This window comes from Alnus glutinosa, chromosome 1 (assembly GCF_958979055.1).
Source record: "Alnus glutinosa chromosome 1, dhAlnGlut1.1, whole genome shotgun sequence".
Classification (NCBI taxonomy): Eukaryota; Viridiplantae; Streptophyta; class Magnoliopsida; order Fagales; family Betulaceae; genus Alnus; species Alnus glutinosa.
The window spans coordinates 34,963,620-35,026,404 of record NC_084886.1 but is presented as its reverse complement, the minus strand read 5'-3'; the positions used below and the strand labels follow the sequence as shown (position 1 = coordinate 35,026,404).

Sequence of the window (62,785 nt, the reverse complement as noted above, 5' to 3'; positions counted from 1 at the left end):
AACTTCAAAATAATTAAATTTCTGTGTATATATATTTTCGTGAGTAATATTAGAAACCATATATTTATAATGTTAATGTATCACTACCAACCAAGTTCCAACTCTTACATCACTTTTTCTATAGTAAAAAATATGAGGAGGGATTGAAATCTCTCAAATTTTCTTAAAAAGACACTGTTGAAAACTTTATTCTAAAAAGCATCTTAAAAAATAAATAAAATTAATAGTAAAACCAAAAACATAAGAAAATAGGTGATAAAAATCGAGTTTGGTGCTGAAAAGCTGCTCGATGCGATGCTCTTGTAGATATCCAAAGGAAGCTCCCGAAGATGAAGATATGTGCTTGTGACACTCTTATTTGATTTATCTACAGGAAGGGATCTTATGTATGCTTTGATGGTACTTGGGAATATCTTTGGAAGAAAAATCAGGTGGTTGATTGGTGGCAGCTTGTCTGGTTTTCATATGTTATCCCCATACATGCATTTGTCTTATGGTTAGTTATGCGAAATAGGCTATTTACTTGGGACTGTTTGGCTAGTTGGGGTTTCAATGGGAATGTATAATGTTTATTTTGCAAGATTGGCATGGAGAGCCGTGACCATCTATTATTTGAGTGCAGTTCCAGTCATTACATTTGAAAAGCCGAAATGCACCGTTGCACTATAGATAATCATCATTCTCATTGGGAAGAGATAATGAGTTTGGGTAGTAGGAATTGGAATGGCAATTCCCTACATGCTACCCTATGTAAGCTGGTGTTTAGCTCCTTGGTGTATAATCTATGAAGTTTATGAAGTTCTATGAATGAGATCAAGCATAATCGTCATTCCAAAACAGATGAACAACTCCTAAAGGTGATTTTTTAGGAAGTAAGATCCATAATTTTGGAAAATGAGAAGTTTCTAAAGTTTCGGGCCAATGTCGTCCTCTGTCAAGCTTGGAATTCCTGCAGGTTTACTAATTTAATAGTCATGTAGTTTTGGCCCTTTTCTAGTTATTAGTTGAGGTTTGGTTTATTGTGTTAGGCTCTGTGCTTGGGCTTGTGTGTAGGAGTTTTTGTTTGCTTATTGTTTTTGTTTTCGGCTGTTTTGCTGATTGTTTGTTTTCTCGTTTGTCAAATGAAAGTTCTGCTTATTTATTAAAAATAAAAAAATAAAAAAATATTATTAAGCATCTTCAATAGTTTTTATTTTTTTATGAACAATGATTTTTTTTTTTTAAAAAAATAAAATTATTTTTCAATTTGACATATAAAATGGTTATCTATCTATTAACAAGTAAAATATATATATATATATTTTTAATAATATGTAAAGAACATATGCTCTTTAGGTCTCGTTTGGTTTGAGGAATGAGTATTCAATTTGGAAATATAATAGTTATTATCGAGAATAAAAGAGAATGGAATAAAATGATTATTTCTATTATTTAGTTTAATAACAACCCATATACTTTAATTGAAATTCAATCAAAATTATTAAAAAAAACCTCAAATTATATATTAAAAAAAAAAATATATATATATATATATATATAAAAACTAGAGGGTAAGCGACCACTCATTAGGGTGGTCGGCCACCCCCAACGACGCTATAGGTCACTCCCAAATGTTTTGAGGGTAGGCGACCACTCATTGGGGTGGTCGGCCACCCCCGACGACGCTATAGGTCACTCCCAAATGTTTTGAGGGTAGTCACACCACCCTTAACTTCATATGTGGTTGGCCGACCACATCAGGGGTTTTGGTTTTTTTTCTTTTTCTTTTTCTTTTGTTTTTTTTTTCTTTGTAAAAAAACTAATTAAGAGAAAATAAAAAAAATATGAGTGGTTGTTTCTGGAAAATATAGTTTATTCATTTAGAAATAACTTTTTTTTCTCATTTTTTAGAGGAATATATATTGTTCTTCGTAAGAAAATAATTATTCATATTGAAATAACTATTCAAAGGAATAGACCCTTATCGAACAAAATAATGACTATTTCATAAGAATAGTCATTTTATTTTAGTGATCTATTCCGTGAATCAAATGAAGTCTTATTAAATTCTCTTACAATTTTGTTAATACTAAGAAAAAATACGTGCTTTTTATAAGCTCTTCAAACACACAATTTTACAAATTGAATCGAAAGAAATTTTATATTTTCATATATATATATATATATTTTCTCTTTTAGCATTTATCGAAAAAGAAAATGGTGGAAACTAATATTGTACAAAATGCAAAAAAGAAAAAGAAAAAGGGGCCACATATGAAAATATCAAAAGAATAGGGTATTTACATAAAAGACCCATAAAAAATACCTCAACCTCACTCTCTGTCTCTGAAGTCTAAACCCATTGCCGCCATAGCCGTAGCTCGCACATCCGAAACAAAACCCTAAACCCTAACCACTATTTCTCTCCAGCGCTTTTGCTTAAGATAAAGTGGGAACCTCAACTGCTCTCCCATTCTGCTAATTCCAACAAGTGCTTTTCTCTGCTAGGGTTTTCTTTCTCAAGCAGCCATGGCTTTAGATAGCACCGGCACTGATCAGTCGCACAAGGCTCATCGATCTCGCCAGGCCGGTCCCAAGAAGAAGGCAAAATCCGATAAGAAGAAAAAGAAAAATATTTCCGAGAACGACAAGAAACAAAACCCTAAGGTTCCATTAGCTTCATTCCTTATTTTTCATCATTTTTAAGGATACTGCATTTACAAATTGTAAATAAATTTTAATATGTATGTATAAATGTTTATGTGGTGTATATGTATAGGCATTTGCTTTTAGTTCGTCGGTGAAGGCGAAGCGATTACAGTCGCGGTCGGTCGAGAAAGAGCAGCGAAGGCTTCACGTGCCGGTGATCGATCGCTCTTACGGTGAACCAGCGCCATTTGTTGTTGTGGTGCATGGACCTCCCAAGGTGTTTGATTAATATGTTGCATAACTGTTAAATTTGTAGGTGTTTTTGCTAGTTTCTAAGTCATAGTTGTTGGAAGCTTTGGGTGATGATGTTTTTGTTGTGGTTGCGTTGTGGGCTTGCAGGTTGGGAAGTCGCTTCTAATAAAGTCTCTTATAAAGCATTATACAAAACATAACATGCCTGAGGTTCGAGGCCCAATTACCATTGTATCAGGTTTATACTTTTTCTTGTATCCCAAATCATATGGTGAAGTAAATATAAAAAAGAAAAAAGAAAATTAAGATTTTAGTTACAGAGTGGTTGATGTTATGTGTTTAGGTAAGCAAAGGCGGGTACAGTTTGTGGAGTGCCCGAACGATATCAATGGCATGATTGATGCAGCGAAGTTTGCCGATCTGGCTTTGCTTCTTATAGATGGAAGTTATGGTTTCGAAATGGTGAGATATTATTTTTAAGTTTGTAATATTTGCTTCATGGTATACTTTTACCAACATGAATCCATGGAGGATTATAAATCGGTGATTTAAACAGATACAAGGTTTGAGCTGCCTATGAATAAACCACAAGATTTATTTCTTTCTGTCTTATCAAAAAAAAAAAAAAAAAAATTTCTTTTTGTCAATATTTTATAAGAAAACATCACAGTTTTGGGTTTTGATTATTTTACTTCATTTTTTTAGTGGTGTGCACCGGATATATCTAAATTGAGCTGTCGAGTTGATTTGTGGGACTGACAATGCATGCTAATAATTTGTTGTAGGATCTGCTCAGTTCTGTTGATGTTTGTTACATAATTTGTCCTTTTCCCTGTATTGAGGGATGATATTAGGCTGCTCATATTTTCAATCTGTTTAATATGAAAAGATTTAGGATTTTGATTCATTACCTTTTTATTTTATTTTTTAATTCCTTTACAGGAAACTTTTGAATTCCTGAATATATTACAAGTTCATGGGTTCCCAAAGGTTATGGGAGTTCTCACTCATCTTGATAAGTTCATGGATGCAAAGAAACTGAAGAAAACAAAACAGCGTCTCAAGCATCGTTTCTGGACTGAAATATATGATGGAGCAAAATTGTTTTATTTATCTGGACTAATTAATGGAAAGTAAGTGACTATTTCACTACCTCTGTTATGAAGCGTACATGCACTTCTGTGTTAACAGATACACTATGTATTCATAAGGTTTATTTTTTCTTAATTTCCACCCTGAATGAACAGGTATCCAAAGCGTGAAATTCACAATCTTGCACGGTTTATCTCTGTAATGAAATTTCATCCTTTGTCTTGGCGAGCTTCTCATCCTTATATTTTGGTAGATCGTTTTGAAGATGTTACTCCTCCTGAGCAAGTGCGTATGAATAAAAAATGTGATAGAAATGTCACTCTTTATGGTTATTTGCGAGGTTGTAATATGAAGAAGGGAACTAAGGTATGTGTTCTAAAAGAATTTATCTATAGAAATTTGAAATTTACATTTATTTGACTTCTCATTAATATAAGCAAAGAGGACCTGGTTCCTCTATTCTTCATACGCAAGGGTCCTGTAATGGTCTTCTGGAGTTATAGTTAACATCTTGAAGGTTAATCACTGGGGGTTGCTGTACCTTTTACCTGGACCTGATATTAATGTAGGTTATAGTCGTGTAGACCGGTACATTGCAGTAATGAAGGGTTTTTTTCTTGTTTCCTCCACTCGATCGATTATATAGAAAGAGAGGCAGCCCTAGACTTTTCTAGACAATTGAATTTGTTTAGTGATATGCCAAAGTTATGCCAATTGCACTGTTATATTGACTCTCACTTTCGCCCTTTTATATGTTCATGCCCTAATATTTTTATAGTTGTTCCTTGTTTTGTTTTCTTCTTCCTCTTAGATGCCTTGTATACTTCTTGTGTACTTGATTGCGCTTTGCGCTTTTTAATGATATTTCTCTTACTTATCAAAAAAAAAAAAAAAATTATATTTGAATAAAATTAAGAAAGCGTGGAATAATGCTAATGCATTGAGGCTTGCTTCTTGCCTCTTAGGAAAACAATAAGCCTTGAATGTTTCAAAAATATGATTGATATAGGCTGTCATCTTGCCATAGCTTATTGAATTATCCATTGTTGATCTGATATACGGTTCGTGAATCAGGTGCATATTGCTGGTGTGGGTGATTTCAGTGTAGCTGGTGTTACAGGGTTAGCTGATCCTTGTCCTTTACCATCAGCTGCAAAAAAGAAAGGGTTGCGTGATAAAGAAAAATTGTTTTATGCACCAATGTCTGGACTTGGGGATCTTCTCTATGACAAGGATGCTGTCTATATAAACATAAATGACCACTTTGTTCAGTTTTCTAAAGTTGATGATGAAAATGGGGGATTGAAAGACAAAGGTTTTCATTTGTTTCCATATGCTTACATTTTTATTTTATTTTTGGTGAATCTTTAATTTGTGTTCATGTGGCATTAGTTTCCATTACACTTTTCGAGAGTATCAATTTCCTGTTTGTTATTATGGTAGCATTTCTATGTTTTCAATGATATCCCCTTTTTCATTTATATGTTTTAGTTATGATGTACTAAATGATATTGCCAGGGTGAAATAGTATATTAGGCAAAATTCTCACTTTTTTTGCTGCAGCCATAATTTTCTTTGCTCAAGTGTGCGTTCTTGTTATAATAGGAAAGGACCGAGATGTGGGTGAGGTTTTGGTGAAATCTCTTCAGAACACAAAATACTCAATTGACGAGAAGTTAGAAAAGAGCTTCATTAGCCTTTTTGGCCGAAAGCCTAATATGTTGTCAGAGGCTCAAAATGATGCAAAAGATGATCATGTAACTGTAGAGCAGGTTCATGAAATAGAGCCTTCAGAAAGAGATCATTCTGCGGAAGAAATTGAAGTTGATGAATCTGATGAAGAAAGTGATGGCGATGATGTGGATGGTTTGAAATCTTCAGATCAAGATGAAGCCATCCAGAAAGATGCAATAATAAAAAGCGAAGGTAGTGGTTCCAAAGAAGAGAATGCCTATGCATTAAAGCAGCAATCTCGTCTTAAAAATCACTTGCAGGAACATGTTGAGTACCATGGTGGAAGATTAAGGCGAAAAGCTTTCTTTGGAAACGATGTTGATCATGACGATTTGAAGGTAAATGATGCTGGTAATTATTATATGTTGAACAAAATCTTCTTCTGAATGGTGAATGTGTAAAAGGAAACCTTTTTTATTTTTGTTTTTAATCCTTTGTTCTGCATATAATACTTGTTTATGCTTTCATGCATCATTGGCTTTCAAAAAAAGTACGTGAAAAGAATTAGTATGCATCATTTTTTGATATTAGCTCATACTAGCCATGTAATCTTGATTTTTCATTGAAATCACTTTTTCTGCAGTGTGCTTAAATTTGTGTAGAGCCTAGTCATGTAATCTTCACCTAGTCCATCCTACAGCGGTTCTTATAGGATGGACTAGGTGAAGATTCAAATTTCACCTGATTAGCCGGTTCAAGGTTTGTTCTTCGATTTTTGAGGGAGGGTTGGGGGTCTGAAACTTGCTGTTGCTCAACCGTGCTCTTTTGGGGGAGTGGCTTTGGCGCTATTTGCATGAGAGGGAGGCCTTGTTGTAACGGATTCTAAATACGGAAGCTCGTTGGGTGGGTGGTGTTTAAATGAGGTCCATGGGTCGTATGGGGTGGGGTTATAGAAAATATTTGGAAGGGTTTGGGAGTTTTTTAGTCATACTAGATCCGAGGTTGATGACGAATCCAAAATTAGATTTTGGCATGACATGTGTGGTGTGGGGATTAGGCCCTTAAGGAAGCTTTCTCGGACTTGTATAGTATTGCTTGCGTTAAAGATGCTTTTGTGGTAGATTACTTAGGAGTTATCTAATGATTTAGTGTAATTTTAACTTTAACAGAGTGGCTCACGATTAGGAAGTTGATGTCTTTGCTTATTTTTTAATTTGTTGCACTCCTTTAGATTGAGACTAGAGACAAGCTTTGTTGGGACCCTTCCAAGAGAAGGATCTTTAACGTTAGATCTTTCTATAATGTACTTATACCTCATGATAGCACTCCCTTTCCTTGGAAGAGTATTTGGCAGAATAAGGTTTTCTTGAGAGCGGCGTTTTCTACTTGGGCAGCCACCTTAGGGAAGATTCTCATTTCTTACCATGGATAACCTAAGGAAACAACATGTCATTGTAGTTGATTAGTGTTGTATGTGTAAGGGGAGTGGGAAGTTTGTGGATCATCTTCTGCTCTATTATGAGATTGCAAGTGCTTTATGGAGTGCTATTTTCAGCCATGTTGGGTTTGCTTGAGTTATGCCTAGAAGAGTAGTAGACCTTCTTGCTTGTTGAAGATGGTTCCTATTTGCCTTTTGTGGTGTCTCTAGAGGGAAAGAAATTATAGAAATTTTGAAGACCGCAAGAGGACGTCGACAGGACTGAAGTCTTTATTTTTCAAAACCCATTGGACAGCTGCTTTAGTTAATTTACTTAGTTTTCATGATTGACGTTTTTTCTCTGCCTAGTTAGGTGTATCTCTTGAATATTTCCTATATACTTGGGTTGTGCCTTTTGCTCTTTTAATGATATTTCAATTATATATATATGTGCTGGTTGAATATGACAGTGCTTTGCAAAGTTTGCAATGTCAAACTGTTTCTGTTTTGTTTGCAACTATCATGCTTTTTACATGTACTTAATTATAGGACTCGGACAAGGAGAATGAAGTTAGTGGCGATGATGCAGATAATCAGACATCCTCTGGTTCAGATTTTTCAGAAGAAGATGGAGAGGTTCATGAAACAGATGGTACTCTTTTTCCTTTCTTTTTGACTCAATTGTAAATATTGTTTTGTTGTAGCTTTCATCTTCTCCACTTTTTTTTTTTTCTTTGAGTGTTCTTGTTTGGCCATCAGAAGTACTGTACTCCTGCTTTAGAAATGGATGTGATGCACAAATTATGTTCCATTGAAGCCAATTTAAAACTGCAGTCAAATATAGTTCAAGTTAATGGTTCTTGTAGAATAATTTTCTCCATCAATTTTATTTATTGACTTCAGCAAGTTAAATCAAAATAATTTCCTTGTGAACATATCGTTCTGTTTCTAATTTTTATTATCAATTGTTCTCAAAGAAGATGACATGGGAAACATTGCAAAGTGGAAAGAGTCTTTGATGGAAAGGACCGTCTTGAGGCAAAACACTAATCTTATGCAACTTGTATATGGGAAAACTACATCAACATCTACTACAACACTGAATGAAGCACAGGATAGTAGTGATGATGAAGAAAGTGATGGAGAAGACTTCTTTAAGCCTAAAGGAGAAGGGAAAAAGGTTTGTACATGAACTACTTTATCAGTAGCACCTTTGTTTACTTAGAGCAATAGTGGTGTTTGTGAGAACGATGTTCTTTCTACTATCTGAGATGATTCTTGATGGTCTGTTTATTGCAGAATCTAAAAGAAGGATTTGATGACGGAAATGTGAATGCTGAGGACTGTTCCAAATTCACCAATTATGAAAATCTGAAAAACTGGAAAGAGGAAGAGCTTATTCAGAGTATTCGTGACCGTTTTGTAACTGGTGACTGGGAAAAAGCTAAAAGTGGAAATGAAATCCCGGAAGCCAACACTGAAGATGATGATGCTGTCTATGGCGAAGATTTAGAAGGGGGGGAATACAAGAGGCATCAGACAGATGATATTGGCAATGGTGCAATCCAAAAGGAAGATGACTCGGCAGCTGAGGAGCGAAGGCTTAAGAAGCTTGCTCTCCGCGCAAAGTTTGACGCACAATATCCTTTTAACATAATAAATTTTCATTAGTCTTAATTTGTCATCCCCCCCCCTCCCCCTTTTCAAAGGTTATAGTAATTTGTTTTGATTGCTAATGTGCCACAGATGGCATTCTTATCATCATTCTGCATATAGATGAACAATGTTATTTTTATGTACAAAAGCACTATGAAGTTGCTCTTTGTGAACTTAACTATGATCTACATTTGATGGATCTGACTCACTAGATGAGGAAGATGATAAAAAGGATGGAGCCAAGTTTCATCGAAGTCAAGCTAATGAAAGTAGTTATTTTGACAAGGTAGATCTTCTGTCTTATACTTGAATATAGTTGCTTGCAAGTGAAACGTATTGAGTGGTAAATCATGCATGATTCCTGCAGTTGAAGGAGGAGATGGAACTCCGCAAACAATTGAATATATCTGAACTCAATGATCTTGATGAGTCCACGCGAATAGAGATAGAGGGCTTTCGGACGGGAACTTACCTGAGATTGGAGGTTCACGATGTTCCTTTTGAGATGGTTGACTATTTTGATCCGTGCCATCCTATTTTGGTTGGAGGCATTGGTCTTGGGGAGGAAAATGTTGGATACATGCAGGTAAAATGCACTAAATAGTTTATTTTGTTTTCCTGCTACGCTAAATAATACTATTGCTTTTCCTTATGCTATTTCCCGGGTTTTATGTTTTCTCTTCCTAGCAGTGAACCTACCACCTAGTTCATAAATGCAATTGCATTACGTCCTCTGAAACTTGTGCTTTTGCTGAAACTTTTGTTTCTGAAGTGAAGATCTTTGGCAAAGTAGAATGGCTCTATTTACTGGGGGAATTGTTTTGATGAATTAGTATTCGATTATAATGCAGATGACTTGTTATTTGCTTAGAACTTACGAATGCCATTTAAAAATTCAACAAAAAGCTACCTCTCTCTGTCAAGGCCAACATGATGCATTTTGATATAAAAGACATGCTTATAAAGTCAGGACTAAGCAAGGCAAATTATATCAACTTGTAAGAAAGAACAATATCAGGACCCGGCAAGGTAAATATATTATAAAATCACATTATTGGTTATAAATGTTGATGTAATTAAACAATAAGATCTAAGAAAAGAACGATTATTCAATTTCACACAAATTAGTCAAATCATTTATTTAGTTTTTTTCCTTGTTATCTATCTGGTCAACTCATTTATTTCATTAAGGCTTATTTATATGTGCTTTCTGAGTTTATTAAATATTTTAGCCACACCTGGAATTCTGTAACAGTGATGATTACTTTTCTAATTTAACCTGTTAATTGGCAAATCTTGATGTCATGAGATTTTTTATTTTTCCAGGCTAGGTTAAAGCGGCACAGATGGCACAAGAAAGTCCTGAAGAATAGAGATCCCATAATTGTTTCAATTGGATGGAGGCGTTACCAAACGATGCCTATTTATGCCACTGAGGATCAGAATGGAAGGCATCGCATGCTTAAGTACACTCATGAACACATGCATTGCCTTGCCATGTTCTGGGGCCCCCTTGCCCCTCCTAATACTGGGGTGGTTGCTGTTCAGAATCTATCAAACAATCAAGTAAGATATTTTTTTCTTCTCTCCTTGATTTTTCTTGCAAGTCTTTCCAAAACGTTGGATTGAGAGAGTACAAGTTCTGATAGCTTTTCATCTTAAGAACTTTTGGTTATTTGCAGCATGGCTTAATGCTAGAGTCAAAACAGTTCAAATTTTTTATGCTTTTTTCTTTTCCTGTATAGTGGGAGGAAGCAGGGTTAAAACATTCCTAGTGTGATATAAACATTGCAGCTTTCTCAAGAGAAAACAAAATGTGATGAGCAAAGGGGAAGCCATGGTTCTGAGCATTGGCATTGATTTTCTTATCAACCGTACTCCAATACATTTTTTTTATTGGACAAAACACTGTGCTATAAACATGTTTCAAAGAATCTAAACATCGCGAGTAATCCAGAAATTGTGTGATATCAAACAGTAATTTTATACACAAATTTCTTACATATAATATGGTTCAAAAAGCTATTGTAGGTGTACTCTTGAGATCTGGATATGATATATTCACTGCAAATTATAAGTACAATGAATATTATGGGCAAATTTGGAAGCCTGTATGGAAGATATTATGAAAATCACATTATTGACCTTAGGTTGCATTAAAAGCTAATATTTACATCAATAACTTATTAATTCTGACTTCTTCAAATGAAAAAGATCAATGAAATTAAAGTTGGTAGAGTTAAATTTTGTTTGGGGCTGTAGCCAAGCCATTGGCAGCATCTGTGAGGGATGGGGTAGTGTCTCCGCCTGCGCCTTTTCGAGATGAGGTCTGTTAGCCTCTTCTTCGGCGTGGCTTCCTTCTCCCAACGGTGCATTTCCTCCGTCAGAAATGGGTGGGTCTCCTCTCTCTTCAGTCCATTATGTGTTTGGGTGCCCTCCTCTATTGTCTTCTTCAGAGGTGGGTGAAGTTTCGAGGGGAGGTGGTTCTGAAGGGGTTGATGGTTCTCCCGGGGCACCTTTGACCATAGCTTTTGTTTTCACGCTCTGGGGGTCTCCCACGAGGAGAATGTGGAGGGTTTTTTAGACTTAATGGCTCAAGTTGATGCAGAGCAGCGCCTTGAGGCTTCAGTCTTCACATCTAAGTTCCAAGTCTAAAGGGAGCCGTGAGGTGAAAAACTTAAGAGTGCACGATCAATTATGATGCCAGGGGTAAGATTTAGATCTACGACTCTCTCTCTCTCTCTCTACCAAAACCTAGGTCGCTTCACTGATTTTGTCTAGGGGTAGGGAGCCCTCCCTCCCTCCCTCCTCCTCTTCTGGTTCTCTTCTTGCTTAGATCTAGTTGTTTCTCTTTTTACTTTCGGTCTTTTTTTGGGTTTCTCTGCTTTTGGGGTAGTTCTGCGGTGGTTGGGTTTTTGTCTGCTCTCACGCGTCCTGTTTGAGGCATCATCAGCTGTTTTCGGTTTATTTCGTCGTCGGCGTTTTGTGGTTGGCCGTCGCGCCGGTGTGCGTGGCTTTTGCTTCTTGGAGTGTAGATCTACGATTTTTGGGCCCTCCTCTCCGTGCACACACCTCACCGGTGGACTCTCCGTCGTCGTCCGACTCTTCCCCGCCTTCGGGTTTGCCGTGGGGTTGCCATGCGTCGTCCCGGCGCGCGTGGCCATGTGAGATCCGGAAGTTTGGGTGTTAGATCTACGACATTTGGGACCTTTTCTCCATGCATGCGCCACTCCGTTGGCTTCACCGGCAATTTCCACTCGTCTTCAACTGGTTCCGCTCTGTGCCGTCAGCCGCGCTTGGCCATCACGCGCCGGCGCCACTGCAGTTTTTTTTTTCCTTGGGTTTTTTCTTTGTAATTCGAGTTTTGGGTGTTTCTCGTGGGTTTCGGGTTTTTTTCTTTGTTAGAGATTTCTCCGTGATGTACACGATTGGGAGGTGGACATCATGGCTTACTTTTTCTCCTTACTGTATTCATCCAAGGTTGCTCAAGATGGGGGGGACCGGCTATGGTGGTCCCTCTCTCGCAAAGGGTCTTTTGATGTTAGATCATTCTATAAGGCTCTTGCTTGCAAAGAAGCTATTTTATTCCCCTGGAAAAGTATTTGGCGGACCAAGGCCCCATTGAAAGTGGCCTTCTTCGCTTGGACGGCAGCGTTAGGGAAAATCCTCACCTTGGGCAATCTCAGAAAGAAGCGGGTCATTGTGATTGATAGATGCTGCATGTGTAAAATGACTGGGGAGACTGTGGATCATCTTCTTCTTCATTGCGAGATTGCACGCGCTCTTTGGTATGTCATCCTCAGTCGTTTCGGTCTGTCTTGGGTGATGCCTTCTCGGGTGATAGACTTATATGCCTGTTGGTGGCCGGGGGGACGTTCCCGAAGCGCAGTCGTGTGGAAAATGGCTCCTTGTTGTATGTGGTGCTTGTGGACGGAACGCAACGATAGACAGTTTGAGGACAAAGAAAGAACCATAGAGGAGCTCATTTCCTTTTTTCTTCATTCTTTGTACTCCTGGACGGCTGCGTATCTAGCACCTCTAGGGATTAGTTTTAACGATTTCCTTGTATTGCTTTCTTCTTCTTCTTAATTGTCTCTCTTGTATACCCCCTGTATACTTGATTGCGCTTTGCGTTTTTCTAATAAAATTCTCTTACTTATCAAAAAAAAAAAGAGATGTTGTGTGGGTTTTGGGGGTTTTCTTGTTTGGGGGTTTTATTGTATTATGGGGGTTCTATTGTATCTTAGGGGTTTTATTGTATTAGGGGGGGGGGGGGGGGGGGGGGGGGGGGGGGGGGGTCTTGGGTTTTATTGTATTATGGGGGTTCTATTGTATCTTGGGTGTTTGTTGGGGGGTTTCTATTGCATTTTTGGTGTTTGATGGTGTTTGTTGGGGGCTTCTTTTGTATTTTGGGTCTCTTGTGGGTTTTGGGAGTTGTGGGTTTGTAGTTCCCTATGGGTTTTCTTGGGTTTTTTATGTGGGCTAGCTGAGTTATCCCTGTATATACTTCCTGTGTACTTAAGGGCGCCTTACGCTTTTTTAATGAAATTTTCTTACTTATAAAAAAAAAATTATGATGCCAGGGGTTCTGGTTCCAGTCGGGGCAAGGCAAGAGGGCACTTGTTGTGATGTAATAGTCTCTGGGTTCTATGGGCTGGTTTTGTTGGGTTGTTTGGATTTCCTCTTGTTTTTGGGTTTTGCGGGTGCTTTTCCTCTCTTCCCTCTTTTTTCCTGTTTTGGTGTCATTTTTGTATATTTTCTGTATGCTTAGGGGCCCCTTTACGCTTTTTATAAACTTTTTGCTTACCTATCAATCCCCCCCCCCCCCCCCCCCCCCCCCCCAACATTTTAACCTTAAGAATTGAGGCTTGACATCCAAGTCTTAAAAGTCTAGGGAGAGGTTTTATCTGTTTTGTGAGGTCCTTGGAGGTGCTAAAAGTGTAAAATGGTGATGTGTATTGGCTCACTCATGAAACTTGTGAAAGGTAGCTAAACAACCAAAACTTGCCATTCGTTGTATGAAATTATGCCTATCTCTGCCCTGGTGCTCACTGGATGCTTTTGAACCTCAAATTTGGTTTGAAATCCTGGCAATAACAGTACATCTAACAACTTGATATTGGGCACACTGAACTGTGAGGGGCGACCAAGCACATTCAACCGAAACAAGCTGCACAAAGCTTAAGCCTAGAAATATAGTTAAATCAATGTATTGAATTTGTCGCAAGCTGAAATTGATCTGGACAAAGGAACTAGAAGGAAGCTTTGCTATGATCCTATCTACTGTTGTAGAGTCTGAGTTGTTCGTAAAATTAAAAAGTTGTTTGTAAACTAAGGAAAGCACCACTTTCTCTCCTTAGTTGCATTTAGATTCCTTCGTTTTGTTTTTTTTTTTTTTTTTCAGTAGTACTCATTTGTTGGCACGTTTTAGAGGTTTTAAGTAAATAAAAAGTGATTTAGTCACATCAGGACCTCATTGTTCGACGTTAGCTCATACTACATTGTCTTTGTTCCTCATGATAGTACTCTTTTCCCTTGGAAGAGTATTTGGCAGAATAAGGTATCCTTGAGAGTTGCATTCTTTGCTTGGTTAGCTGCATTAGGTAAGATCTCACCATGAACAACCTTAAGAAGAGGCATATCATTATTGTTGATCGGTGCTGCATGTGTAAGAAGAGTGGGAAGTCAGTGGATCGCCTTCTACTTCATTTTGAGATTGATTGCTCTTTGGAACGCTATCTTCAACAGTGTAGGTGGGCTAGCTTGAGTTATGTCTATTTGAGTGGTAGACCTCTTCACATGCTAGAGAGGGCAAGTTGGTAGGCTTCAGTTTGATGCAGTATGGAAGATGATATTGTCTTGCCTTATGTGGTGTATTTGGAGGGAAATATATGATTGAAACTTAGAGGATTTTGAGCGGACATTGGTGGAATTAAAGGCTTTTTTCTTTAAGACACTACCATTGGGCTGCTGTCTTTGATTTTAATATTTCTAGCCATCAAGCTTTTCTAGATCTTTTCTCTTCTTTTAATTAGGTGTCTCTCTTATATACATCCTATGTACTTGGATCGCACCTTTACTTTTTAATAATACTTGCAATTACCTATAAAAAATAAAAATTAAAAGGACCTCATTGTTAGACAAAAAGCGTTTTTTCACAAGCACCAATTTGCCACTTATGCAAAAAATGTTGTGGGGACCATTCTACAGTTTTGTGAAAAGTGGCAAAACAGACAGACTCGTAATTATTCCATAATGCATCATATTTTAATCCCCCCCCCAAAAAAAAGAAGAAGTTTCTTTTATTCTTTTTCACTTCCAAACTATCCCTTGCCCCTGAGCGGCTTTCATTTTGTCTGTCAGTCTTCATTTAGGATTACTGCAACTGCAGTTGTGCTTGAGTTCAATCATGCTGCTCGGATAGTTAAGAAAATCAAGCTGGTTGGTTACCCCTGCAAGATCTTCAAGAAGACAGCACTTATCAAGGATATGTTTACTTCAGATCTTGAAGTCGCTCGGTTTGAAGGTGCATCTGTTCGAACTGTCAGTGGGATCCGGGGCCAGCTTAAGAAGGTATTCTTGTTTAATGAAAAACTTGTATTCCTATTTTTCATTCTGAATTTGTCTACTTTGATTGTTCTGGTTGCATTTGCTTGTTACCATGTGGTTTTGCCTTTTACATTTGACACTTCAAATTAAGCATTATTAACCTTTATTTAGTTTCTAGTGGAAAGTATTTTATTGTAACAATGATCACACATCATTATACGGATGGAATCCTAATAATTGATAGTCTGGGCATACAAACATACCGACTTAAAAAGGTATAAGCACATCTCTTCTTCTACCCCTGAAGCCTGAATTAATATGACTGAGATTTGCGCAGGCTGCAAAAGAAGAGATTGGTAACCAACCAAAACAGAAGGGAGGACAACCTAGAGAAGGGATTGTGAGGTGTACCTTTGAGGATAAGATCAAGATGAGTGACATTGTTTTCTTGCGTGCATGGACTCAAGTCGAAGTTCCTCACTTTTACAATCCATTGTCGACGGCCTTACAACCTCGTGATCAAACCTGGCAAGGAATGAAAACCGTAGCTGAATTGAGGAGAGAACACAATCTTTCCATTCCTATTAATAAGGATTCACTCTACAAGGTAAGATCTGATGTTAGGCCTTTGTTTTGTCCCTTTATTTTAGCTCAAAAGCACTGTTTTGGTATTGCTTTTTTTTTTTTTTGCTATTTTATTAATTATATTTTTGTATCAATAGCCAATTGAAAGGAAGCCAAAGACGTACAACCCCTTGGTGGTTCCCAAGCAATTGCGGGCAGCTCTCCCATTTGCATCAAAGCCCAAGGATATACCTAGTCGGAAACGGCCACTTCTTGAAAATAGAAGACCGGCTGTTGTCATGGAGCCCCACGAGCGAAAAGTCCATGCTCTTGTTCAACATCTTCAGTTGATTAGAAATGAGAAGGTATTCACATTTGGACTGAAATACTGTATTTATTTGATATATTTAAAAACCCAGACCAAAATGTTATATTTGATGGTCAAATCTTCTGGAAATTCAAAATGTCCTTTGATTGAAAGACTGATTTTTAGGGGGTTCAAAACTGCCATTGGGCAAATAAGTAAAAAAGAGAGAAGGGGGAGAGGGAAGGAGTCTGGGTTTCAAAAATCTATATTCACTTATAGCAACTGGACTACAGATTCACGATTGAAAAAAGGTTTTACTTGGACCATTCCAGCATAAATAAGCCCTTTGAATGTAGCTCACAGGTTTATCATGGTAGATTGGAGCCTTACCTTTTGAACCATAATTGTACTTTTTCTTATTTAGCACTACTGCAAATGAATTACACGTTTCAATCTGCTAACCTAGTTCACCTGTACTTATACGGGAGTACCTTTATTTTACTATAGTGTTTCTTAATATTGATTCGATCCTTCTAGGTCTATGTGAAGGTATATCGATTTCGATGAGAAGTTCAAAAACTTAACTGGTCAAAAATTAACACCTTTCCAAAACCTGTAAACAATGACATAACATACTGGTCTATGTTTATTTGATTGTTGAGATCGTGATCCCCCGTGCCTTTTTTGTTAGTTATGTCTTACTTAGCCCTGTAGTTTTGTTTGCTATAGTGGATGATAGTTTTTCTGGTAACAGTGAATGGTGAGGCTATCTGCCATTACAAATGACAATTTTTCGTAGGATGAATGGAAGTAAACTTAATAACTTGTCTTTTGCAGATGAAGAAGCGAAAGCTTAAGGAAGAGAAGAAGAAGAAAGAAGTTGAGGTGGAAAGAACCAAAGATGAGCTGTTGTCAAAAAAGCGCCGGAGAGAAGAAAGACGTGAGAGATATCGAGTGCAAGATAAACTAAAGAAGAAGATTCGGAGAAGTGAGTAGGCCTGATGGTCTCTTTGCAGAAATGGTTCATAGAGCATTTGTGTTGGGCCGCTGGCAAATCAGGTTTATGTTGTCCCAAAAGTATAAAGCATGCTGCATCTGACGTGCATAACTTATCTCAAGACAGCCTTCACATCTATCTCGCTTGAAACTCGGTGGTGTCTCAACACGGGACGATCCTGGTTAGCAATTTTGGCAGGCCACAAGCAAAGGAAAAGTGCTCACTTCCTCAGGACTTTCTGTTGCTGTTGTGGTTGGTTCTATTGTTTAATTACCTGTGATGTTTATAATTTGTTTCAAGCTTCTGAGTACATCTTATAGTAATTGCAAACACAGCCAATTGGTTTGTACTTCGGACAGTCGCTTTTGGGAAGTTGCAAGAGTTTTACAAACTCTAGTTGGAAGCATTATCATAAATTAAACAGCTGCAAAATTGCTGCTAGTAATTTCCACCAATTAACCTGGGCTTCTAAAAGTTGATTTTCTATTGATAATGATAAACACAGGGAGGATAGCTGTCTCTGTGGTTGCCAAGAATAATTGGAAGCTTTTTGGAAACATCAGACATGTTTATTGTTAGCAAACCTCTTTTAGCATGATTTAATACTTTGGACTTGTGGAAAAAGAGATTCAAAAATATACAGTGAGAAAAGCTCTCCCCTGGCTCTTAGAGAGTTCCTCCACCCTTTTCTCCACCACTCCCGGGGGTGAACAGTCCTTCCCCCTCCCTCCTCTTATCGTGTACATTTCTATTTATCTCTTGTTCTTTCCTTGCCTCTTCTTGGTAGGTGCTTACCTTTTTGTCATCAGAGTCTTCTCAAGCAATTGTCTCCCATTCTCACAACGTCGAGCACCCTTCTCTTGGAATGCCTACAGCTAGGGTTTGATACTTTCGAACCGACCGATCAGACGATTTCAACCCGCCTTGATGCAGTTCAGTGGGGTCACCTGACCCACCAGTTGGCCAATCGGAATTAATACTTTATTTTGGAAAAAGTCGGGTCCAGGAAAAAAGAAATGGAAGAGAACGTAATAAAAAAGGGTTGTTTCTTACTCCCAACAGCCCTCAATCCATTCCACATATATAGGAGAATTAGTTACAATAATTGGGAAGAATATTATGATAATGACAGTTGGTAGGGGCAAATTTCCTCCTCAAACTAGAGCATATATATGTCATATAAGCCCAACTAGGAACAGATTGACTCAACCGATTTCTATATAATGACTTTGTGTTTTGAGACTTTACAAATGGTGTGGCTATGCCTCGACTCAATGTCTTGTCTCAGACAAAATGAGAATCTACTTCACTGTGCTTAGTCCTCTCGTAAAACACTAGGTTGAAGGCAATATGTAGAACAATTTGATTATCACAAAACACTGGAATAGGAATAGGTGTCTGGAAGCCTCATCTCCTGAAGAAAATATTGTAACCAAGTCAGCTTACTAGTAATATGAGCCATAGCTCTAAACTTTGCTTATACACTTGATCTTACAACTACATTTTGCTTTTAACTCTTCCATGTTTAGAGATTTCCTTCCAAAAAGGTATAATATCTCGTAGTTGACCTTCTATCTAAAGGTGACCCTACCCAATCTGCATCAGTGAAGCCTTCCACCCTGAGATGACCATTTTTTCTAAAGGTATCGAACAATATAAGTAGCAGCGTCCCAATGTGATAGTTTCAGAGCCTATAAGATCTAACTCATCATACTAACTGCGTATGAGATATCTGGCCTTGTGATGGTGAGATAATGGAGTTTCCCAAAAATTTAACAGTAGGTCCTAGGGCTCTCCTTCACCTCTCACAAGTTTATATAATTCGGATCCATAGGATTATCAACAGGTCAAACACCTAACAATACATTTTTTTCCTCGAGGATGTCAAATACATGCTTCCTTCGAAATAAGTTTGATGTCTATCTTTGACCTTTCAACCTCAATTCCTAAGAAGTACCGAAGTTTATCTAGATCTTTGATGTGAAAGCGTTGCTGTAAAAACTGTTTGATCAGCCTGATGATTCTGCCAAAGTCACTCCAAGCAATCACAATGCCATTTACATAGACAACCAATATGATATACCCAACAATAATATGTAAGTGAAAGACCTTTTGATCTGTCTGGCACTGATGGAGACCAAAATCCATTAATGCTTCAGAGAATTTTTCAAACCATGTTCTCGATGACTTCTTAGGACCATACAATATTGCCTTCTTCAGTTTGCAGACACTACTTTGATACTCCCCCGGGGCAACAAACCAGGTGGTTGCTGCATATAAGCCTCCTATAGTAAATCACCATGAAAAATACATTCTTTACATCTAACTGATAAAGTGGCTAGTTAAGGTTGGCACCAAGAGAAACCAACACGTACGTAAACATAAGAGATCTTTGAGACATGAGAAAATGTCTCATCGTAGTCAACATCAAAGGTTTGAGTGTACGTAGCCCTTAGCAACCAGTCAAGCTTGAAGGAGATCAACAAAACCATCAGGGTGATATTTCACAATATATACCCATTTGCAACTAACAATGTGCTTCCCATAGGGTAGAGGAACAAGTTCCCAAGTCTCATTCTGATTACGGCTTGCATTTCCAATTCCATAGCATTCTGCCAACTCAGGTTAAACAGTTTTAGGAACGGAAACACCCGAAAGCATAGAGATAAAACAAGAAAAGGAAGAAGATAAAGACTAATAGGAAACAAAGTTACCGATGGGATGCTTGGCCACACAAGAGCAAGTACCTTTCCGAAGAGCAATGGGAGGTGAATCAGAGTCAGTTGAGGATGCAAGATCTCTAGGCTGGGAGGATGAAGGGAGGCACCAATGGTGTCGGCCATAGCCGTCTAGAATACACATGTAACGAAGCTGGAGACTACAAAGGCAAAGGCATGGTGGAAGATAAAGGAATAGAGGAGGAAGGTAGAGAACTCGGAATCAGAAAAGGGATAGAAGATGATGAAGACAACTCGAACTCATAGTCATTTGGAGAACTGGCTCTAGAGAAATTAAAATGACTGAAACTCAACAAAAGTAACATCAGCACTTGTAAAATGGACTTGTAAGGTTGAAAGTAGCACCGATATCCCATATGAGTTAATGAATAACCAAGAAAGACACTTAGTAGAACGATAATCAAGTTTGCAAAACCTGGTCCAAGGTTGTGAATGTAACAAACACACCCAAAAACTCTAGGAGGCAAAAGGTAAAACTGGAGAGGAAGGAAACAAGATGGAGTAAGGAAAGGCTCCATCAAGGAAAGTGGACGACATCCTGTTGATGAGATGGCGTGCGGTAAGGATTGCATCATTCCAAAAATGTTTGGGGACATGCATATGAAACAGGAGAGCTCGATCGGGCAACATCAAACAGGTGTCTGTTCTTGCGCTCAGCGACACCATTCTGTTATAGTGTGTGAGGACAAATGGTCTGGCGTATAATGCCTTTGTCAAATAAGTAAAGAGGAAAATGAATGAGAAACATTTTCTTTTTCATTCAGTATGAGCCACTTCAGATTCGAAAAAAAAAATCTGACTTATATACGAAGAAACACTAGTAAAAGTTTTGGATAGGAAAGAACAAGAGTTGCGTACTAGAAAATTCCACTAGTCAAGCTTCTGTGGAATAATCATGGCATTGAGAAAAATAAAAATAAAAATCATTGGGTATTTGAAGGATAAAATTGCTAGTAGTTAATTTATAGTCGCAAATTCCGAGGACATAACTTTTATTAAGGAGGAAATATAATACCTTGGCCAGCACGTAGAGAAAAAGAATCTGCATTATTTTTTTTCACTGAAAAATTTAATAAATAACGGTAAAAGAGACTGATTTAAGGGACGATATAGTACGATGAGAATGAAACATTTTAAAATTTGTTTTACAATTTTTTGATAAATATAGAAAAAAGTTATGTTTTTATAACTCGAAAAAGAGGTAGTTTGAAAGAGTCTAACCCGAAATTTATAAATTTTCCTTATTGGATTAATGATCTTATTTGCAAAATTTATAACTGTATATGGTATAATTAATTTGGTAAAATTCCTTGATTAGACTAAATGAGTGCGTGGAATAATAATAACTTAAAAAAATCCTTTAAGTTAAAAAAGAAAAAAAAAAAGTGAGATGAGGTAGATTTTTTTTGGCAATGCGATTAGTATCTAATGTTGGCCATCTTATGTAAGTCTAGACATTATAAGTCGACAACAAATAACCCACGTTGTTTGAATGATGTCTCTCATACGCTCGGTTGACGTTTGCTGTAAATGTACTTTCACAATTGCACGTTGAGTTGAACAACAATTAAAATCACAACTAACTTTAGAATCTAACTAGAACTAAAACATTTGAACTCATCTCTTAATGTTTGTGACTGAAGACTTTGTCATTGATTTTCATAAGGCTAATTATCTGCTTTGATTGCTGATGAACTTTCAGTAGAAAGACTCGATGGAGGTGATACAAATAATTAATGGTCTTACACTTCCTTCCACGCTTAACAACTTCCTTGTTTCAAAATATTTTGTGTGTTTCAAATAAATTCCTAAAATTGTAACTCCAAATACCAAGACAACTAGAAAACGTTGGGAATATTTTAGGGGTGAGTTTATGAAGTTCTGTGGTAAGGAAGATGGTGGTGAGATTCAATTGTTGTCGTTGTTGTGTTTTCGGGTTGTGGCATTACCCATGGAGATTTATAGTCCAAATGATGAAACCATAGACAAACTTACCAATTTTGTTGAATATGGCAGCTTTTAGTGTACACTAAATTATCGTTGGTGTCTCCCTGGCCTTCTTTCTTTGTTTTTATTGGATGGTTGTTATATGTATGATGTTTCTATATTGTCATCTGGTTAAATGACATAAAATTCGTGTTCCTAATTCTCACTTAAGCTCAAAGTAAAATTGAATAACATAAATTATTACCTTTAAGGATGTTGGACATATTATATTTCCCAACATAAATTATTACCTTTAAGGACGTTGACATATTATATTTCATATTCTTGAGATTTTATAACTAAGTGCTAACTATGATCATTAATATAAAAAAAAAAAAAATTGTGTGCGCTTGAAAACAAGTTTCAATATGAAATTTTGAGTATGATATGTAGATTTAAATGTATGCTGAAATAAATTAACCTTTGATGTTTTTTAAGCCTCTTATCGATACTAGGGTGTGTATTAGTAATTGTTGGCTGGTTGTTTCCAGCAAGACACACTTCAAAGTCAGTAAAGTATGTAAAGAATATGCAAAGGAATAAGGTAAGAAACTACAGCAAAATTTTCTATAGAAAAATGAGCAGAACAGGGGAGGAAGAAGGAAAATTTTCTAAACTGAACTTCATGGTTTTTTTTTTTTTTTTCCTTAGTTCTCCTCTTGTTTTTTTAGCAACATTTCAATACAAAACAAAGAAAAGCTTTTACAACACAAGCTTTTAGAACCCTACGTGAACACACTACATTCACACATTTTCACCTACCACTTAACCAAGGTTTAACAAAACATAACCAAAAGTAAAAGTTTGACTAGTTAAGCACATTATCAGGTAACATTCTCCCCCTTAATGTGTTGTTCTTGAACTTCCAATGCTTCTTTGAGTTGCTGGAATTTTTCTTTTGGCAATGCTTTGGTGAAAATGTTAGCTACTTGCTCATATGATCTGTTGAACTGTAGCTCCACTTCGCCTTCTTCAATTGCTTCTTGATGAAGTGATGCTTGATTGCAATGTGTCTGGTCCTGCTGTGATAAACAAGATTCTTTGCCATTGCTATGACTGATTTGTTGTCACAATACAAATGTACAATCTCTTCTTGTTTCTCACGAATATCATCAAGGATTTTTTTCTTCAACCAAATAGCTTGAGATATAGCTATTGCTGCTGAAACATATTCAGCTTCTGCTGAAGATTGAGCAACTGATTGTTGCTTCTTCGAGGACCAAAAAAATACACCTAATCCAAGTTAAAAACCTTAACTTGAGGTGCTTTTCATATCGTCAACACAAGCACCCCACTCACTATCATAAAAGCCAAGCGGCTTCATTATGAAATTTCTACAATATCTTATTCCACAACTTGTAGTGTCTTGAATGTATCTAAGCACATTTTTTTGTTGCTGCAAAGTGAAACTGACTTGGACATGAACCTTGATAGCAAACTTGCTGCAATATCAGGTCTTGTTGCTGTGAGATATAGCATGTTTTGAACCAAACTTTTATAGAGAGTAGCATCCAACTTTTTTCCTCCATCTTCTTTCTTTAATTTTTCATTAACATCAAGGGGTGTAGCCGTTGTGTTGCAACCAATCATTCTGAATTTTTTCATAATATTTTCAACATACATTCTTTGTGAAATAAACACATCTTCTTCGTCTTGATACACTTCATAACAAGAAAATAGTGTAGCAGCCCATATCGCTCATCTCGTACTTGTTCATCATATCTCTTTTAAATTCTTCAATCATTTTGGCATTGCTTCCAGTTAAATATCAAATCATCGACATATAATGCAACAATAAAAATCAACAATATAAGGTTGGATCACTCTTGCTCCTTTTGAGACCACTTTCATTGAAGTAATTGTCAATGTGGTTATACCATGCTCTAGGAGCTTGTTTTAGCCCATACAAAGCTTTTTTTAGCTTGTGTACTTTTTCATCTCCTTGGAAAACAAATCCTTGAGGTTGCTAAACATACACATCTTCTTTCAACTGTCCATTTAAGAAGGCTAATTTGACATCAAGTTGGTACAATAACCAACCATTTTGAGCTGCTAAGGAAATTAAAGCTCTGATTGTATCCAAGCGAGCTACATGAGCAAAAGTTTCATGAAAATCAACACCAAGTTGTTGTGAGTACCCTTTTGTAACTAGCCTTGCTTTGTTTCTTTGAACTGACCCATCTACATTGTATTTTACCTTGTAGATCCACTTCACACTGATAATTTGTTTGTCTTGAGTTCTATCAACCAGCTTCCATGTTTTATTTTTCTCAATAACCTAAATTTCATCTTCCATAGATTTTCTCCAGCTCTCTTCTTTCACTGCTTCTTCAAAGTTTCCAGGTTCAACAACACAAAAGTTGCATCTCGCATAAATATCATCCATATTCCTCAATCTCATTGGACTTGAACTTAGAGATGTTGAACTTGAGCTAGGAGATGATGGTGAACTTGGTATAAAGTTGAACTTGATGATGGGTGAGTGCTATCATCATTGCTTTCATTTACTTGGGTTGGTTGTTTTTGTAAAACAGTCATGGGAACAAATTGATCTTAAACTTGACCTTGCTCCCAATTCCATTTTGGTTTCTCATCAAATAAGACATCTCAGTTGATGATTACTTTGTTGGTCTTCAAGTTGTACAACCTATAGCCCTTTGACATTGAGCTTTAGCCAACAAATATGCACTTCTCACTTGTCTTATCTAGCTTGTATATTTTCTCCTTTGCAATTTGAGCGTAGCAAATATAATCAAACACTTTGTGACGACCATTTTTTTTTTTTTTTTATACAAACACAAAACGAGTCATCGCAGTGGCACGACTACGTGTCGCTCAGCCAACATATGGCACATGCCCCATAACATGCACCTGATCATCAGAGTAACATCTATTTAACTATGCAACGAAAAACATAAACTTGAATAGCGAAAATTACAACTTATACATCTATCATAAATTAATTACAACTTATACATCTATAACAAATTAATTACAACAAAGAGTCATTTAACATCTATTTGTTTGAGTCTTCATAACACAATAATTACATACAATAATGGCTCTACAAAGAACAAGTGACACAAATGTCACAAGCCATACCAGACCTAAAAATAGTGGACAACCCGTGGTCTGACAATTACAACCATCGCGGCGAGCTTTAGTCATAATATCCCAAGTACACTGTTACCAAACCATCAACTATACCGAAGTACCTGCAGCCAAAGGAACATTTACACGGTTGTGGTGGTATCCACATCTGCATAGGTGAAAGAATGAGTTCACCGCCTCAGTATAAAACATACTAAGACCTCAGTGATATAAAACTAACTGAGTTTTCACAAAGAACCAACCTTTATTTTATTTTTAGTCACGCGAGCACTATATCAGCCACAATTTACCAATAGCTAATACAGCAAACACCGACTATCCAGAAAACATTTAAAACATACTATATAGCTGTGAACATATGTAGAAGTTCCAATCTACTGCTTAGAAGGTTCTACATATAGACCCCTCTATAATAATACTTTTCATTGGTGGCTCAAACATATGTGCACACGATCACTCCATCACAGATATCACGTCTACATATAAGTCTTAAGCAATAAAACATGACATCTTACTCTTCCATACTAGGATATCATCCTTCAACAAAATACTCGCAACATCATCTCTACTCGTATTTCAGCTTCGTACCTTGACCGTCAGTAGATCATGTGAGCACTAGAGTTGAACTCAATTATGCTAACACGTCTTTTCTGAAGAACAATAACAATCAACCTTCTTACTCATAGACATGCCATTACTCGCACCTGGGCAGTCATGAATCCATGTACATTCAAGTTCAATGTTTCTTAACACATGCAACTATCCGATAGGAATATACATAAGCGCTTTTCATTTAAGACACTTATGCATACCAACACGTTTAGTAAAAACTACTCATAGCGTAAAAACATCACTCATGAAACAATGATGTACATGATATGCATGAAACTGGGTATGCTGATACTCTTGATACAGATATGCTGATACTGCTGGGGTATGTATACTCTATACTACATGCTCTATGCTCTGTACCTGACCAATATATGTTTCACTACTGTATCATGCTTAAAATCATGCTGTTACTAAATCAAATTTCCTTAAAACTAAACAAATCCAACATTTCATCAAATACTTTGAAATCATTCAAAACATAGTTTCTTTATAAAACATAAACAGTTTCAACATGACATGTTCTCAAACAATTTGCATAATTTAAATCCCAACAGCAGAACATACCCAAACACTTTAAATCAATTCAACACATTTCACTCTTGCATCATTTCTTAAACATCATTTATGTAGTTTAAACATAATTGAAACTAATCAAATTATCTCAAAGCATATAATTCATCATATGGTCGATTTGAATTCATAAAACAATATACATTTTACAAATTCATAATACATAAAATATAATTTCTCAGTAAGTAGAATACTCACCTTTAGCTGCATTGGACTCACGACTCGAACTCTACATTGGAGAACCTACTGAAGTCTCCAATCCGAACACTATCCTGCAAACATTGGTATCGTTAAACCACACTATTGAATCCCATACTCTATGACACCCTAACTACCCGCAGGCTCACACATCGCATTATTCTCTTTTAAAGCTAGCTAAGTACCTAGACTATTATTAGGTTAATCCACGGTTCTATGTTCGTATTTTATTCATTATTAACAATAAGATGTATTTACTATCTTCATTGGTTTACATATCATTGTTGTATCACATTATCATTGTCAATCCATAAATGACTTGTTGTTTATCAACAAAGTTAACAATGTATATCGGACTCATATACATGTATATACATATTTATATATATATACAACACAAGTTAAGTTTAAGCCTAGCTCAATAGTATATTCAACTATTCCAAATGAATCCAAAACCTAATTAGGTATTCCCAAAATATTACTAATTTATTAATTATTCTTTAATACCATAAGGTTATTTTGGGATATGTCACAATCCTATGACACTTTCACCTAATAAACCATCTCATGTACTTTATTTATTAATTAAGTTTTATAGAACCCTAATGATTCAATTGGGGTTAATAACTAAACCAGGTTAACTAAAATTTCATAACCCTATTCATTTGATCACTTCACTATTTAGCTTACGCCTTTACTTTATATTACAACCTATTCTTTATTTCAACCGTATTTACCATCAACACCAAAGAGTCTAAATGCAATAACTTCAACTCTTCTCAACCAACCAATACTCAACCTACATTCAACAATCTCGCACCTTCATTTCAACACAAGTAGCCATAACATCGAGATTAACCAAATTTCATTTCATCAAGAATCCACCATTCCTCTATCCAAGCATCAACACTCAAAGAATGATTTAACTAGCATAAAACCACTCCAAGCAAAGCCCCATAGTGAAAATGCTAAATCTACCAATTCAAAACTACCAAAAATCATTTAACCACATAATTACTTGTTTAACTTCTCTTAGGCTCTCCCTTTAATTCATCTCAAAGCATTAGCTATAACCTACCAAGATTAACCTCCAACAATTCCAACAAACCAACCAAACCAATTTCCTTAATTAGAGTACCATCCGGTACTCAATTCCATACCAAACCCCGTCATACAACAAGCCTAACACATGCTCATCAATCAACCATAAGCAATACCACTTTCCAAATAACATAAATTCTTAGCATTAAAATATATATATATATATATATCCATCAATATCCTCAAACCCATAATCACACAAGATCACCATCAAACCCATAACAAATCAACACAATTAAGCCACTTAGCACTTCAAACCTACAAGTTCACAAGAAACCCCAAATCAGCCCAACCAAATTACTCCAAAACAACCCCTAAGATGCCACTCTTAAGCCCAACAAAACTACACTAATCAGCCCATCAAATCCATAAAACCAACTCCAAGGATACCCATTCGAAAATCTTCAACAAAGTCCCCTAAAAATTAATCTCCATATAACACCCTAGATTTCTCAACAACACCCAAACAAATTGTCATCCTCATTTAGCACAATCTTTAAATTATAAACATCAACAACTCATTCATCAAAATCATCAACCTAAAACCAAATTTGGATTTCACCAAACATCCATCAAACCAAATGGAAATTCCAAACAGAGTCCTAGATTCGGACTCAACACCCATACACTTTAAGAAATTCCATATTCAAATCAACAAATCTACAAAAATCAAAAAAATAAAACCGTTCTACATGCCCATAAATCAAACCCATAAATTCACCAGAAACCCTAGATTTTCATCTAAATAGTTCCCAACCAAGACCCATAAAATTATTTACCTTAATTCGTAGCTTTCCATACCCTAGAATTTCATCTAGTTCAAACCCTCCAAAAAAAAGCTACACGGCTTTGCACGGAAAATCCAAGGTATTTTTTAACCAAAATCAAGGCAAGGGAAAAGGAGAATCTCACCGAATCAAGGCTGGAATCCATTGCGCAGCCGCTACCGCCACTCCACGACGGTGGCCCAGCCACCAAGGCTCCGAAAATCGCACCACCCACGGCCAAAAACCTACTTCCACACTCACGGGTTCTCTCTCTCTCTCTCTCTCTCTCTCTCTCACGGTTTGGCCAGTGCAAGAGAAGATGGGGGAGAGAATGGAAGGGAAAAGGAAAATGAAAGAAAAATGGGAGGGGACGTGCATGAGAGGAAGGAAGAAAGAAAGGAAGAAAAGGGAAGAAAGAAAGAAGAATGGGAGGCTGTGGGGCTTGAAGGCAGAAAATCATTTCTCCAATGTGGCTGTGGATAAGACCAAACCTTGGACTTTTTCCAATTCTAGCCTCTATATTTTCTAAATTGTAATTTTGCCCCCATCTAATTCTTTTCATTTAACAACTAATATCTAACCCCATTTTATTCAATACCATTACAACTTAACCTTACAATTAGTTACTCACTACATTAGGACTCATTATTGACATTTTATTTTCTAATGACCCATTTGTAATATTTTATTATTCTAATTTCTATTATTTTATCCTAAATTCATTTTATCTTGATAACATACATATTATTACTCAAGATCTAATTATTAGCCTCATCTAATTAATAAATATAATTATTAATTTGCTAAGTCACCTATTTATTTTCTTGGTTTTTACACACTTTAAGATGTTTGATTGATAGCTTTTTTCTACCCCAAGCTTAAAATTATGTTTTACTCCTCAAGGTGTTTGTTGGACATCTATTCATCAAATAAACAGTTGTGCACACAACTTCAGCCCAAAAAGTTTTTGGTAAACCTTTCTCATGCAACATTGATTTGATCATTTCCATCACTGTTTGATTCTTCGATCCTTTCAGACACCCCATTTTGTTGTGGAGTATAAGAAATTGTCAATTATCTTTCCATGCCTTCATCTTCACAGAATTTATAAAATTAATTTGAAGTATATTCCTTCCCTCCATCACTTCTCAATACTTTAATAAGGCAACTACTTTGCCTTTGAACAAGACATTTAAACTTTCTCAGAATATTGAAAACTTCAAATTTTTGTCTCATAAAATAAACCCAAGTCATGCGACTATAATCATCAATAAAGATAATGAAATACCTATTTTGAGAATGAGAATGAGTTTGCATAGGTCCACAAACATCAGTATGAACCAACTCCAACCCTCACAAAATTAATCTTTTTACTAATAGTAGGAAGCCCTTGCACCATATTTTTATGATGTAGTAATTTAAGACTTTGAAAATTTAGATGACCAAGTCTTTTATACAACAACCATAATTTATCTAGTACACTAGCTTTTAGGGCCACATCTTTTGTATATTTGAAAGTGAGTGGAAAACTTTTATTTTAAGCCATTTTAACTTCAGCTAGAATCAATTTTTCTTTCCATTCATCATAAATTGTACATCTATGACCTTCAGAGTGAAGGGCATAATCATGCTCCAAGAGTTGTCCAACACTAAAGTAAGTTTTGATCTAGCTCCAAGACAAGTAAAACATCACAAATTCTCTTCAACTCTCTCTTGGTTTCAACTCCAATGCTATCTTTTCCTTTTATATCCACCACAACACCATTTCTCATCTTCACTTTGGAATGGAGTAAGGTGTCTATGTCAATAAATATTTCTTTCTCCGGTGTCATGTGATTGCTATAGTTGCTGTCTAAGAACCATGTATCATTCTTCTTTTTAGAAACATGTTGGCATCAATAGAACAAGTTTTTCTACCTTCTTTCTCCTCGGTGAAAGTTGCTTGTTGATTGTTCTTCAATAATATACAATCTTTTTGCAAGTGACCAAACTTTTTGCAATGAAAACATTGTAGCTTTCATTTGAACTAGTAATCTTTCTCAACATGACTATTATTCTTGCAAATATTACATCTTTGTGAAGAACCTTCATCACTTGATTTTCTTTCATAACTGCCTCTCCCTCTCCCTCTTCCTCTTGGACTTCTTCCTCTTCGTTTTGCTCTAAAGCTTCTACCTCCTCTAGATGAGTTCCCTTCACCTTGTTCAAGACCTAATTCTTTCTTTTCAAAAAATTTAGCATTAACAGTGAGCTTAGATTAAAATGCACTCTATTGATTTTTGGATGTGTCATTTTAACCTTTGCTTGTGAGATTTCAAAAAACCCAATAGCTTTTGGACACCTAATCTAGAGAGGTCTTTAGTTTCTTCAATAACAACCAACATATCATCAAATTTTTCATGCAAGCTTATTAATATTTTTTCAACAAGTTCTCATTTAATTTAATAACTCCAAAAATCTAGTGGAATAATTTTTCACACTTTCATTTTCTTTCATTCTCATATTTTCAAAATCTCTTCTAAGAGTTTGAAATTTGATGGCTCTCACTTTTTTATCTCCTTGAAATTCTTCTTGGAGAATATCACATGCTTCCTTAGCTCTCGTTGCTCCCATAATTCTTGGAAAAATAGTTTATGACACTCCCATTTGAATCATTCCAATAGCTCCTACATCTCTGTTTTTGCTCTCCTTCAACTCCTTTTGTTGAGCTTCTGTCAACTCAAATGTAGATTCATGTATTTCATATCCTGATTCTACCATGTCCCACAAATCTATGGAGACAAATAAGGTTTTCATCTTTATACACCAGAAATCATAATTCTCATAAGAAAAAATTGGTACCTAAACACTGCTCCAATTCACATTGCTTGTGTTGGCCATGTTTCTCCTTCAACGTTTCATCTGTTTTCTTTTTGACTTTCTGCCCGAAACTCTTATTTGAACCAAGCTTTGATACCAAACTCTGTTGGCTGGTTGTTCCAACAAGACACACTTCAAAGGCAATAAAGTACGTAAAGAAAACACAAGAGAATAAGGGAAGAAACTGTAGCATAAGTTTCTGTAGAAAAATGAGCAGAAAAAGTGAGCAAAAAACAAGGGAGGAAGAAGGAAAATTTTCTGTATTTAACTTCTTCTTCTTCTTCTTTTATTTTATTTTTTTTTTACTTTTATCTATCTCGGTTTTCTTCTCTTGTTTTTTTTTTTTTTTTTTTTTTTTTTTTTTCAGTATTATTTCAATACAAAACAAATATAGCTTTTGCAACACAAGCTTCTAGAACCCTACATGGACACACTACATTCACACATTTTCACCTACCACTTAACCGGCCAAGGTTTAAAAAAAAAAAAAAGAAAGTAAAATTTTGACTAGTTAAGCATATTATCCGGTAACATTAATGTATGTTGCCTTTTTTAAAGTTGTAATATGCAATTTGGTGGTTACTTTTCATATTCTTTTAATGTTTAGGATACTTGAATTATAATTTTTTTTTCTGTATGTTTCTAAATTTGTTGGAACATTGATAATGTTGTGCCTGTTTCTAATATTGTTGGAGTTGCATTAATGATGGGTTATGTAACTTTCGTGCAAGCTTGTTTTGACTTAGTTTGATGTCTCTCATGAATTATTGACTTTGAAATCTTATTGCTTAGGTTGATAAAAATATTGAAATAGAAAGGCCATGTATGTTACAGCCATAGTGAAAACTAATAAGTTTAATATAGATGTTGACCACGGTAACAATATTTATTTTGTGGACTGGTTTAGGCTTTTAGAATTATCCATCAATTTCTTAAGACACAAACATTGATAGGCTAAATGCTTGCAGTAATTTTACGTTATATACATGATGTATGCTTACTAATAAATTACAAGAGTGAATAAAATAGTATATAGTGTGTAACTTAGTATAGTTATATGCTAAGTGATTGTAATGAGAAATCTAAAACTATTATGGACAAAGGGATGACATGAAAATTGTTAAAATTTAATCAAACATCCAATTTTGTTATACATAAATAAAACTGGACAGCCTTGCTTCTTGGATTAGCTAATAGATATATATTCCCAAAACTTGATGCCTATTGTTGCTGTAAATTAAATTTTGCGTTGCTTGGATACTATGAATGTCAGAAATTGATGATTTGGTGTTGTAATTATTAAATATATGTAGATATATGATTGTATTGGTAGTTTGGGGGCAGATTTGAGTTGGTTATGAAGCTTATATAAATGGGGAGAAAACATAGCTTTTTAAGTTAATTCAATTAGGGTTTTTCAGCTTTTTAGAGAGTGGTGTTTGAATAGATTAATGAGGTGTTCGGACATCCTTATGGTTTTAGTCCTTATAAGTTTATAACAGCGTCATGTCTAGACATCAGTATATGTAGCAGCACACGATACTTTATGTTCCTCATCTTGTCCAAACATGTGCACATGCACCAGTGCACGTAACTCTCTGTTACTTATCATGTCCGGACATGTACGCACGAGTCAGCGTACATAAATTTTTGTTCCAACTTTTTAGACTTCTATTGACAACCTTGTTTTACCTAGTAACCATTGAAATCAAAAAATATTTGTGACATACAAAGTTGTAGCCCTTTGAGTTATCTTTCCAACGCTACCAAGCTTGTCTTCATCTAATGTCAGAATAAAACGAAATGGTCGTTTTGCTTCGATAAGGTCTTTTGTGGACATCATACACAAACTTGATTTTTCATGTTTTCGACTACAATTCGATCTTGACTCAACCTTTAACTTAATGATTACAACCAACCATGTTTTGATACTAAACCAACACTACAAACCCATGATTGATGGTAGACTTTTATCCAAATAAAAACTGACAAAAAGATGTTGTAATCATATTTTATTGTTGGAGTTTGATTCTTTATACTTAAATAAGAATGGTAAAATTAGAAAATAAAAATAAGAGTGGTACAAAATACGAGGACTAATCAAATTCAATATGGTGTTCTTTAGCATAAGACTATCTAGCACGTTGGCAAAGATTTATGTTAACAGGTTGACCCATTAATCATGACATACTTTTTAGGCGTCTAACAATCAAAAGATGAGAAATGCTACATACTATATGCTTATTGACTAATTCTTTTATTTTCCTTTTATTTCTCTAAACATGATGTGGCGTGGTTATTCCAACAAAAAAATATATTTTCATGCATCACATGCTATGAGGGACTACGTTACATTAGCTTTGGGGGATAAAAAGATGGTGTATAGTATTACTCACACCTATTTTACTTGGTTGATGTGGCCATAAGTTTTTGAATTTTATTTTTTTTAACGATGGCTGATCCAAAGGTTGATGGGTACTATCACAACAGTCCACTAAGATGGAGGTGGGATGAGAGTGTAATATGTAGCATTACTTTTAAAAGATTTAAAGCTTGTTTGAAATTGCGTTGGAAAATAGAGCTTTTAAAGCTAAAAAAAAAAAATTTATAAAAATCTTCATTTTTAAACTTTTTTTTCAAAAGTGTGCTTTGACTCTTTTTAGAACAAAAAAGTCAAAGAAGTAGTTTTGTAGTTTTTTTTATCAAACATGCCAACTTTTTATTTGACATAGCTTTTTTGGTACTAAAAATCTAAAAGTACTTAAACTACGCAGAAAATGAGGAAATGCTTATATGTACATCTTGTTATCGTTCTTTCATTGGGATATTTAAGGAGACGACTTTTAAACTTCCTAACACAATTCCGAACAGAATCTTAGAGCTGATCTACCTTTTTGTTTAAAATAATCTTCTTCTGTCTTTTATTTTTATTTATTTATTGCTTAAATTAAAAGTTATTAAGAAAAATATCAAGTGGTTATACATTACCATGGTTATAACTTAGAACCTACCCAATTATAACTTAAGCTACAAATAATTTTATTACGACGGTTTTCTTTTGACCATCTTCATAAATCGTGGTAATAATGTTTTTACGACAGTAATAAAAATCTTCCTTATTTATTGCCTACCACAACAATATTTGTGAATGTCATAATAATAATAGCTTTTGTTTTTTATTGTCTGTGTAGCATGAAAAAAGATAAATGCTACACATCTCAAATTTTTTTCTCCAAAATTTGTTTTCCAAATGATGTGTCACAATTTCATGTGATATGTTATTTTGGAAAATGTGTCATAATCTCATAGAATTATGATAAATTATTTGGGAAGAAATTTTGAAAAGTCTAGCATTTCTCGTGGAAATATTAGAGTGGTTTGTTTTGTAAAGTATTATTATATAACGACGAATATGAATTTCCTCCTGCTCAAATTTGAAAATAAGGAAGCTATTGCAGTTTATAACTCAGACAAGAAACAGTAAATAAAGACTAAAATGAAAAAGGATAAAAAAAAAAAAAATTAAAAAAAGAGTGAATTATTTGTAAAGTCTGAATTCCTTACTGATTGAAAGAGAGAAATGAGAAACATAGACAAAAAGATTGCTTGTTTGATAAGATCTGATAAACCTTAACCCATGCATTTTAGTATATATCTATTTTGTTCTAACACCTGTCACACCCTAAAACCACATATGCAAATATGAAAAGGCAAGTCCTTGGGTTACAAAGAGTCATTCACTCACCCAAAAAAAAAAAAAAAAAAAAAAAAAAACCATGGTTAAAATATTGATATTAGAGCCCCAAAGGAAAAAGAAAGGTTTTGAATTGTAAAAATGTAACATGAAAACAAAAGTTGTTATAGACATATAGCCAACATGTCTTGATCAATATTTTTCTAACAAATACTTAGCTTTCATTACATATTTATAAAAATAATTTTTTGGTAAACTCACTCTATATTGTCCATAGTTAGAAGCACTCGCAAAGCCAAGGGAGGGGGAGGCAATTGCCCGCCCCGGCTCCAAAAAGAAATTGTTTTATATAAATAAAAATTAAAAATATTTGTTTTCTATAAATAATAATGTCTCTTCTAGTTAGATTAATTATTTTTCCTTTATTTAGTTGCCTCCTTTCCAAAACAAATATTTAAAAATTATTACTTAATGTAAATCAAAGTGGCCCCTGTTCCTCTTGAGGTTCAATTTTAAAGGGCCTGCACCTGGATTGAAAATAAGAAGGGGTCAATCTTTGGACCTGCGACTATGAGCCGCCTAAAATAAAGGCCCACCAAGATAACCTATCGATAACGTGAATTGTTAAAAGATATTGTTAAAAGATAACCTATCGATAACCAATTGAGTAGCATGCGGTCATGCACACCATATTACACCGGAATTGGGAAATTGGTCATGTACCCCAAAGTATATCAGGTTATTGGTCATAAACCCCAAATTATATTGGACAATTGACCATGTACCCTATGATTGAATCACATTGGGCAATTGGGCAAATGGACCATGCACCTTAGGACAGTTTAGACTACATTGAGCAATTGGTAGGTATACGATCATGTACCCCTAGTTGAGAGTAAATGGCAAACAACCAGAACAGGGCTATGAGCCCCATGATGAACCACTGGGTTCGTAGTCGCCGACAAATGATTAAAAGGACCCTCGATTTCTCATAAACATCGGCGAAAGGATGTCAAGGCCAGAATCTGCAACCTGCAAAACAAAACTTCTATTGTAGTCATTATTTCAAAGCTTTAAACATGGTGGTTGGACGAGAGGAGTTTTACCTAGAGCACTACAAACATGAGATCAAATTCATTTACAATACACAGGATCAGATAAGGGAGCTTTAGGGGGAAAAGCTAAAAAAGAAACCAAGAAAATATTTATTTATTTATTAAAAGAACAAGTTATTTCATTAATCTATCTTCAATGCTTTCTTAGAAAAAAAGTAAAAAATAAAAAACCTAACAAGAAGAATAGAGAAGTGTATGAAAATTGTTTGATAATGGTTTTGATGAGTGTTTTGATGTTATATGAAAGTAAGAATTGTTTTTTTAGTGGGATCTACGTTTGAAAAGTGATATGTATGTAGAGTTTATTGGTTAATGGCTTTGAGATTTTATGTTTCCAATGGCTCTGCTTGGTTAGTCCGAGTTTGAAGAAGACTAAGAGAAACCAGGGGCATAAAAGCACTTATGAAAGCTCTTAATTGCTTAAAGCTGCATCAACATTCGCATGAATTTAAGTTTTCCTCCAGCCTAGACTAGATAAGAGGCAAGAAATAAGTGTTGCTCATATAGCAACTTTGTACAGAAACGAAGTTGAACCCCTAACAAGTTTTACCACAAAAGTAACATAATCATACTCCCAAGCAAAAAAACGAAAGATTGCACCGAAGGGAGGGGAAACATGAAAATTGTGGTCAACACCACCTCAGAATCCCAATTATCAGATACACAAGCTACAAAAATCCTTGATCATAAGATTTGAGAACAGAGACATGGTCATCAGGGGAGTATCTTGCGTCGGCGGCGGGGGGTCTCTCGCTTCACGTACATTTTCTCCATTTCATTCAGAGGTCGGCTAGAACCATCAGGCAAGCTGACAAACTTCCATCCACCACCACCTCCACGCTTCCCTCGCGGACCCATTTTCTCAACCGTGAAATTCCACCCCTCTTGTGGGCGGCGCCGGCTATACTTGTGGCATTTCACCTCTCCTGCCATCTGTATGCAAGTGAAATCATATCAGTTGGGATCTGCAGACAAAAATTGAGAACCAAAAGCCATGGGGGACCTGCAAAGGGACTAAACAAAGGCACACTATTTGTGGTCCATTCATTAGTTTCCGCATGTAAAACAACAATGTGGCCCTTCAATGAAAAAATATTGGTGGATTCCCTAGTTACTCAATGTGATTCTCTCCCTCCAAACCGTGGCCCTGTGCTTGGGACTCAGTGGACAAGCTAGAAAGGCTTATCATTTGGTGAGTAGATGAGACCTACCATCCAAGAGGTCCCAAACTCATCCCTACCTGTAGTCATCTTCTTTGACCTCTCATCTTCAACCTTTACATCTCATTAATTCGATTACTTTTATCTGTGCAATAAACTTCATTTCCTACTATCAGAAATAAGTTATTCAATTTTGATAGTGACTTCTAAATTTCTAATAGCAGGCAGAAGAAAGTGAATGAGTTCGTCTAAAGGCAACCGATTAATCAATGGGTACACACTCTAAGGCACTATTGTTACAATGCACAAGGCCACAGGTCACTCAACTTTAGTCACCTAATTTGCTGAGAGATCGGTCTAAGATCACCAGCTAACCCTCAGCTTCTGTGCCACCACCATCTACAGTCTAAAATACTGAAAATACTGAAATAGGAGCCACGATGACATAACCCCTATATCTATATCCTTCATCTCAACCATCAAATACAAAACCAACTTCCTCTAATTAAGACTCCAAATAGGTTCTGCTTCTTCACCTATCTGTATGTGTGTGTGTGGAGGGAGGGAGAATTGAGGGGGCATGACTCAAAAAATGAATAAGCTCTTTTGTCCTTGAAGGGCAATCATTTAACAAATTGGATCCAAGAATAGAAAGCAGCAAGCTAATAGCAACAAAAAATAATAATAAACAATGTTCAACAATAAAACAACAAACCTAATATAATAAAACAGGCTCTTGATGGTATACATTTATTTTTCGCATTTTATTTCCCAGGGAAAAGACAGGTAGCACACAGCACTTACTTTCTTTTTGTTGAAGTTCATCCTCTGGACGAATTCTTGATAAAGCATTTCATCTTCTTTCTGGGAGATCTCATAATGGACTTCATCCAGATCTCTGGTGGTACCATCCCAACCCTCTGGCATAACTTTGAAGTCAGGTTTGTAAGCAAGGGAAGCCACATGGAATTCCCTATCATGGGAATTAAAAAATCTGCAAGATGAAAGGAGATGAGTATTATATGAAATTAAGTTTCTTCTATAAGAGAATAAACCAGCTTTTCACTCCTAAGCCGAGGCTTATTAGTGGTGATGATGAACAATTGACCATCTCAAAACAGTCATTCATGTATACATTCATAAAGCAAAATCCTTAAAAGTGTGTGTGTGATGTATATGCATGCCCGAGTACTTATGATAAAGGCATGTATACATGTGTGCATGCTATAGACTCCTAGCAACACTATGAACCTTGAAGTAACTTTAACATGTCACCTTAGTCCTTCCATGCCACTCTCACTCTAAACTTGGTTACTACAATTTCAAAATCTGGATTACCAACCAGGAGTAGAATTAGTTTCCTGCACTACCACCACCAAAGCAGACAACAAATTTTCACATTCAAAACCTGATGCCATCACAACCACGAGCACTACTCTATCATTTTCAATCACTAATAACTCCTACCACCACATCTATCATAACCCAACTGCCAATTCAAAATGACCCCCCACCACAGGAACCACCCAATTATTATCACCATTCTGATATGCACCAGATGTTTCCCATTTTAATAGTAAATTCAATTCTAGGGCAAAAAAAAAAAAAGAAATTTTTTTTAACTCATGAAAGATCTACACTTTCATGGACATGAAAACGAGAGAAAGGGCATTACATCACTAATTACCTTAATTTTTTACTGAACATGTGATGCATGTCCCTCTAACTGCCAATGCTTGACACATTCGATCTCAATGTGGACAAGCAGGCAATTCATATTACCAAGTTTGATACCTTGAAGTTTCCACGACAATAGAACAACAAAAGTTGATAGGCAAAATATCAGGAAATCCTTTTTTAAAGATATTATTCCATTTAAAATTAGATTCACAGTGATTTGCATCTACTACTATGTTACGTATCTCTAGGTCATTCTATATGTCATATGATGTCCATACATATCTACCTCTTTGTATGATGCAGGATACTTATTAGAACCAAAACCTAGTACCTTGATTCATGGATTTATATCTACAGTAAGGAGTAGAAGAAATTTGAAAATAGTCAGATTCCATCGGTAAAATATCTTGTTCTGTGCTCCTTTCTTAACTTTCCCTCCCTTTTATTCTTCCTTTACAGATTCTTTATGCACAACAACCTAGAGTCTATTAAATTGCATTCAATATCTGAATATCCAATATTCCAAAAATAAGCAACTCATAAAGTGGCACATTAGAAAATCACTTTCCACTGTAAAGGAAGCTGCCCCTAGTCTGCTTATCATGTGGAGGAACATGCCCTGCCTGCTAAGCCCTTGATCCCCAAAAACCCTCCTCTAAGTGAGGTATAATAACTTTTTTGATAAGTAATGTATATTTAATCAAAGCGTAGAGGGGCACAATCCAAGTACACAACGAGTATACAAAAGAACCCCTAAAATATAGAAAAAGCACATATCTCCAAAAACTAAGAAAAATTAGAGATATGCACACTATTCCAAGCCACTTTCCATGTATATATGGATTGTAGCATCATCTTCTTTATCTCTAGCAAACCACTCTCACGATCTCCAAAACTCATTGCGTTCCGCTCTCGCTAAAGACACCCCATTAAACACAAAGGAGCCAAACTTCAGATTTGCAAAGCATGACGAATTCCAAATTGTCGCCTCCAACTTCCTAACAAATCACTCACCCTTCGAGGCACAACCCAATCAACACCAAACAGCTGAGGAATTGCATTCCACAATTCAATTGCAAATTCAGAATGAAGGAATAAATGATCAACAGACTCCCCACACTTCTTACACATACAACACCACTCCATTACAATAATATTCATCTTTCATAAATTATCCAAAGTTAAGATTTTCCCTAAAACCACAGTCCAAACAAAGAACGCTACTTTCGGGGGAGCCTTAACTTTCCAAATACTTTTCCAATGGAGGTTGGACCTTACATTATTTGATAATACGACTTAACGTTCTAATGTTTTCCTTTTAGACGGAATCCAGCAAATTGTATCCTTGCCTCCATGCCCTAATCTTTGAGAATACAAATTCTCAAAGAACCCCGAAACCACTTCCACCTCCCAATCATGCACCAGTCTAGTAAATATAATATTTTAATGAATGTTTCCATTTTGAAGTTGCATATTATCCGCCAGCCATGCATCCTTGCCACAAGCAATAGTGAATAATTCCGAAAATGAGACCTTCAAACAGCACATGAGATCCATCTCCTACCTCATATCTCACATAGTTAGCAAAACCATCCCCCACACGCCCATGGCATAGGGCCCCCCAACCTCCTTAGAACACCAATCACCCCTCATACTATCATATTTGTTACTCACCACCTTTCTCCACAAAGCCTCTCTCCATTGCATACCTCCACAACCACTTCCCCAAAAGGGCTCGGTTAAAATTAATCATATTTTTTACCCCCTAGACCTCCTAATGTTAGCGGAGTACATGTAGGCGACCATTTCACCAAATGGAACTTAAACTCATTACCCCCACCCCCCCCCCCCCCCCCCCCACCCCACCCCCACAGAAAGTCTCTCTGTAGTTTTCCAATCGATTAGCCACTCCTACCGAAATAGGAAAAATGGACAAGTAATACGTTGGCAAATTCGAAATAGTACTTTTTATCAAAATTAACCTACCTCCCTTTAATAAATAAAGTCTCTTCCATCCCGCCAACCTATGCTTCATCTTCTCAATAATGCAACTCCAAATGGTGGATGCCTTATAATGAGCACCCAAGGGAAGACCCAAATACTTTTTTTTTTTTTTTTTTTTATAAGTAAGAGAAATATATTAAAAGTACACGGGAAATATACAAGAAAGACATCTAAGAAAAAGAAGAAAACGAAATAAAGAAATCATTAAAACTAATTACTAAAGGGAAGATCCAAATACTTCATTGGCAATGACGACACCCCACACCGAAGAATGCTAGCCAAAAACTCTACATCCCCCACATTGCCTACAAGAACAATCTATGACCTAGACAAGTTTATCTTTAACCCCGACACTGCTTCAAAACATAAAAACAAACATCTCAAATTTCATAAGTGTTCCAAATTAGCCTCACAAAAAATTAACTTATCATCGGCAAACAGCAAATGTGAGACCACCATCACCTCATGATTTCTCAACCCACCAAAAACCCAGAGAGAACCCATCTATCCACCGTAGCAAACAACATCCTACTTAAAGCCTCTATAATAATCACAAACAAAACTTATCAAAAAAATAATCACAAACAAAAGTGGCGACAATGGACCCCCCTGTCTTAAACCACGTGAACTAACAAAAAAAACTCGATTGCGCCCCATTAATGAGAATGGAAAACCGAACCGCAAAAAAGCAATGAGCTATCCAACCTCGCCATCTCTCCCCAAAACCGCATCTCTTCAATAAATATAAAAGAAACTCCCATTGGCGTGGTCACAAGCCTTCTCCGAATCCAATTTACATAAGATACCCGGTTCCCCAGAGCTAAGCCGACTATCCAAGCATTCATTCGCCACCACGAACAGAATTCAGTATTTGTCTACCCCTGCTAAACGCATTTTGAGAACTTGAGACGATCTTTTCCAACACCGACTTCAACCTATTTGCCATAAATTTAAAAATAAAAAAAAATAAAAAAAAAATAATTGTACACCCCACTCACTAAACTGTAGGACTGAAAATCTCTTATCAACATCTTAATTTATTCAGCAACTACTCAGCCGGAGTTAAAAAAAAAATCCAGAATTATGGATGGCAAGAACGCTTGTGCTTTTGCATAAATAAGATTAAAATACATTACAAGAATAAGCAGAGAAATTGAAGAGGAGGGTGGAGAAGAAAGTTTATATAGTATAGGAATCAGCGACAATGACACATAAATGTTTACCCATACCAAGAAAACACTTATATCTACCAAATGGAAGCAAATAGAAATTTTTCAGGCTTGTAGTGGCTTTCTCTTATAGGGGCTTGCTTATTCAAGCAAAGCTTACCTACTTTTCATAGTGGAGAAGTATATATCTAGAACAGAATCAACTATAGCTTAATGGCCAACTAGGAGAGCTTAAGCTGAATCAAGGCCAGCTAATCTGGACTTTAGAGGGCTCAACTGGGGTGTCACTATTGGAGGATAAGCAGGCTGGATTAGCAGTGGGCTGACTAAACATGGGCTGCTTGAAGACAACTAATTCCACTCAACATGGACAGACATCCTAAAATAAATAAATACATGCACAAAAATGATGTGTCGTGCATGGCTGTAGAAGAATGATATCCGGACCATCAATAGTACAACATTTTCTGAGTAAAAATCACAACTTGAAATAAGCACACAGTAGTTGGCTTATACAAGAAGATACTTTTTGATACATATCTCACTGATATTGACAACTAAACTTGTAGCCAAGTTGCTTACAAACAAGCACATAATCAGTGTAAATCACAGAATAACCACATGTAGTATCAGTACCTACCATTTCTCATAGCATTCAAATAATCATAATATGAAGAAAAAAAAAATACCACATAAATTTAAACTAAGCAATGCTCAGAAGTAATAACTTACTCAGGACAAGTATCAAGCAAGAGCTCAACAGAATCATCCAAAGGATGCCCAAGCTTTTTCTCCTCTTCCTCCTCAAGCTCCTTCAACCAAAGAATGGCATGCACTCTCTGCCTCATAATCCTGTAATCCTTGGCTAGCCTCTCGACTGTGTAAACCTCAGGGTCTTGCTTGTGCAAGCGATACATCTCGGCCTTCTCTGAGTCCTTGAGATAAGACCCTCTCGCACCAGGCTCTCTTACTTGCTTCAAGAGCACACTCATCTCCCGCATCCTATCGCCCCATCCATCCACAAATGCCTTACTTTTGCGATTCTCTGCCTCCAATTCTCTCACCTTATCATCAATTTCTTGCAATCCAGAGATAACTGAAGAATGTGATGCATCTCCTCCAGCAGGCAGGGGCGGGGGCGGGGACGGGGGCGGGACCTCACCATCAAAATGCTCCTTGGTCAATCCAGTCGACCAAGAAGACACAGAATCCCACCCCAAATCACCCGCTGTTGTATCACCAAATGATCCTGCCAGAGTCTTGTCCCACTCATCTTTACCATCATTTTCACCAGATTTTGCTGAAAATTCTCTCGGATTGATAGTGTCACTCAACTTGGTTTTGGTTCTGTCTGCCAAAACTCTGGCCGTAGTCGTGGTTGAGCCTAGTGAAGTGGAGGAGAAACGGGATATAATACGGTGCAGATTTTGCATTGTTGCAGCAATTCCCCCAGAAGTGGAATCGTTGTCAACCGCAACCACAGAAAACACTGAAACCATCAAAAAACTATACTTAGCAAAATATAGAGGCTGCAATACAACCAGACCAACAGATACACTCGCACGAACATTAACGGCCATGCACAAAACTAAGATGAAAAAATAAAACAAGAAAAAAGTAAATAAGGGTGCTTTGATATCTATCTATATGGTAGCTAAGAAACCTAACTCGACGAAAATGAAATTCTTAAAAGAAATCATCAAACACAACCCAAGCATAAGCAAAATCAAAAAATCCCAAACTTGAATCCATTTACATGGGGTTTGAACTTTGAACCGAAATGAAATCCCCATCAATATCCAAAATTGTGGGTCTCGGCCAAGACTTCCCCCTCCCCAAGTCGGGCCTGTCAAATGGGCATTATCAACTTCCATTCTATTACCCATCCCATCATTTATACACATGAATCAAGTTTTTAGATAGAGGAAACCCAACCTTAAATTTTTCTCTGGGTGCCGAGCCCTGCAGGGATAGCTCCGGTGAGCTCGCCGGTATTTGGCCACCGGGAGTGAGTTGGAACGGCCGGTGGTGGTTGAGGGAGTGTGGTGTGTGAACGAAGGGTATGGTGAGGCTGTGGGTGTGTTGTGCGTGTAGGCGTCGAGCGGAGAGTCGAGAGAAGCGGAGGAAGAGGACGATGAACTGGATTTTTTATTCTGCAATGCTGCTAAAACAATGCTAATGGTAGTCTCAATTAATTATTTTTATTTTTATTTTTGAGAAAAATGTAAAATCAATATTCGTGATTTACGAGATTTATAATTATTCCAAAAAAAAAAAGATTTATAATTAGCTACATGGTATCAAAATGAACTCGAGGAGCACTGACATATGCCAAAAAAATTTACTCATAATCAAATTTTTGTTAAAATCCTTGATAGATTTCGTTATAATCAAATTTTGTTAAAACGCTTGATAGATTCCGTTAGTGTATCACACGGTGCTAATGAAATATTGACATGTCTAACTCTTAATACAAATATCTAAATATTTAAAAATTAGAATTAAATTGTTTTTTAATTAAAAAAGAAAGAGAAATGGGTGGTCGTGCGCCACTCCCATCTCAGGGATGGCGGTTGAGCTACCCCATTTCTTTTTCTTTTTCTTTTTTAATTAAAACTAATTTTATATTTTATTTCTTTAGTTTTTTAATTCAATATATTTATATATTTTGGGGTCTATAGCTTAGTTAATAGAGCTTATTAAGAGTAACACATATCAACATTTTATTAACACGGACATGACATACTAACGGAATCCGTCAAGCGTTTTAACAAAATTATACTATAGGTAGTAAATTGTTTTTTTTTTTAAGCATACTCGAGGGACCTCTGAGTTCATTTTTATACCACAAAGAGCTAATTGTAAATCAAGTAAAACAATAGGGGCTGATTTTGAATTATTTTTTTTTCCATTTTTTAACAAGATTGATCCAAGTGTTTTTTTTTTTGGGTAAAAGAGAGAACTTCATTAATAAGTGCCTTGCTCAATAGAAACAATCTGTGAAATTTGTTGTGGACAAGCCCCCGGCCATTCAAAATCCAATTTGTGAACTAAGGCAAACTTTGCCAAAACATGAGCAGCCTGGTTGGCCACCCTCCGAACATGTCTTACCTCAACATCAAGAAAACTTTGAAACAAAGACCGTGTGTCCTCCACAATATGCCCATAGGAGCTACAAGACGAGTTCTCATTGTTCAAAAACAGCCACCACGACAAAGGAGTCCCCATCAAACACCACTTTGGGCAATCCCAAAGCACTACACAAAGACACAGCATGCCAAGCCCCCATTGCCTCCGCCACCGTGGGATCAATAATTGTTTACCAAAATATATCAATAATAAATAACTACTCGTAATAAAACGAATCCTTGTAAGATATGACTATATTGAGAGTGTCGAACCTCAAGGACCGTGTAGGAATTGCTATCAAATTTTTCAAGATTAAATATAACTTAATTTAAAAGATGTTTGATTTAGTTTTTGTTTTCTAAAAATAAATACATAAAAGTAAAAGACATAAAAATAAAGAGAGTTGTGATGAGAAAAAGAATTGGGGATTGATTTCACCACTCACCTCGTAACAATGGTCAATCATAAATTAACAAGGAAAACTTATACTATGCATGATATAGGGCTGGTTTCACTCAAGTAGTCAAGAAATTACATATAAAGAATAAATATAATATATCTTCGATTGGCACGGACCATCCACCTAACCACTAAGATGCGGTATGACTCGTCTTCCCTAAGTATGGATTAACTACGTCTTTAATAGGATACACACAATCAATGGAATAGTATAACTCATCTTCGGTTGGTACGAACTGTCTACATAAATTAAACTAAACTAGGGTCTAGTACAATCCGTCTTCTCTAGGCATAACCTATCAAACCCTCTTAATCATATATCAATTAAAACCGTTGTATAACAATGATTCATATAATCACAGAAAATATGAATGATTGAGTTCAATCAATATAAAAGACTTTCTAAGACTAGATAAAAAATTCATAATGATTGAATATAAACATTAAGATCAATTCTCACAGTTATACAACCATCATGCATAAAGAAAAATCCCAAATTAAAATACAATTAAATCATTGTTACTTGAAAAAGGGCTACATTAATACCCTAGTACGAATTTAGCCTCTCATCATGGTGCTAGGATGGCCTCCTACCATGTTCTTCTCCTCTTCAACTTGTCAAGCCTCCAAGAAGAATTTTCTATCTAAAGCTAAGTACAAGCACACATTCTCTTGAAGCTTAGGCTATTTATAGAGACTAGAAGAGGCCTGAAATCCCTATAAATCAACGAAAAATCGGAACTTAGTTTCTTAATCCAAGTAAGAGATTGAAAATTCAATCCAAGTAGGAAAATGATTCCAAATTCGTCCAGAATTGTAGTCTTTTTATTGCAGGAAAATTTTGGCATATTAAACGTCCGAATTAGGGAAAAGTTATTTCTGACATATTTATTTCATTTTTTATTAACTTTACAACTCCACCAATTTCATTGCAATCCGAGATCTGATCATAAAGTTATGATCCAAACAGTGAGACATGTGCAGAATCCAAATTTGAATCTAATCCGATTTTGACTCTTATTGGAGAAATTCTAATTTAATCCTTCACTTGATTTAATTAAACTTAACCACATCATATAAGTCTTCTATTATGATTGGTTAAGCTTACTAATATCTTCTAGGTCTTCTCAAAGTGTGCTTTAAGCCCAAAATCAATAGAATTAATTGTATCTTTATTTAAAACCTGAAAACAATTAAACAACACAAAATCAAACAAATAACAATGCTAATGAATTAACATATATAAGTTAAGGAGCTTGAATGTGTAACATTCAACACTTATCACATCCCCAAACTTACATATTGCCAGTCCCTTAGCAATACAAAACAAGAAATAAAACTGAAAAACAACAAGATAAATCATTCTTTCGTGGGATGTATGATTGCATTTAGCAGATGCAACAAGCCTTTTAAACCCCTAGGACTCTCTAGTGGGCGAATGAAGTCTCATGAGTGTTTGCCAGTAATGATACCCACAAAAATTGTTCCTACTATGTTATCCCCAAGAGTGTAGCATCATAAAAATAATGGTTCTCATTCTTTGGCAAGCTTAACAAAATAAATTCCATCTTCAGAATTTCAAGGAATTAAAAATAAAGCTACTAATATGGCATTATGAGATATCACAAGATTCAACTAGTGTACAGTGAACTTAACACATAGTTATGAGGTTTCAAAAAGTAATTCCAATCATGAATAGTTCAATACTCAAAATTTGTTGGACTCGCCATTAGATAAAACAACCAAGACTTTTTTTTATTTTATTATTATTATTATTATATGCAAACTGTGCAATGCTTAGTTCCCTTAAGCTTTTTCTAATTGACCCATGTAACGAGTGTTAAGTCAATGACTCCCAAATCATATATTTTTAGGGCACTAGGTGTAAAATACCTTAAAGACTTACTAACTCGAGTCAAAAAGGCTACGAAGCTAAACTTAGACATTTTATTAATCAAAACAAAATTTCACATTTTGACGCGAATACTCAATGCTTAATGAGGCAAGAGATCCGGTTACTCAGTGAAAAGCTCAAAGTGATCAATGTTATTCTCTTTCTTTTTTTTCTTTTTTTTTAATGCCAAGGTTATTCCTCCAACAAGTTACCTAGCTGCATCCAAGATATTGATGACAAACATAATTGATTTCAAATTTCATACCCCACAGACTACGTGCTAGTGTGCTTGTGAGAATCAAATTGAAACAAGTAATATCTCATGCTGCCAAAGAAAATAACAAAACTTCTTAATTCCCTAGTCAAGTGATCATGTGTTCATCATGTTAAGCTTACCAATGAAATGCGAATCAGAATTCAAAATCAACAGAATACTCAAGAATAACATAGCAAAATATTGGACAATGTTTCATTCTTCCATACCCTTAAACTTGAATCACACATTGTCCCCAATGTGTGTATAGAACTGAATATAACAGTAAAATGATAGGAATACCTGAATGAGTAGATGTGGGGCATATCATACTCCCAAACTTGATTGCAAAAACACATGTCCTGAAAAAGAGAGTGATACTCCAACCAAATACCAGTAAAGTGCAACACATTGTTGTAAAAATATAAACTAAGAATGAAACAATAATGGAGAAGATAAACCTGGAAGGAGATCATGTACCCTAGCCTGATGGAGGACTCAAGCGTACAAGGCTTGTGCTCGAACCTATGAAGGTGACTCATTTAGTCAAAATATGGGGAATCCGCCAAGCCAACAGAATCCATATCCTTGATGCGCTCAATGCTCTTTGACCCTTTAGTTCAAATTTGAAGCACCAATCTTTTCTTCTCTTGGACAAAAGAGAATAAATTTTACCTACAGAAAGGTAATTCTGATTGTCCGCATATCGAGGTAGATTCCTTTGAATATTCTCAAACAATTTCTCATCCGAAAGGGAATCATGAACTGGAGTAAAATGAGGAGAATACTCAAGGAAGTTTTCTACCTTGATGGTATCTTTTTGCTATTCTAACAACCTTAACAAACTACTCTCCTGACCTCTTAGTAAGTCATAAGCAATAGGGACTTGGGGTTTATATGGCGTCTTGAGAATAAGAGTGGATGATGAAGGAGCCTCAGTGCTCACTTCCTCGCCTTTTGCCCGATGTAGAGCTTGTGGGGCCTCAATTTGCTCCTCCTTCCTCTCTTCCACGTGAGTTTCGACCACTTCTCCATTCTTCATTATGGTGATGGCTTGCTCATGATAAGAAGTACTGTCATCCACCATGTAGTCTCCATCAAGATTGGCCACCGACTGTCTTTGAAGCTCTTCTTCTTCTCTATTGAGGTGGTTCATGATTTGTTCAAAGTGAGCATCCATCTTGGCTTTTATCTCGGCGAAGAATTGAAGGGTATATTGTTCCTCTTGGTATTATTGTTGTGGAGGCCAATAGATGGGAGATGGCTCCTCTTCGGGAGCTTCTATCTTGGCAATGGATTTTTAGTGAGAGTTTATGCTCTGATTATGAGAGTCAATTATTTGATCCATCTTGTTCATAAATTTCAACAGCTGATCTTAAAGGTCAGAATTCATTGGAGCAGGTGGTTCGGCTTGGTATTGTTGTTGTGGAGGCCAGTATGTGGAAGAAGGCTGCTAGTTATCCTCAAATTCAGCACAATATGTAGATGATTGCCATTGCTGGTGGGGAGGATGGAAGTTAGATAGTGGATAGACCGCTTGATTGTTGAACTGCGAATTTGCTTGATAGTGCAGTTCATGACACTGTGGGGTTGAATTTCCTATGGCTTGATCATGCCAAGATAAATTATGATGGTTTCTCCATCTCGAATCATAATAATCGAAGTAAGGATTATTCGGCGATCTAGAGAAAAGTGTGTTCATATGATCATAAGAATAATTAGAAAATTGTTTGACAGTAGGAACATGGTGATAAGGACTATAGCAATATGAACATGGTCCATGGGGTGTTGGAATGCCTCCCCACTTGAAATAAATTGACAAAAATAAAATAAAATAACAAAAGAAAAATAAAATAAAAGTAGAGAAACCAAAATTAGATATAAAATAAAAACATAAAAGAATCAAGTTAAATTCAATCTTTAAAACTTAATAACATAACCGTTTGCAATCCCCGGCAACGGCGCCAAAAATTGATGTGGTCTTTTGTTTATTAAAATATATTAATAATAAATAACCACTCGCAATAGAACGAATCCTTGTAAGATAGGACTCTATTGAGGGTGTCGAACCTCAAGGATTGCGTAGGAATTGCTTTCAAGTTTTTCTAGATTAAATATAACTTAATTTAAAAGATGTTTGATTTGGTTTTTGTTTTCTAAAAATAAATACATAAAAGTAAAAAACATAAAAATAAAGAGAGTTGTGATGAGAAAAAGAATAGGGGATTGATTTCACCACTCACCACATAACAATGGTCAATCATAAATTAACAAGGAAAATTAATACTATGCATGATATAGGGCTCGTCTCACACGAGTAGTCAAGAAATTACCTCTAAAAAATAAGTATAATCCATCTTCGGTTGGCACGGACTGTCCACCTAACCACTAAGATGCGGTACGACCCTTCTTCCCTAGGTATGGATTAGCTACGTCGTTAATAGGATACACACAATCAATGGAATAGTATAACTCATCTTCGGTTGGTACGAACTGTCTATCTAAATTACACTAAACTATGGTGTAGTACAATTCGTCTTCCCTAGGCATAACCTATCTAACCCTCTTGATCATATATAAATTAAAACCGTTGTATAACAATCATTCACATAATCACAGAAAATATGAAGGATTGAGTTCAATTAATATAAAAGACTTTCTAAGACAAGATAAAAAATTCATAATGATTGAATATAAACATTAAAATCAATTCTCACAGTTATACAACTATCACGCATATAGAAAATCTCAAATTAAAATACAGTTAAACCATTGTTACTTGGAAAATGGCTAAATCAACACCCTAGTACGAATTTAGCCGCTCATCATGGTGCTGGGATGGCATCCTGCCATGTTTTTCTCATCTTCAACTTGTCAAGCCTCTAAGAAGAATTTTCTGTCTAAAGCTAAGCACAATCACACCTTCTCTTAAAGCTTAGAGGTTTATTTATAGAGACTAGAAGATGCCTAAAAGCCCTATAACTCAAAGAAAAATCGGAACTTAGTCTCTTAGTTCAAGTAGGAGATTGAAAATTCAATCCAAGTAGGAAAATGATTCCAAATTCGTCTATAATTACGGTATTTTATTGCGGGGCAATTTTGGTATATTAAACGTCCGAATTAGGAAAAAGCTATTTCTGACATATTTGTTTTATTTTTTATTAGATTTTCAACGCCACCAATTTCATTGTAATGAAAGATTTGAGCAGAAAGTTATGATCCAAACACTGTGACATGTGCAGAATCCAAATTTGAATCCTATTCGATTTTGACTCTTATTGGAGAAATTCCGATTTAATCCTTCACTTGATTTAATTAAACTTAACCACAACATATAAGTCTTCTATTATGATTGGTTAAGCTTACCAATATCTTCTAGGTCTTCTCAAAGTGAACTTTAAGCCCAAAATCAATAGAATTAATTGTATCTTTATTTAAAACCTGAAAACAATAAAACAACACAAAATCAAACAAATAACAATGCTAAGGAATTAACATATATAAGTTAAGGAGCTTGAATGTGCAACATTCAATACTTATCAATAATGAATAGGACATACCTAATGGAAGCTACCACTACTGATCCAGAATCATCTCGCACCACCATTACCACACCCATCCTTTGCCTATCCTTGTCCACCGCAACATCCCAGTTGCATTTTACCCATTCCAAATGAGGCTTTAGCCATTTTGGCTCAGCATGGGCATCTGCTACCTCCATCGGCGATCCTTCGCATTGGCTACCCAGAAACCTTCAACCATCTCTTTTGCCTGCACATGCAGTTTAGCAGGAGAAGAGAACTGATTATTAAAATGAAATGGGCCTTCACTAACTCGTCCATCGAGAGCTTGTCTTTAAGCTGTTAGACAAACTCCATACCATCGCCCTCCACCAAGCATAGCTTTTACAGCCACCGACTTCCTTCTTGCCAGACCGCCATGAATGATGGGCAGCTCCATAGAATGTGAAAGGTGGTTTCAGAAGACAAAGTACAGATAGGACAAAGGGAGTTAGCTATAATATGCTTCCGGAACAAATTGGCCTTGGTAGGTAACAGGTCGTGACTGACCTTCCAAGTGAAGTTCTTTAACAAGGCCGTCGTATCCATACACCATATAGAATTCCAAGACTGTTGCTTCCATTAGACTGCTAAGTGATAGGCACTTTCTAACAGTAAAGCCTCCATGAGTTGTGCCCCTCCAAATCACCTTGTCCAGTTGATGCAGGGGACTCAACGGAATGCTGTAAATATGCTCAAGCTCATCTCTCGCAAATATAGCCTCGATAAGGGGGTAATTCCACCACCCCGAAGTTGTATCAATGAGCGCACTTACCTTAGCATTAGGTTGAAGCACACTGATAGGGGTTCTAACCAAATGAGGAGAGGGGGAAAGCAGCCACTTATCTCCCCAAATACTAATTTGTTCACCATTCCCAACCCTCCACCCCATCCCTTGCTCGACGATCTCCTTAGACTAGAAAATGCTTCTCCATGCATAGGATGGCCGATGTCCCAGTTGAGCTTACAGAAAAGACCCGTGAGGGTAGTACTTTTCCTTTAAGAACTTGGCTACCAAAGATTCTGGATGCTGGATGAGGCGCCATGCATGCTTAGCCAGTATGGCTAGGTTAAAGAGATGCAGATCTCTAAAGCCCAACCCTCCTTTCCTTTTAGATACCCCCAAATTGGTCTAGCTTTTCCACAGAATCCCCATATTGCTCATGAGAAATAATAAAGACTTCTAATTTATGGTGTGTGTGTCTGTGTGTGTGTGTGTGTGAATAATGTGTAATAAAATATCAAAGTGCAAAATTTAAATGTGACAGATATTTTGTTAACAAAGTGGAAACTAAATTAAGAGAAAAACCACTCTGGGGCAGCCAAACCCAGAAATTCCACTATTCAGAAGACAAAGCTAGTAACACTCACATACCCCGATGTAGTGATTGTACCTTGCACTCTGACACGTAACCCAATGTGAACGTTTCCCAACCAGGTCTCCTACCTAAAAGGATTCCTTTAGCTTAGGGTTCCTCCCTAAGCTAGACTTCACACGAACAAGAACCACACACGCCGTGCAACACTTAGAGAGCTAGCGAATCTTCACAATTTCTACCTACACACCCTCTCTAAGTTCTAGAGAATTCAATACCGAATTCTGTAAATAATACATGCCTAGAGGTCTCTATTTATAGGCTTAGAAGACCTAAATTGCCATTGATTAGAATTTCTCTAGGTAGAATTCAGACGGATGCAAAGAGCGTATGCGTCCGGATGGTGAACAGTGGAACCGCCTTTCCATAACGCGCTTCATGCATTTCCATATTAAGGCCGCGTCCAGACGGTGTTGCCCTAGTGTCCAAACGATTTCACGCTGTCTTTCCCGATCCGTGTCTGCAAAGGAAATCTGGTTTCTTCTCAAACACTGAAGAGCGTTCGGACGGTGTTACCTTGACGTCTGGACGGATGTATGCTGAGCTGTCAGAATCTTCTCGACACAGGAGGGCATCCAAACGCTTCACTGGACTGTCCGGACTGGAACAAAGGATCCAACTTTACTGAGTTGGAAAATTTGCAGAATCTTTTTGGAACTCTGAAATTGCCTTCTTGAAACTTGTGCCACTAAAACTTGTCATAATAAGGCACTTTCCATATTTGAGAAATAAACTCTGAATATATGAAGACTTCTGAAATAATACGATATCCCTATTAAAACAACATCATTACATGATAGTGATTTTGTCAATAAAATGAAGCCAATAAAACTAACAAACTTCTCTTTTGGCTATTCTGGGACAAAAATCACTTGATCGGTTTAAAAAATACAATCCCGATCCAAAAATAAAAATACTCTATCTTTTTGTCTCAAAAGGACAAAAGGTAAACAGAGTAAAGAAAAATCATAGTTTTAAAAATACTCCTCCTTGTGGTCTCAAAAGGACAGGAATAAACAGAGTCTATAAAATCCACTGTTATAAAATTACAAATATCCAAAAACATGAATAAGAGTAAAAAGTCTCAAACAAGAGCCAAGAATGAGTGATAGCAACACTCAATCATCATCCTCATTATATGGATGATGGTGCTTGAGGCACTCCTTAATATCAATCTGGCACTGCTCAACTCTAACATTGATAGTACTGACCTCTCGCTGAAGAGTACGCAAAATATTCATCATCTGAGCAAAGCCAGCATCATAAGATGGAGGAGGAGAAGGCAGCTGCATGCTGATCACCCTGTACTGGAGGAGGCTGAGGTGATTCACCTTGACCCTCAAACTGAAGCTGAGCATTAGACTTCATGAGAGCCTGACTCCCAAGAGGATCCTGAACTCTCACCTTGGGCTTAGCCTCAGCAATATCCGTCATAGAACAAAGACAGATCTTCATGACAAGGCACGCAAAAGGAAGACCTGTAGAGTGCTCGTCTCTCATCTCTAGCATAGTCTGCAGAATGTGATTGCATAGACAGAAATGCATCCTTATGACGAGGGCATAAAGACATCTAGCCCTCTTTAGTACTAGCTCACTCCTACGAGCTGTGGGCCATAAACAATCTTTGCGAGAAGGCGGTGCGGAGGAGATAATGCACCGATTTTGATATGCGAGTGTGCTCGCTCATTGCCCTGAGGATGGACATCAAAGAAGTCCATAAGATGCTCCAAGGTAGGAGGCTCTAATATCTCTGAGAATGGACTGGCTGAAATGGCAAGCACTGGAACATTAAGAATAGAGTTGATTAGCTGGGGGTCAATCTGGATAATGTGCTCTCAGGCTCTAGTCTGAAGAATGATCCCACTATCATCATCCTAAATTACCTCAAAGTGCCCATAAAAGTCTCGCACTAGCTTGGGATACACTGGGCATGCACAGATGTAGAGATATGACCATTGATTGTCCTGAATCATCTGAGCAATAAAGTCCAGAGGTGCAACCATAATGTCTGCTCTGAGAATATTCCTCTCTGGAATCACTTGCGTGTTTTCCATTCTAGCCCTGGTGGCTGCTATTCCCTCATCTGTCCTTTGTATGACTCTGCGCTGAGAACTACCTGAAGACATTTATCTGGAAAAAAAAATGCAAAGAAATATATTCCAAAAATACCACAAAAATGTCAAATCTTGTTAGCACAATATTTCACATGTGACATCAAATAGCACAAAACAGTTCAAATAACTAACAGAACATATAACCCAACCTCAGCCGTAAAAAATATAAACAATTTCATGCATTTTATCCCAACAAAAATATTCCAAAATAATCCTAATATTCAAATAGTTAATAAACACTGAAAGAACATTAGACAAATAACAAAGTACATGGAATAAAGAAAATAATGCAGAAAAAGGACAAAAGATGATGAAAACTTGTGAGAAAAGCAAGATAAAACTGCAAAAAGGCAAGAAAAATCGCAAGGGTAAAGGTGTTGTGCAGCGCAAAAGAGAAAGAGATGCGGATCTTAAACCTGTAGGGCTATTGTCTGGACATGTCACTTAACTGTCCAGACGGCTACTGCCAGGTCAGTGTTGGGCAAGTCAGGGCGCGTCAGGACGCTCCACACTGAAAAGATGAAATTAGAGGAAAATTTGCAAAGCAATATTTTCCCCTAAAATTAGCTTCAGAACACGAACGTATAAATAACTGATAAGACAGTTAAATAGCAATTCAAAAATATGCAAAGATATAATTGAAAGTTAAATATTCAATAAGCACAAATTTTCCTACAGATAGAAATTTTAAATAAATCATTCAACTCATGCTATGCGTGTGTGTGTGAAAGCTTTCTAAATAAGATATGATGTTTGTTGATATGATTTAAAAAGCAACTGAATTTTCTAAACAAGAGAGAAAATCATTATTAGATCAATCAAAAGTCAAACCTTATTTTACTAAGGCCTAGCCACTCTCATCTGATACACTCCCCTTAAGATGCAACACTTTTCTTTAATTTAGTCCTTTAGTAGCCGTCTATTTCCGCAATAATTTGGTCATTGACTGTTTCTATAGGGAAAAGTTTAAGAATAGATTTATAGCACAAAAAGCAGTGGATCTTTTCAAATATCCATATTTACAAAAAGTTAAATACTTTTTATCACTTGGTGTTGCAACCTAGAAAAAATGCCAGAATTTATGAGTTCTAGGTTCAACTAACGAGTTGGTCAATTTGACCATCTTAACAAAAAAAATCTCTCTCATCAAAATTTTCAGAAGCTAAAAATCATAAAGTAAAAAAAAATCTACCTTAGGGGAGCTTTGGATAGTGCACAATTTTTCATCACATGAGAAAATTAACCATCTAGCATTAAGATGCACACGAAAACTTAGCAGATATCAGGCATAAACTCTCAATCATATATAAGCATATTTAATCAAAGCACAATGAACTAAGATATCAAGCAAAAATACATGCAATATCTGAAAAGCTATTAAGAGAAAAAATAAAAATTCTGCATCTTCTCCCCAAAATTTTATTTTATTTTTTTATGAAAAGAAAAACATAAAAACAAAAACATGCTCTATGGTAAAGAACCAGAATCCAAACCCAGCATGTGTGGTAAGATCGAACATGTCCTCAGGGAGAGAGGTTCAAAATTATCAAGACAGAAAAGCAGCCGCCCGACGTGCTTTTTCTGTCATCCCCATCAAATATCTGCAGAAACTTTTCCTCAAGACAACAAGAGAAAATATGGGAATAAAACAAATATGAATCCTAAGAATGCAAAGCATGTGAACAGATATATGATAGGAAAAACCCAATGCAATGCAAGCAAACCTGACATGCTCTAGGATTATGAACCAAAATCCTAAGCATGTGTGACCTCACCACTAGGTGGGTCCATTCCCCCTCGAGGGGTGAGTGTCCTCATCCTTTTTGTCCCAATCCTGCCTTTCCTGTGGTGATGGTTGATCGTCTTTCAACTGGTTTTCCAACCATCTCAGCAAGCTATGCATACAACTACTAAAAAGGGGCGGCCCTTCATAAGATGGGTCTCTTTTGGGTGTTTACAAAGTCTCCTTGTAGTGTCTTGATGTGTCCTTCTTTGGGATCCATTTTTGATTGACAGGAACAAATCTCTACTGTTGACGCTGATGGTGTGGAGCTTGATATCTTGTTGGAGGTCTAGTTCCTGGTAAAGCGTGTCTTGATAGCTTCTTTTGACCTTGACGCTGAGGACACCTGGGTCAGATGTGACCACTTACACCACAATGATGGCATATGGGAGGGCTTCTTTTGGTATGAGGCTTCTTAATGATTTTAGCATCAACCGGACCTTCTCCTCCAATGACAGCATTTTCCTTATCCACGCAGGCAGGTGGAAGCTCAGGGACTGTGGGCTTGACAAACACAGTTTTCGAAGTAGAGGGGATATGAGAGGTAAAAGCTACATACCCAAGTCCGATCTTGTCAGTTGGGCACTTCTGAATAGATAGCATATGAGTGAGTTTCTCATCAGTGACCCTCTCTAACTATAGTTGTGTCTCCAACAACTTTTCCCCTAGATCTTGAATCTTGAGCAATAAGAAACTCTTCTCAATCTACAGACTATTCAGCTCATGCACATGTTGTTGGCGAATCTCCGTTAGCTTCAAGAACTTTATATAGAGGACTTTATAGGCCTCTTTGAGCTCTTCTCTATCTTCTTGATCAGTAGTTTCTTCTTCTTCTTCTGACTCATCACTGAGAGTAGCCTTGTAGGCCTTCCTTTTAGTACCCGAGTCCGATCTTGTCAGTTGGACACTTCTGAATAGATAGCATATGAGTGAGTTTCTCATCAGTGACCCTCTCTAACTATAGCTGTGTCTCCAACAACTTTTCCTCTAGATCTTGAATCTTGAGCAGTAAGAAACTCTTCTCAATCTGCAGACTATTCAGCTCATGCACATGTTGTTGGCGAATCTCCGTTAGCTTCAAAAACTTTATATAGAGGACTTTATAGGCCTCTTTGAGCTCTTCCCTATCTTTTTGATCAATAGTTTCTTCTTCTTCTTCTTCTGACTCATCACTGAGAATAGCCTTGTAGGCCTTCCCTTTAGCCTGCTTGAGATTTTCATAGTCAGCCCGAATATGCCCAAAGCCTGAGCACTCAAAACATCTGGGACCTCTTGGATCCTTCTTCTCAGCTTCTTCTGCCTCAGATTCTCTAGGGGTCTTCTTCAGTCTTTTAGTGAACTTCTTCTTGAATTTATCATTCTTCATTAGTCTCTCGAAATTGTAACATCCAAGAAAATAAATAAGGAAATTTAGCGTTAATAAATTATATTCATTAAATAGATGGGCCTAATAATTAGGTTCTAACAGATTATATTTATATTATCAAAATAAAGTGAGTTTAAGATAGAGAAATAAATTAGAATGATAAAAAATACTATTTAATGGTCTTAGGATCATAAATAATTAATCACATTATTAAGGTGTAGTTAAATTAAATGTTAGGGGTATATATTAATTCTCAAATGATAGAAGTATTATAAAATGGGGTCCTAGTGTAATTTACATAAGTTGAAGCATTTAAATAAAAATGTAATCCCCTTGCCACATGTTAGCAACTGGTTGGCTAAGAGAAGATAACATTATCTTCTCCCAACCACACACTGCCACGTGTCCTCTCCCCCTTTTTCCTCTTCTTTTCCTTTTCCTTTTCCTTTTCTTTTTATCTCTCTTCACTTCCTCTCCTTTCACGCACGCAGCTCCCTCTTCCCCCATTGTTTTGTTTTCTTTTCTTCTTTTCTTCCTCTTTTCTTCTCCTGCACACTGCAACCTTTCCCATACAACATATAGCATGCAGTAACCTAGTAACCCAGTATTAACCCAGCAGTAACCCAACAATAGCTCAGTAACAGACCTTAGGAGACCTAAGCCTCACAGCAGCCCAGCAGCTGCGTAGCATATATAACATCATTTATATTGTGTGTGGTTTTCATAATTGAAAAATAAATAATGATTTCTAAAAAACCAAGTGTGTTTTTGTGTGCAACAAAATATCTTAAATGCGGAATTTAAAGAAGACAAGATATTTGTTGACGAAGTGGAAACTCTGTGAAGAGAAAAACCATTTCGGGACAGCCACACCTAGGAAATCCACTATCCAAAGACAAAGCAATTTACAAAGCACTCGTACTCACAAAACTCATTGCAGTAGTCATACCTTTAACTATAACACGAAGCCCATCGTGAACGCTTCCCAACCAAGTCTTCTACTTGAAGGGGTCTTTGATGGATTCATTTACCTTAGGGCCGACCTCTAAGATAGACTTCACACGAATTGTTGAGCACACATCGGCAATGGCTAGAGAGCTAGCGGATCTTCGATTCTTCCTAAACACCCTCTATAAGCATTATGGAATTCATTACAGAATTCATACAATTTACAAGCATAGAGCCTTTTATTTATAGGCTTACAGAAAACCTAATTCTGCTTAAATTCGAAATCTGGCTATCGAGCCTCCGGATGGAAGTTAGCCTCATCCAGACGGTCTTCTGTGACCGCCTTCCAGAATAGCCCAAATCTTTCCATAACAGGTATACGTTCGGACGGCTTGGCTGAGCGTCCGGACGGTCTTTGTTATAACTCCTTTCAAGTCTGGAATATTTTGAAAAGCTAGATAGCGCCCAGATGTGTTGCCACGTCGTCCGGACATCTTGCAGAAACTTCCCAAACAGTGTCGACAGCTGAAATCCAACTCCGTGTAGAAATTGTAGAAGCTTGACCTAGAGTCCGGACGGTGTTGCTCTGAAGTCCGGACTTCTAGACACTGCGGGGCGTCCAGACGCCTCTAAAGGCCCGTCCGGACGGTTGCACAGGAACCGGCTGTTCTGTCTTGAAAATTGCATGGAATCTTCATGGACATCTTCTTAGAAACTTGTGACCATACACATGACATGAAATTAGACACTGTCCATATTACTTGAAGACTCTGAATAGAGCCGATAATCCTGTTAAAAAGCAACCGTTACATAAAGTGTTTTTGTTAACCAGAATGTTGCCAATATAAAATACTAACAATAATTACTATGTGTAGTTTGCTAGACGTATTAGTATGCCTAAGAGTTTTAATGGCAAAGAGCTTATGTATACTTTTATCGTCTGATTGCATGATTTAAGAACATTGAGCTTGGATGTACAAGGGTATTTTCATTGTTTGGGTATGAGTAATACAGTGTCCTAGGAGTAGGTAGATGGATTGTCATAGACATGAAGTTATAATACCCTGGGATTCGATGTTACCTGTATTCAGGGAATGATAGTATACTCGTACTAAAAAGCGAAATGGCATGTTTTAAGCTTGGTGTACTTGGATGTGACGCTATTGGTTGGGGTATCAGTGTGTTTTGAGAGTAGGTAGATGGATTATCATTGGTACATTAGTAAGACGTGCTTGGATATTGGTGTTTTACTCTAGTAACCGCATGAACAACTATGTGTCATAGACATGAAGTCGTAATGCCCTAAGGCACAGTGTTATCACAGTTGGTAATGTTAGATCTCTGTGCATTTGAGCTACCAACATAAAAGTATTATTGTAGATGGGTGTGTACATATTTGTTTCCGAGTAATTGGAACTTCTATGTATAGGTCCAACTACATTGTATGTTTTAAATGTTTTCTAATAGTCGGTGTTTGCTATATCAACTATTGGGGGTTTTTCAAACAAAAGTTTATAAAATTGGTAGCTGTTATAGTGCTCACAAGACTATAAAGGAAAAGTTGGTTCTTTGCGAAAACTTAGCTAGTTTAATATCACTGAGGTCTCAGTATTATGTACTGAGATGGTGAACTCACTCTTTCACCTATACGGATGTGGCAGACTCCCACAACTGTATAGATGATGTTCTTTTGGCTGCAGGTACTCCGGTCGTAGTTAATGACGTTGTAGAAGTGTACTTAGAATATTATGGCTGAAGCTCGCTGCGACGGTTGTAATTGTCAGACCATGGGTTGTCCACTATTTTATAGGTTTGATATATGGCTCGTGTGACCTGTGACACTTGTATTGTCGAGCTATTCTTGTTGTGTAATTATTATGTTGATAAAACTTAAACAAATAGACGTTAAATGGCTCTTTATTGTTAATAATTTCTAATAGATGTATAAGTTGTGATCTCCGCTATTCAGGTTTATGTTTTTCGCTGCATAGTTAGATATATGTTATACTCTGATTTACCAGGTATATATTATGGGGTATGTACCACATGTTGGCTTTGCGACACATTGTCGTACCACTGTGAGGACTCATTTATGTTTGTATATATATATAATAAAAAAAAAGAAAAAAAAAGGGTCGTCATAGAAATTCTTGGCCAGCATTGCCACTGCATCTTCTTCATTATCAGAGTCTTACTCAGATGAGACTATGGCCTTCTTTTTAGATGCCTTCAGGGAAAATGCCTTTGCCTTCTTGACTGGAGGCATGGAATACTCATAAGTTTGAAGAGATCCTACTAACTCTTCAATCTTCATTAATTCTAGGTTCTTGCTTTCTTCAATAGTTGTAACTTTGATCTTGAAACGTTCTGACAAAAACCTTAGTATCTTTCGGATGAGTTTTATATCAGAGACCATCTTCCCGAGACTCACCATCAAGTTCCTCAGGTCGCTGATTCTTGTTTAAAACTCACCAAATGTCTCATCCTCTAGCATCTTAATTTCTTCAAATCTAGAAATCAACATTTGGAGCTTGGCAGATTTGACAAGTTTGGTGCCCTCATATGTTGTTTCTAAGATTTGCCATACTTCTTGAACGAATTCACATTTTGAAATTCTTGTGAATTCAAACGATGAAAGCGCTTGACATAGAGCATGGAGGACTTTATCATTGGAAAGTCGCATGCTGGTTTGAGCAACTGTGAGTTCGTCAGTTGTATCCTCTAGCGCATACGAGCTTTCCAATAGCCACAATTCGTGTCATCAAAGGAAGGAACATAATTAAGAGTTTGAGACATGGTAAAAAAGATATTTAACAAAGCAATAATACTCACATACCCCGATGCAGCGATCATACCTTGCACTCTAACACGTAACCCAACATGAACGCTTCCCAACTAGATCTCCTACCTGAAGGGATCTCAATGGATTCCTTTAGCTTAGGGTTTCTCCCTAAGCTAGACTTCACACGAACAAGAACCATACACACCGGGCAACACTTAGAGAGCTAGCGAATCTTCACAATTTCTACCTACACACCCTCTCTAAGCCCTAGAGAATTCAATACCGAATTCTGTAAATAATACATGCTTTGAAGTCTCTATTTATAGGCTTAGAAGACCTAAATCTCCACTGATTCCGATTTCTCTAGGCGGCGTCCGGACAGAGGCAAAGAGTGTCCGGATGGTGAACTGTGCAACCGCATTACCATAAAGTGCTTCACACGTTTTCATATTAAGGCCACGTCCGGACGGTGTTTCCCTAGCATCCGGACGATTGCAAGCTGTTTTTCCTGATCCGTGTTTGTAAAGGAAATCTGGATTCTTCTCGAACACTAAAGAGCGCCTGGGTGGTGTATTACCCTGATGTCCGGACGGATGCACTCTGAGCTATCAGAATCTTCTCGACACAGCAGGGTGTCCAAATGGGAACAAAGGATCCGACTTTTGCTGAGTTGGAAACTTCGCAGAATCTTCCTAGAACTCTGAAATTGTCTTCTTGAAGCTTGTGACACTGAAACTTGTCATAATAAGTTTCTTTCCATATTAGAGAAATAAACTCTAAATATATGAAGACTTCTGAAATAATACGGTATCCTTGTTAAGACAGCATTATTACATGATAGTGATTTTGTCAACAGAATGAAGCCAATAAAACTAAAAGCTTAGCTGATGCCCCCACCAATATCGATTCATCATCACATTAAACTCACGGCAAAGTGACTTAGGCAACAAAAAGACACTCACGCAATACGAAGGTATATCTTGAGCCACCGCTTTAAGGAGTATTTCCTTACTTGCTTGGGACAACAGTTTTTCCTTCCAACCATCTAGTCTTCGTTGCACTCAACTCTTAATAGCATCAAAGGTTTGGATTTTGGAACGTCCAATCATAGCCGACAGCCCCAAGTACTTGTCAAAGCTTTAAGAAGCAACAATGCTCGTCGAGGAAGTGATGAAATCTATGAAAGTTTGCCCTGTGTTTCGACTATAGAAAATGGAAGTT

General features: G+C 36.6%; 2 protein-coding genes and 1 long non-coding RNA gene across 5 annotated transcripts; 1 reads left to right on the top strand and 2 right to left on the bottom strand.

The window, feature by feature from the left end:
- Positions 1 to 2,324: 2,324 nt before the first annotated feature.
- On the top strand, positions 2,325 to 17,577 carry LOC133879302 (uncharacterized). Of its 3 annotated transcripts, none has more exons than XM_062317840.1 (18): positions 2,325 to 2,646; positions 2,759 to 2,905; positions 3,028 to 3,118; positions 3,224 to 3,342; positions 3,823 to 4,013; positions 4,128 to 4,338; positions 5,047 to 5,287; positions 5,578 to 6,044; positions 7,613 to 7,715; positions 8,044 to 8,243; positions 8,363 to 8,705; positions 8,911 to 9,005; positions 9,087 to 9,305; positions 10,046 to 10,285; positions 15,083 to 15,292; positions 15,606 to 15,875; positions 15,991 to 16,197; positions 16,977 to 17,577. In XM_062317840.1, exons 1-18 carry the CDS (start codon positions 2,509 to 2,511, stop codon positions 17,133 to 17,135), a joined length of 3,651 nt encoding a protein of 1,216 aa, XP_062173824.1. In that variant the 5' UTR covers positions 2,325 to 2,508; the 3' UTR covers positions 17,136 to 17,577. The 3 variants fall into 3 exon arrangements, with proteins under 3 accessions (XP_062173824.1, XP_062173816.1, XP_062173829.1); XM_062317832.1 differs by having other exon boundaries at positions 8,041 to 8,243; XM_062317845.1 differs by lacking the exons at positions 15,606 to 15,875; positions 15,991 to 16,197; positions 16,977 to 17,577 and having other exon boundaries at positions 8,041 to 8,243; positions 15,111 to 15,286.
- A 7,231-nt stretch (positions 17,578 to 24,808) lies between these two features.
- Positions 24,809 to 28,726, bottom strand: LOC133863215 (uncharacterized). The gene is made up of 3 exons (XR_009899374.1): positions 28,365 to 28,726; positions 26,352 to 26,425; positions 24,809 to 25,119 (listed from the first exon to the last, which is right to left on the bottom strand). It is a non-coding gene; the product is annotated as an uncharacterized LOC133863215 (long non-coding RNA).
- A 7,561-nt stretch (positions 28,727 to 36,287) lies between these two features.
- Positions 36,288 to 44,065, bottom strand: LOC133879294 (protein GAMETE CELL DEFECTIVE 1, mitochondrial). Its single transcript, XM_062317826.1, has 5 exons — positions 43,836 to 44,065; positions 43,657 to 43,746; positions 42,633 to 43,389; positions 37,852 to 38,041; positions 36,288 to 36,820 (listed from the first exon to the last, which is right to left on the bottom strand). Exons 2-5 carry the CDS (start codon positions 43,691 to 43,693, stop codon positions 36,602 to 36,604), a joined length of 1,203 nt encoding a protein of 400 aa, XP_062173810.1. The 5' UTR covers positions 43,694 to 43,746; positions 43,836 to 44,065; the 3' UTR covers positions 36,288 to 36,601.
- Between the last annotated feature and the right edge of the window lie 18,720 nt (positions 44,066 to 62,785).

What these genes read in the sequence shown, in the direction of transcription:
- LOC133879302 (XM_062317832.1), top strand. Translation starts at nt 2,509, where the DNA reads ATGGCTTTAGATAGCACCGGCACTGATCAGTCGCACAAGGCTCATCGA. An exon ending in TGGTGCATGGACCTCCCAAG is followed by an intron (nt 2,906 to 3,027) that starts GTGTTTGATTAA and finishes GTGGGCTTGCAG; the next exon opens with GTTGGGAAGTCGCTTCTAAT. An exon ending in AAAGTAGTTATTTTGACAAG is followed by an intron (nt 9,006 to 9,086) that starts GTAGATCTTCTG and finishes TGATTCCTGCAG; the next exon opens with TTGAAGGAGGAGATGGAACT.
- LOC133879294 (XM_062317826.1), bottom strand. Translation starts at nt 43,693, where the DNA reads ATGGGGATTTCATTTCGGTTCAAAGTTCAAACCCCAT. An exon ending in GTTCAAAGTTCAAACCCCAT is followed by an intron (nt 43,390 to 43,656) that starts GTAAATGGATTC and finishes TGATGGTTTCAG; the next exon opens with TGTTTTCTGTGGTTGCGGTT. An exon ending in TGAACTTCAACAAAAAGAAA is followed by an intron (nt 36,821 to 37,851) that starts GTAAGTGCTGTG and finishes ACTTGCATACAG; the next exon opens with ATGGCAGGAGAGGTGAAATG.